Below are 72,089 nucleotides of genomic sequence, written 5' to 3' on the forward strand. Positions count from 1 at the left end.
CCTTAATAGCATTCTTAAAACTATTTACTATAAAACATTTACCATTGGTAATGTAAAGACTAATTTTCACAGGAAATAAAAGTTTTAACCTGGAAAGTGTTTTCTAATTAGAAAATGTATTTCTGCACAATTCCAGATTGTCATGCCAATCAAAGTAGCAATGTACTTAACCATTCAACATCCAGTGATGAAAGGATGGTTATAAATCTAAATTTAAATGTTTAGAAAGGTTAGGAGATACACTCACAATATTATTTGCATATTGCCTTACTTTACCTTCCCAAGAAAATGGATTATTGCTTAAAGTAGACTCAAGGTTCAAGAACCATGCAATAATTATGGAAAATTTTGAGATTAAAAGCAAGTTTTTTATGAGATTACTGTTTATTACAGGCTTCGGAATATGGGGCTAATAACTGCTCGTATATGCATATCCCTCCTTAGAAGGTATGAGGTTTATCTGAGCATACTATAAAACATGCTAAAAAAGGGGTGACAATGGGACAAACCAAAATCAACAATTTTAATGCAAAACTATCAACTTTTTTCCTGACCTCAATTTATCATAAAGCCCAAGCTGTCCAATTCCAGCTGATGGATCCACTTGGAAGGTGTGCTGTGGCTGGACACTGGCCCAGTGCCAGGCACCCACGAGAGTCACTCACTCACCCTCCCCTGCCACAGCTGGGCAGAGGAGAGAGGGGGAAAAAAAAATTAAGAAAGGCTTCATTAGTTGAGATAAGAACCAGGAGAAAACATTTCACGGGCAAAACAGGCCAAACGTAAAGTTACAAACTTAATTTATTGCTAACAGAATCAGAGAAGGATAATGAAAAATAAAATAAGCCCTAAAAGAAACACCTTTTCCCCCCAGCTCCTCCCTCCTTCCCACCGACAGCGCGGGGAGACAGGGCACGGGGGTTTGGTCAGTCCATCCCCGAGATTTCCTCCCGCAGCTCCGGGAGAGGAGTCTTCCCCTGCGGGGCCGTGGGTCCCTCCCACGAGGGACAGTTCTCCTGAACTTTCCCGGCGAGAGCCCACCCTCAGAGCAGCAGCCCCACGGCCCCTGCTGCAGCGTGAGCCCCTCCCACGGGCACACAGCCCTCCCAAAACTGCTGCGCCGGGGCTCTCTCTTCCCACGGGGTGCAGCCCTCCAAGGACAGGCTGCTCCAGCCTGGAAGCGGGGCCCTCTCTCTGCACCGGGTCTCCCACTGGATCACAGCTCCTCCAGGCATCCACCCGCTCCGGCACGGGCACGTCCCCAGGGGCTGCAGGTGGATCTCTGCATCCCCCGTGGGTCCCCCCGGGCTGCAGGTGGATCTCTGCATCCCCCGTGGATCCCCCCGGGCTGCAGGTGGATCTCTGCATCCCCCGTGGATCCCCAGGGGCTGCAGGTGGATCTCTGCATCCCCCGTGGATCCCCAGGGGCTGCGGGTGGATCTCTGCATCCCCCGTGGATCCCCAGGGGCTGCGGGTGGATCTCTGCATCCCCCGTGGGTCCCCCCGGGCTGCAGGTGGATCTCTGCATCCCCCGTGGATCCCCAGGGGCTGCGGGTGGATCTCTGCATCCCCCGTGGATCCCCAGGGGCTGCAGGTGGATCTCTGCATCCCCCGTGGATCCCCAGGGGCTGCGGGTGGATCTCTGCATCCCCCGTGGATCCCCAGGGGCTGCGGGTGGATCTCTGCATCCCCCGTGGGTCCCCCCGGGCTGCAGGTGGATCTCTGCATCCCCCGTGGATCCCCAGGGGCTGCGGGTGGATCTCTGCATCCCCCGTGGATCCCCAGGGGCTGCAGGTGGATCTCTGCATCCCCCGTGGATCCCCAGGGGCTGCGGGTGGATCTCTGCATCCCCCGTGGATCCCCAGGGGCTGCGGGTGGATCTCTGCATCCCCCGTGGATCCCCCACGGGCTGCGGGTGGATCTCTGCATCCCCCGTGGATCCCCGGGGGCTGCGGGTGGATCTCTGCATCCCCCGTGGATCCCCAGGGGCTGCGGGTGGATCTCTGCATCCCCCGTGGATCCCCCACGGGCTGCGGGTGGATCTCTGCATCCCCCGTGGATCCCCATGGGCTGCGGGTGGATCTCTGCATCCCCCGTGGATCCCCCCGGGCTGCAGGGGCGCAGCGGCTTCCCCATGGGCTGTCCCACGGCCTGCAGAGGCATCTCGGCTCCGGCGCCTGGAGCACCTCCTGCCCCTCCTTCTCCCCTGCCCTTGGTGTCACCACGTTGTTTTCCCTCACATGTTCTCACCTCCTCCTCTTCTCTGACAAGAAGCAAAACCTCGTGACTTTGTTTTGATTTTCGTCTTAAATCTGTCATCGCAGAGGCGGTACCAGCCTCTCTCACTGGCCCAGTTTTGGCCAGCAGCGCGTCCACCTTTCAGAGCCATCAGAGATTGGCTCTGCCGGACATGGTAGAACCTCCCAGGAGGTTCTCGCAGGAGCCACCTCTGTGGCCCCCCTGCTACCAAAAACCAGGCCGAGCAAAACCAATACATCCTGACAGAACTGTAAAAGGTAAAGACTGACCTCTGATAACATTCCATCTGCTATCAAAAATAATAAAGTACAAAAGTATAATCTCATGCTAAATAATAAATTGATAAATAACCAACTGGTTCCATTGACGAGATCTATATAGAAAACACCTTGTATTTTCTAGCTCTGGTTAAAGAAACATGAACTCAGAGGATTTCTCTCATATACCTTCATTTTATTTTGTGTACTTCCACACCCTGGTCTGACCTCTTTATGTTCTTTTCCAGTCCCAAAGTTACAATAAAATAGATTTCAATGAAACAATTGCCATAACTATGAGAACACAGAGATTTTCTTGTATTTCTGATCCTTCCATGACAGGTCTGCCATAGTCATACAGTGTTTCTAAGTACTTTTCTTATCATGTATAAAATTAAGTTTTTGGTACCTGTAAGCATTCAAATTTCCCATGTGAGTTAGTTTGGACTTTTGCAGATGAGTAGCACAAACCATCGCAATCTTAATAAGGAAATTTTTAAATAGTAAGAATAATGGAATTAATAATGATAATTTATTGGCACTTGTATACTTTCTCACTCATATCTACATAAAATTAATATCGGCATAGAAAATCAAAATCAGAGTGTTCATTATTAACATTTATATCAGTAAGCCAGCATTTGAAAATCGACTGATGTCTTTTCTGCTTCACACCTCGTCATCAACAATGGCAACAAATTAGAACTTCATTTAATACCCCAGAAGTTGGACAAATCTATAGTTTTTCTGCAGAATAATAGATCTACAGAGTAAGAGAGTACCAAAGGTATAAAGTAACCAGGAGCACTCAGAAGATATGAGCTGGCAAAACACAAGTTGAAAGAAGATTTTTTTTTGGCAACAACTGCAAAAATATTCTTTCCTCAAGAAAATCCAAACCCACCGCAACACCTGTTTCATTCTCTTTGCATTTTGCTGCCTAAAATCTGGCTTTGATCTGTATCTCTTTTACTATATGGTTCTGTTCTTTATTAAGAAATACAAGGAAGCAGAATTAATTTCCAGTCCTGGATGAAAAAAATTCACATTAAGATGAATGTGATATTCTGTGCATTGGATCTGCTTTGAGATGATTATTCTTATGGCTTATTGAAGTGCCTCAAAAAATTACTAACTTTGCTGTAGTAGTTGAATCAATAACTGTGCTTGCTTTTAAGGATGGCAAATTTAAACAGAATAAATAAATATTTTTGGAGTCCACTTTATTCTGCAGCCTCTGTAAAACCTGTTCTCTTTCTCTTTCATTGTTACTGAATAACAGGTATAATTCCTGCACTGTTTTCACACAGTGTAGGATATTCATTCTTCCTTCTGTGGTCCTGGGTGTACTATTCTGTTTGCTTAATTCAAGTCATTGATGTCTTTGGGGAAAAGTGGAATGCTACAGTAATCAGAATCTCTGTTACCTCCTGCTAACCTGGATGCATTCCTAAATAGCTCCCACTATGGGCTTCAATCACATCTTGCATACCTAAATCTGATAGCCTAATCTCTTAACAGGTGGACACATCTGTTCTACTCTGCCAAATTCAACTTATGGTGATTGTGCTTTGAAATATTTGCATAGTTTTTTTCCAAAAACTGTGCACATCTGTTATGGTTCAGTTAAATAAAAAGCGACATTTTTAAATTTTCCAAAGGTTGTACATGTGTACACATTTCAAAATACCCTTCAAATATTTTAAAAGATCTTTATATTTCATGACCTTTGGTTTTGCTTTAGCCACTGAGTAGGTTATCCTCTTTATTTTAAGTAACTAATAAGTACAGGTAGAAATAATAAATGATAAATATTCACCTGCTAATAAACAGAGAAATCACCCATCATATGAGAAGGTTCATGCTATAATCAGAATAGCTAGTATGCTCGACTATTGAGACTGCTAGAAAGAATAATTTTTTTAATGTTATACCTAATACAGTGAATAGCAATTGTCCCATATATTCTAAATTTTTCTGAAATCACAAAAGTATATGACAGGTAAAGAAACATGGCTAGATAAAGAAACAAGGGATGGACAGAAGCAGTAAGGAATATGAAGAGTGACTTTGAGGGTTTCTGTCACATTCTTCAGTAAGAGCAAACATTTTTACCCAGAAATATTTTGAGAGATATAGCTGCATATTATTGGTTTGGGTTTTTTATTTATAATAACTGGAGTGAACTCAATATTAGATCAGTTACTTGGCAATTCCATACTTCTTCCTATTGAAAGATATCAAAACCAGTTTGTGAGAGGAGTGTAAAGAGGCTGTAAAATCTGTGGCCTGTGGGCTTTATCAGGCTGCAGTCTGAAGTTTATTAAGGGCATGAGTCTTATTCACCAAGACAGCTCTTACAGGTCAATTAATACTTTGGAGATCAGACAGAATTAAATCCACAGAACAATTTAGTTGTGTGTTATATCAACCTCACATTTTAGGTGGACAGATAAAGAACTGCAAACCTAAAAACCAATAGACTTGTTGTTGCTCTATTCTGCAGTCACTTAAAACTTCTGTGCCCTTAGATCTTCAGGAATGAAATTTATATTTGTCCAAGATTTCCTTTATTTTGACAAGGTTAGGGGTCTGGCATTTAAATTATATTCAACATTGCAAATAAAACTTTTCTTCGTTTATTTTATTAAGAGGGCCTATCTAAAGTAAGTCTAGTAGATTGTGTCTGGCAAAACATAGCATATTTTAGGAAGCTCATTCCTTCTAATCCAAAATTTTGGAGGTTTATCCACAATTATCTCCCAGGCAATTGAGGGACAAAGACAATTTCTCTTGTTGAGACAGCACAAGAAATAAAGATAATACCATACTTATAATATTACTGTATAACTACTATGTGTGTAGTAAAGTTAAATGTGTCTCTCTGAATGAAAAAAGCAAGCAGGAATTGGGAGTACTCTTTATGCCAGGTGCAAGGCCTCTTGCCTGGGAAGAATTACATCTAGGTACTGGCTTGTGCTTCAATGGATATATCTACATTATTCTCTGCATAGCATGAAAAATATGTTTTTTCCATAAATTGAGCAGTCTCAATGTTACAAATTCATGCTAGTGGTTCCTCCTGCTTTGTCTAATTATTATATACTAGAAGAAACTGTTCCAACAGAGCAGTCCTCAAAGGCACTCTTGTGAAAAGTGCACCAAAAGTTTTAATCTTACCCCACTGAGACTTCATGTTACACCTCTTATATTTTAAGTGTCATATACTAGGGATTACCTAGGAGACAAGCAGGTGGAATTACTGATGGACTGAGGAGGCTGGTATAATTCTTTATGAAAATAAAGAACTCTCATATCCACATTCAAGAGCCACAGCTCAGACTGGTGGATATCAGAACAAAGTAGAAAACTTGAAATCTTTTTACATTTAGAGATGTAAAGAGGAGGGAGATAAGGTGTGCAAGACTGCTCACACTACACCCATCTCCTAACAACTGTACTCAGCAGGTTTGCCTTTCTCCTAGGCAAATCATTGAACCATACATTTTATACCTCATTCGTGTAGTCTTAGTAGTAAGGTGCTAGGAAAGGTCAGGAATAGCAACAAGATCTTGTAGTCCTGTTGGCAAGAGCCATTTTTATCTTTGAATGTCAGAATCTAGGCATTAAATCTCATATATCTCTAGATTTAAAGAACTATGTCCTTAGTAAATCTCTATGTTAGGAAAAAAAATTAATTTTTAACATGATCAAAATCTTCTGATGTATCTGAGGATGCACATCTTTTTCATTCCTCAGTGTCACATCAGTTCCATATGACAGAAAATTCTAAAGGTACTCCTAACCTAGCTTGGAAACCAAACTATCTGGAAGCCAATATTCCAGGCAAAAAAAGGCAAAAAAGGTTTCAGAAATTCTTTGCTTTGATTTACAGCAAAAACACAGTCTTGGAAAAATTATTTTTCATAGTTTATGAGGGTTGATTCCTATCAAGGTCAATGGATTTCATTTATAGTGTAAAAAAGCAATCATCAGTGGTGTCTCAAATTCTGAGAAGAGATGTAAAGCAGAATTCCAGGTAAATTTTAACTTTTTTTTCAGGTAAATAAAAATTTGGGGAGGATGAGGGAAGAAAAAAGGGACATTTATGGGACTAATTTCCTTTTTACTAGATTTGAGAATCTTTGATTCTTTGAAAAGGTTTGAGTGTCTTTTGCCAAAATCATTGTTTCCTCAAAAACTTTTGATATTCAAAGTACTTCACACCTCGGAATCTGAAGCCTATTCAAAATGTCTTGTATATCTTCAAGAGTTTCCTGTAGATCTCCAGAAGGTGAATAATGACTCTCACACAGGTAGCTAGAAAAAAAACTTCAAATCATCAAGAGCACTCACTTCAAGCCACCTGGACTTTCAGCGGCTACTTCAGCCCAGTTAATCCATTACATCATTTATTCTCAAGACCTACATTCCAGAGTTATAATTTTCTAATGAAAAACTAGAACCGAATGGATGCCCACATACATAGAAGGAATAATGGACAGGCTGCTGTATTAGCACAAGAGCCCCTCGAAAGTTGTGTGACTGAACCAACTGGCTCCAGGTAGATGCAAAGGTGTGTCTGACTTCTTCGCAATCAGATGGTTTCATGTGCAGGTTCAAGGACCATAATTTTACAACGAGGCTGTTGTTCCTCACATGTTGTATTTTTGGCTGCTTGAAACATCTCCTCAGCTTTAAAGTGATAATTCCTTATGTTTATATACATATAATGTAAGGGAATTACAATAAACTGTTACTACATATTCCATTATATATTACATGGAGAAAACAAACCCTTTAAAAAGCAAAGCTTTTTATAAATTAAATTGCATAAGCCCAATAATCTGAAGAAGGAATGTTGTAATAAAAAAATAATATTAAAAAAACTAAGCCGATGAACCAAGCATTTTTCATTCTAGGTCTAAATTCTGTATATGACCCATGCTCTACTACATATTAATAATTTTGACTGGAGAGAGTTACAGGAGCATTCACATATTCTAGATTTGTCCTGAACATTTGTCAGTATGTCATATGATATGAATGAATCACTACAAAGATCCCTTGAGAAAGTACTTGAGGAATATGACATAAAATAAAATTTAGCAAGTATTTAATTTTTTTTTTTTTTTTTAGTGCAGAGCATATGTTGGTGTTATATATGTATACATAGCTATATACATTAACATACAATACACTAAATATAATACTTTTATTCCCTGTGATCTTTGACTAGATGGAAACATATATTTACCATGAAATAATATTTTTAAAAGTCCCAAATTCCCATGGTCCTGATATTACATTGCAAGGCAAAGAAAGAAATCAGGTTTCAGCTAGGATTTTATCTTCCATGAAAAGTATTTCCAATTACTGTTTTGAGACATCACTTAATATTAGAGCAGTGAAAATCCAGTACATATTCACTATCACAGACCATTATTTGACAGTGAGATATATCACTCCTATCTAATTCATATATTTAATTTTCTGAAAATCTAATAACTCTCAAACCATTCCTTCAATGTGATAGCATAATTTGTTGATATATAGAAGAAACAAAGAAAAATCTTTCCAGTTTCAGAAACTGATAAGTATTTTTCTCTCCACATTGTCCATCTGTTTACATGGATTTTTCAATATAAGCTAAATTTGTTCACTCTTCCTGCTGGAATCATGTCAAAGATTAGAGGTTATGTTTCCATACCTAAGATATAAAAGAAAAAATGCACTTAAAATTGGACTCACATCCACTCTATAGACAAAAAAAAATCTTTTCTCGAATATGTACTCTCACACATATATCTGTCATCACAAGAACTAGATACATTCAGTAAAGGTTAAGTGACTCCTTCCTCTTTTAAAAAAAATTCATTCCATTTTTTATGGAGAAAGAAACTCTGCTGGAACCAATCCCCAGTGTTGTATTAACTCAAGTTTCCCATTGTATTTTAACACTCTAGCTTAGCATCAAAAATGTTGAATTCCCACTGACGTCTCTGGTATAGAGAATTTGACACGTTTCATGTCACCAAATAGTTGTGAAGGTTAGAAGAAAGTCCATGACTATGCTGTAGGTTCTCCAAAAACCAACAGAAGCCTCCAATTTATCCACTGTCTTTTGCCTAGCCTGCCAAGGTCAAAGTTCCACAGTGTCTTAAATACCCAAGAAATGTCTACCATGCAAAAATCCTGCATCTCGGCAGTTCTGGAAGCAAAACACTCTTTTTGCAACTGTGATTTCTTTAACACCTTACTTTTTTATGGAACCTGCTGCAGCCTGAAATATGTTGGAGAAAAGTAGTTAACCTACCTCTGCAACGAGTTTTCTACGAGAATTTTAGATGAAAGTAAAAATGATGAAAGGAAATTTAGCTTCTGATGTGAATGCAATTACGGGTCTAATTCTGCTTTCCAGGCTTAGAATTTTATAATTTCATTTAATTCATTGGAATGATGCTGAAATAAAATTGGACTAATAATACGCTGAGGATATTTGCACCAGTGGAATCCCTCAATAGCAGTGAAGAGAAACAAGCAGTTATTGTCTATCTGCTTGGAAGAACAAGGAAGGCAGAGATATTATTTAGAATAGATTCATAATGCTGGAGTTAAACTGGAAAAAATACTTAAATTCAGGCTTAATTTAAGGGAAAATACCATGAGGACTGTTGCATACCCTAACAAGGGAAACTAAACTTTGTCTTGTGAGACTCTCTGGACAAAATTGCTCCTGACCTTTTGCATCCATTGTGGAAGATCAGCTTTTAAAGATGTTCAGTAGCACATTGTGAGAGACTGGAATACTAATGCTTATAGATTCAAACACACCCATCGCCAGAGGTTACAGCTGGGAGTTGAACAAGACAAGGAAAGAGGCTGATAAGAGGCAAATCCTGTGAGGTGGGGTAGTGCTTTTCATCATGCCAAAGTCCTTAAACCAGTGACTCAGCTGTGAAAATTCCCGTCCAGGGAAGCACCAGGACATCCCCATGTAGGCCTGAAGGTACTCATCACTTCTGGGGAGCCACAACTGACTCAACTACACTGACATAAAGGCAGCTGTAACATCTTAGAAAGTGTCATAAACTATTAAAGACTCCCAAAGTGTCCTGTAATCCACAGCATTACATCATTCAGTGTGAAACTCCCTGAGCCAGGGAAGGCACCTAGGTATTCCCACCGAGCCTTAGCACAATATTAACGCTCTGGATTTTGCATTTCATCAGCTTCCCCCACCCTAGACAGAGCAAGATTTTGACCATCACTTTGACAAAACTGCTACCATCACCTCGACCACCAGAAATTGCAACAACCAAGTCTCATTGGTGGACCTATGGATGGTGGCCATTTACCTTTTTACTCTTTTTCTTTCTTTCTTTCTTTCTCTTTCTTTCTTTCTTTCTTTCTTTCTTTCTTTCTTTCTTTCTTTCTTTCTTTCTTTCTTTCTTTCTTTCTTTTTCTTTCTTTCTTTCTTTCTCTTTCTTTTTTTCTTTCTTTCTTTCTTTCTTTCTTTCTTTCTTTCTTTCTCTTCCTTTTTCTTCCTTTTTCTTTCTTTCTTTCTTTTTCTTTCTTTCTTTCTTTTTCTTTCTTTCTTTCTTTCTTTCTTTCTTTCTTTCTTTCTTTCTTTCTCTTTCTTTCTTTCTTTCTTTCTTTCTTTCTTTCCTTCTTTCTTTCTTTCTCTTTCTTTCTTTTTCTTTCTTTCTTTTTCTTTCTTTCTTTTTCTTTCCTCTTTCTCTTCTCCTTAATATATTTCCTTAAGTGTTATTTTTGTGCTTTTATATTACTATATAACAATACATAAAACCCAAGCAGCTGCATACCTGCTTTCCTTTGCAACCAGGTTGTTCTAAAATAAACATATATACATTTATAAAATAAATAAATATGTTTATAAAATAAACCTATCTACATTTATATACATATGTATATATATATATTTATAAACACAATCATTCAGTGTTCTTTCACTCCAAGACACCCCAAGAAATCTATTAACAAGTACCTGGATTACTCTCACCTTCAGGTGCGGGTCGTAACACATATCTCTTGGACTGGTTTGGAAAATCTGTTTATCTTTCTTACACTAGAGTTGGTCTTGTGTCTCATTTCTGTTGTCTGGTATCATGTCACAACCTTCCCAAAAGCACCTCCAAGGAAGCCTCTCGGTGCAGCCAGCACACTTGCACACACACACTGGGTAGCCAGCTAAAACAGTCCGACGGTGAATGAGCAGGAAGAGTTTTCACATAGGGTTCTACAGAGGAGATTTAATGCATCTGCACTCACGCAAGGTTTCAGAGAAGTCCCCGGGCTCAAGCCGTAGGGGGCTCAATCGAGAAACTCTGAGGATGTATCAGGTAACAAAGGTTGTGGTGGCCAACGGAGAAAACCAGGGGAGCAGAACTGGGGTACATCACAGAACAAAGCATTCTGAGGGAAGCTTTTCAGTCACCATAAGCTGGAAAGGAACCTAGGACTTATCCCACCATAGGACTCCTGTCGTTCCTTGTCCAGCAGCCCCACCAGGCTCCACAGTCTTGAATGGCTTTTGATAATGAATGACGAATGAGGCTCTGAGCAAAGATGAGCTCTTTCATCTGCAGGTGCTTCTTTAAACTCAAACTTGAAGATTAGTCAGTATTAAGATGGCTTTGACTTTTCAGCATCAGAATACTATTTTCCACTTCAGAATCCCTAGGTGTTTGTCTTCTATCCAGCTGGGAACTAGATAACAAGTAAGCAGAACTGAAAGGGTTACCTGGCCACTCCTTACTCAAACACATCTTCAGACCTTAGATCTCCAACACAGCAGGGAATAACCTCAGATCAGCAGAAAGTGAAACTGGCTCATTGTGCTGTATCTTTTCTATCTTTACTGTCTCAGAATCTTGGTAACTATTTGCTAATTTAATTTGTTGTGACTAATACATTGTTCCAGTGTTTCCTGCTGTTATAGTCTGCAGGAGAATTTAGTTATAATGATGGCTAAACTCAACAGCAAATTTTAACAACAGGAATTATAGCACCATTATGCAGAAATGTCTAGCAAATTATGCAATTGTATCTATCACAATATAAATCTCTCTTTGTTTCTTTGAAACTGTTAGCCTTGGTGTCAGCCAAAATGTAATATTCACAAAGGCTTTTTATTTTTTTTCTTTTTAAATCCTATGGGCATTTCAGAAGACTGTTAGCTGAAACTCTAGATCTGTATTAGCTCTGTTGATAGAAAAATTATATTTGTTTACACAAACTGGGTGCTTATCGCAAGTAACAAATAACACCCCAAATACGACTCAAATGTCTTAGAAAATATTACTAATAAGCATATATTCCAAATTGATTTATAAATGCATAAAAATACCAGATTAGCAAATATGAGGACATTTACAAAATGAGCAAAAGAAGTAGCAAAATGCTCATCAGACATTGAAAGGCACAAACAGCTCTAACAAGCTTTCACTAAAAATGCATATGAATGCAAAAATAAAGAAAATAAAAGAATGTGGGTCTGTAATTTGATAACACTGCAAACATTTTATAGTGTGCTAAATAATTTGCCAAGCAAGTGACGCATGTTGCAAACAGCAAGAGACAAACTTCAAAAGCTTTTCCAGCCCTCTGCGTACAAAGCATCCAAGTCTTTAACCAACTCCCTTCTCCCCACTTTCCCTAATTTCCTTATCCTAAACTATTTCACACTTTGCTGTTCCCTACAGCTTGAATTCCCTGGGTTTCTTGTCAACCCCAAGTTCCTTCCACTGCCCTGTTCCACTTCCATCTCCACCACTCCTTTCATCTTTTCAAATATTCTTACTGTAGGTCTTCAACAGAGTCTGCAATGACATTTCATAGGCTCCAAGAGGCAGGTGTTGAAAAGTTAAACTTTTTGGAGTTCTCATACTGCCATCCTCAAAATGCACTACATGTCCCGCAGCACATGAGAGAATGGGTCTGGAGGAAGATAGAATGGCTGCATTCTTTCAATCAGATCCACTCTGTCAACTTCCTCCCTTTTCTTCTTCATGTTTTATCACCATCTGGTGGCAGAACCTCAAAACACTGCTCTGAGATGTCATGGATCCTACAGAGCTCCCCGTGCTCTGAATTGGTCGGGAAATCACCATCTGCATGTCATCCCTGACTTACTTGTGGTTCTTCTGTTGCTGGCATAGATCGCAGATACAAGTAACATCACTTTCCAGAAGAACTATCAACATTTAATTCTATATTTTATCTAATCTATCGCACTCCAATGAGGACCAGTTCTGTTCTTCTCAAAAAAAAAAGCAGAATTAAAGGAATACAACCATGTATTAAACACCACAACCTTTGTTACAGTCTTCCAAGTTTTCCAGATTTACAGTATATGCTTGATCCCTAGCTGAACATGACTTGACTATCGTCTCTTCTTCCAACCGAATCTTTTTCAATTACTAGCAGTATGAAAATATATGTGTGCAGAGGGGCAAAAATAAGAAAAACAAAAGGAGATATGTTGTTTGAAGGATGGGAGATTTGTGACAGAAATAAAATTTATATTGTTGAAAGGAGATACATGAAGAAGAGATAAATTTTAAGATTAAGTAAGGATAGTTCAGTCTTGTTTTTATGGGTTTGTACCAGATGTGTGTGTGAGTAGCTGCTCAAATAACATATTTCCATAAAACAGTCTGTGTTTCAGTACTGTGGGCCTTTGACTTCAATCACATTCCAGATGGCTTTCTAGCATGGGGATCAAGGTATGTTGAGAATCTCAGGTTACTTCCATGGTGGTATTTAGACACCGTTTTTGTGTTTGCATTGGCTAGAAAATAGCAAGTGCAGCTGTTATCTGGGTAGTTGAAATCTAAACCTGTGAAACTATTTCTTCACAAATCTATGCATTCAACATTTTTGGAAAAAAAAGCCAGCAGATTTTATTAATTTCTTCACTAAGTTACATATTAGTACTACCTCCAAGGACCCATTATGGGCTCTTGCCTGCACTCAAAATAAAAACAAACATGTTTTTTTACAGAAATACCACACTTGTACTGTTTCCTGCTGAGACAATTATAAACTACCATAATGATTTATTGTAACAGTTGTAATTTCTAATTTAGATTAGAACTTTTTTTTTTAATATTATAACAATTATAAAGGTAATTCAAAGTTCTGATCTGGCAAAGATTCTGTTGCCTGAATTTAGGAAGATCAGTCATTATTTATTTATTAATTATTAAGCTCAGTCATTAGTAGCAAGTCTTAGAGATATGGGGCTTTTCTGTGTCTATGTATTAGCCTTTTAAATTACTTTAACTCTCTGGAAATTACTAAGCCTTGTAAACAACTATAAAAGCCATAGCAATCTCATTTCAAGAAATTTTATTTAAATCCATATAAATAGTGTGCTAGAAACTGCAATATAGCATATATGTAGTCTCTGTCTATAAAGATTTGTCTCATGTCAAGTTTCTGCTCTGCCTTCAAAACTTGATAAATTGAGTGAGTAGAGAGAACACAAAATAAAGAAAACTGAGTCTTATAGGGTAGCAAATATACAGTTAACAATATGAATAAAGAATAATATTTATCATAAATTTAAAATACGTATTTGGAAAGAAAATACACATGACTTAACATGAAAATAACTCCTCATATGCTAGCCTGTATTGTGAATTAAAATTGAAACATGTAAGGTCTTGATTAGATAAGAGACATTAAAATTGTCATCCTCTGGTTTTTCCTGATGGTTGCTGAATTATTGGGGTTTTTTTCCAAAGAGGAGGGCATGTAATTATTGTACATGATTTTTCATTGCCCCTTTGAGATTTTCTGGATATGAATAACTTATTATTTAAGGTTTCACATAATTGACACATTACTTCTGAGGAATTATATAAATTTCTCATTCCTTTTGAATTCTGTCATGTCATTTTTTAAATTACAAAAATCAGCTTTTATACTACATTATTATTTATCTATTCTTGTGTTTCAACTAGAGAAAGATAAGTACATTTCCTGAAGTAAGAAAATAATTCTTATTATTTATTGTAGTCTCCTTTATTATTATCTGTAGACAAATCTAGCACTTTCTGAAGACCTCTCACGGACAATATAAAGGTAGGAAAATAAAACAGTATGAAAGACCCAACAAGACCATGTAATTTTATGTAGTGTTGAAAAGTGAAGGCTGTCAAGCAGAGAAGATCTCAGTCTATAGATACTTTCTTCAAAATTAATGAAGGAAAGGAATTATCTTACGTAGATGTAAAGAACAATTCTCCCCACTGAAGGAATCACTGGATGAAATTCTGTGGCCTGTATTACTCACGAGGTCAGAGTAAAAGTTTATCATAATACCTTTCTGGTCTTAAGCCTGTAAATCAGACTACCTAAGGATGAGAATTCAAAGAGACAATTATACCTAAGGAGAAAAAACTTTAACTGAGATTTTTTAAATAAAGTTCTTAATAGTAAAAGTCTGGATATCCATGTTTTTTACAATCCCTATCCTCCTTCCTTACTAATATTCAAGTTGAAAGTAATTGCATGTCCCACCTTTAACAACTTAGAATTACAAACCATCAAAAAGAGGTTAGATCTAGAGGTTAGCAAGTATATTGTATGAGTAACACTGCAGAATGCAAAGGTCAGACTAGGTGACCCAACGGACTTTTTCCTCTGCTTCTAATATCTGTGGTTCACTGACCTGGCATTCTTCCAAAGACACTTCAACAATTCTTCATTCTTTGCTTCTGTACATGTAAGCCAAAGGGAAGGCAGTGATGTGACAGTCCAAACTATAGAGAGAAGAAATTTCAGAAATATTGTACATGTGGAAAGCAACAATACATACTTAGGTTATAAATTGGGGGACAGCTTTATAAAGTATTTTATTTGCCAAAAATGCAAATATGTGCTTGTTGATATTAATAGAAATAGGTAACTGGATACTATTGAAAATCTGCATCTTAATGTCCATAAATACTCCTGTTAATCCACTACTTCGAATTTGGGGTTTTCCCTGTATGAAGAACTGAGCCTCTCTGGATGGTTTTCAGGTAAAATAAAGTGAAATTCAAATGGATGAGTGAGTGCATACGCATGCAACACTTTTGATTAAAGAAAAGAGCAATGTAGTGGGATTATATAAGTAATAGCTGTGCTTGATGTATTATTTTAAGTTCATGGATGTAATAGTGACAGCTAAGCAAGGAAATAAAATGTTGCTCTTAGGTACATATCACTCTTCACAACAGCCACAGAAGCACAACCTAACTGATCTGAACACAGCAGTTTGCTGAAAGAAAGGAGTGAATTTAAGAGCTGTGGACAAGAACTCCAACACGCAATGTAATTGTGCAATGTAACACACAAATATACTTCCTTCATGCTGAGAAGTACTGGTGCAGTGTAAAATACAACTGCCCAGCCTTCGATTGTTGCACACCTTTGTCATGTGGTGGTCTCAGTCTTACAATCTCATCTGAAGTACAAGGCAGTCATCTTTTTACCTGTGGTTGAGCACTTCATATGCAAAGCAGAGGAAATAGAGACATCTCCACAATCTCTCATTTTCAACCGCATAATCTCATGCTTCTCAAGATGCTTTTTAAAGGCTTGTTTTCAGCGTTCCTAAAAAATATTCTCTATTCACAGTTTCCTCTCAGCTTGATGTTCAAGTCTGCATTTGCCCTTTCCCATGCTGTCTGCACCAACAGCTATTAAACTTTCCTCTCAACAAAAGAGCTTGGTAGACAATTTTTTGCCTGAGGAAGTTGCATGTTCTTCCCTTTGGGTAACCTGCAATGCAGTGGGACACACTGCAGCCTGTACTTTTTCTGCTAGAACAGATTTTTTTACTGTAATTCTTTCCCCTTCTTCATGTAACTCTATCTATATCAGGGAATAAAAGTGGCTAGGAAGCATATAGTCTGATATTTTGGTTTTTCCTGGCTGTATGTAATGTCTGTCTGATTTTGTATTACATGTTGATAACATTCTTTAATAGGTGCTTTGCACAGTGGGATATAATACTTTACTATGTAAACTCAGTCTACTTTGAGACTTCAGTCTTTAAAAACTGTACAATTTTTGCAAAACGTGTTATTTTGGGTTTTTAGCTGGGAACAAAATTGCAATAATTTGACCAGCAGATGTAAGTCCACTTACAGATCAGTAACTAGGTTTCTTTCAACTAAATTCTCTGAAAGGTCTCATCTTGTACATGTTCCAAGAGCTTTCTTAAAAAATACTAACTCCAGACACAAATCATATGTTTATTTGGGATTTTGCTTAAAACATATCTGGAAATTATATCAACCTTTACAAAATAATAACATTGTAGGGAGCTTGTTTAGAAAGGGGGGAAATGACTTCACTGCTCCCTTGAGCCCTGGGGAAAATACCTTACAGCCACATTTCTCATTTCCATGGCAAGGCTGTCCCTAGGTTATATTGTTCACCTTTGCCAAAAGACTGACCATCCCCTTACCCCTCTTGACTGAGACTGCGCCAAAAAACTCGTAGATACATTGCTTGTATCATGGTGATGGATAGGAAAAAAGAGGAAGCAAAACGTGTTTCTGCAGTGTAATGTTTAGCCTAGTGATCAGGGGTGGAAGAAAAAAAACTAAGGTGTCAAGGTACATTTCCGATGCAACAAAACATCTATGCTAGGAGCAAGAACCAGAATAAAGGCATCTCTGCTCCAGCATAAATAGGATCTTAGCTTATAGATCCCTGACTGTCCCTTCTTTATTTTCCACTTCAACGTTTTTCACCAAAGTTCAAAGGTGACATATTAGTTTATTATCTTTCCTATAGGTCTTGAGCTGAAAGCAAGTAAGCTGATCAGGAGGATCAGACTGTGACACACATATTAAAAATCAAAATGATCATAAATCAAAATCAGTGTTTCCTTTGTCCCACTGCCTGCAAATATCCAGTGTAAGTTAAATTGCAGAGAATTAGTGGTCACTGCACCTAAATTTTGTTTCCCCTAAGTGGAAGCTTTCATCTTTCATTTTAAAATTTTCCATTGTGATTGAGTGAACATAGATGACTTCTACACCTGCTGTGGAGGACTCTTCCCCATCACTGAAAAGGAAACCACCACCCGGTTTTCACACCATGTGAGAATACTCTCTGTGGAGACATCTTTTATCATTGTCTTTCTGCCACATTTTTTCCTGTATTATTTAAGTTCTGACTGTATCAGGTCATCAGCTGTGTAGTCGTTTGTCAAAATGCTGGCTTAAACTAATCAAATACAAAAGATTACAGCCTCAGCGTTAGGGAATATCAGTGCAGGAAATCTGCTCAGTGCCACCTGTTCTCCTACAGCCATGTAGCTCCGCAATACACTATTGTCATTGCTAGTAGCAAGCCATAAGATTTTTACTGAATTTGCACTCCCTCAGGACGGGAGTTTGCCAGGCTTACTCTGTCCAAGCTTTCCTGACCTGTCTGCAGGTTTTGTTTTACTCAGTGTCCTGGTTTCAGTGGGAGTAGACCTAATTTTCTTCTTAACATCTGATACAATGCTGTGGTTTGGATTCAGTATGAGGATAATGTTGATAACACACTGATATTTAGTTGTTGTTAAGTAATGCTTACCCACAGTCAAGGACTTTTCAGTTTCCCATGCTCTGTCAGTTGAGGTACACAAGAAGCTGGGAGGGAGCATGGCCAGGATAGCTGACCCAAACCAGCTAAAGGAATATTCCATAACACAGATTATGCGCACAATATAAACTGGGGAGAATTGGCCAGGAAGTGCTGATTGCTGCTTCAGTACAGGGTCAACATTGGTCAGGGGATGGTGAGCAATTGTATTGGGCATCACTTGCTCTTGAATTTCGTTCCTCTCTCTCCCTCTTCATTATCATTATTATTATCATGTTCTACCTTATTTCAAATATTAATTAAAATTTATTTCAAATATTAAACTATTCTTATTTCAACCCATGGGTTTTATGTGAGGTGGGGGAGAAGGAGTAGTGAGCAAGCAGCTGCAAGGTATTTAGTTGTCATCTGGGGTTACACGAAGACACTTGCTTTAGCAGAAACAGCAGTATTTTTAATTGTCTAGTCTCCATAGCTAATTTATTTCATTTTTGTTTATTTTTGTATGATATCACCATAGCTTTACAAACCTAGCATAATAATGTAACATACAAAATACAAGCCTGCCATGTAGAGGTTTTAAGAGGCAAAGACGGAGAATGTGTTGTGGAAGAGAACAAGCATGGGAAGAAAAAGGAAGGGGCATAGACTGGCTCTGGAGGCTGCACTGTAAACTCCTCAGTAGTCCATTAAAGAAATGCAGACCTAGAGATGGCCAAAACTGAGCTTACTGGTAGCTAAGAATACAAAGAAATACTATCTAAAACACATATAAAGTACCAAGTATAGTAAATTGTGATTAGCATGGATCTGCAGACCAACAAAGAACCAAGATGTACAAGCATGTTAGCTAAAATATAAAAAGGTACAAGTGAATCTTTGAGTGAAGAAGAAACCATCATCATGAACATCACACCCCTCAGAGATGGACTTCAGGTGCTGACAACACGTTGTTAACCTCCTCACCAGAATAAAAACACTGACATTACGACCAGAGGTGCAGCAGAAAGGTGAGTATGACATCAGGAACAGGATAAAAACTAAGCGCATGTATAACAATTTTAACTATCCTATTATCCCTGCTTTTATTGTAATAGCTACATCTGGACTAACTATTATTCAATTCTTAAATTTGAGTTATCTAAAGCCTTTTTGGCTTTTTATATATCTATGCATAGGCATACCTCAGATGCATTTTCTCTTTGCCCATGGAAAAAAATTTTGAGCATAACATCATGGTTTCTGAGAGTTTGGTTCTCACTGGGATCACTGCCATGAGTTACACTAGTTTACTGGGAAGAAATTCAAGTAAAACCAAGACAGCAAAACAAAAATCAAAATTATTTCCTATTGCAAAAACAAAAAGTACAAATAAGTATTAAAATTCAGGCACAACAGCCCAAGACTGTTGAATTTGCACAGTAAATATTTTATTTCCTCCACTTTATATAAATCCTTCCATTCTCTTTTCAGTGGATACTTAAGTTTAAAAAATTCTTCAGTAAAACAATGCCACTTAACAATTTTGTTTATTTTGCTGCACCAGAATATCCCTACCTGAATGGCAGTCCCGTAAAATTGTGGGTTTGATACAAAACCAAGAGGGACTGAAGTTCTGAGAATTCTTCTGGAAATGTCAATGACAATGTAGTTGGAAGGACTTTATTCTGGGCCTAATGTTCTAGAAAGGAAATCCCCCCAAAAGTCCTCTGGTAATATTTATGTCACAACATGTGTGGCAGGACTGACGGAATGAAACAATCCTTAGACTATTTTAATCCTGCTGGGGACACTTCCATCACTGTGAGCTGAAATCCAAAAGTGATTAGGGTACCAGCAAGACATGCAGTGCCATCCCTCATTCTTTGTCAGAAAAGGGAAGCTTCATTTTAAGCAGCATTCCAGAAATTTTTGAATAAGGATGATGAAAACCCATGTAGCAGTTAAGTCCAGTCAACCCTGAAACCAGTATGGTAGGCTCACATTTTTCAGTCCCTGCTTACCAGAGGAGAAAAAAAAGAACACAAATCACAGATTTAAAATAATTCATAGTTGTAGAGAAAAATAAACCAACTTTTTTTTTTATTATTTAGTCTTTGCATCTTCTGTAGTTATTTACATGAACATAGCATGGTGTAAAATCACCCCAAATGCTGAGGGAAAAGAGAATTTTGAATTGTAGACCTGTTTACTGATTTTGAATAAAATAAAAGTACATGACTGTCTCTGGAGAAGCAGTCAAATGCTTCAAAAGCACACACATATATTCAGATATATAGTGAGGAACTACCTATAATGTTAAGACTCTAGGGTAGGCTTCAAAGGAGTGCAGGTTCCCCATATAAACAGTAGAGAAATAAAAAAAACCACCCTGGTTCTTCTAAAGAGTGATTGAAAACATTTAAATTAAGTCTAGCTGCTGCTTTATTTGTGCACCTTTAAGCACCTTTAAAAAGGCGTATCACTGTCCTCCACAGAGGACATGGGTTACTGAGGTACCAAACGTAGGTATCGTGCCAAACCTTGACTGTTGGTACTGAAAAGAATTCTCTCATTCTTCCACCACAGTGTAAACAAATATTCAGTTCACTCTGGATGAGAAGAAATTGTAAGTAGCACTTGCATTTTTTCTGTCCTTTAAGCACACAAGATGGAGATGGAAAACGTTTATATGTTCCCACCTTATATTATTCAACGAACATTTAGCTGTTTCAAGCAGCAGAAGTGTATTATTTCCTTTGGAAGATGGCTACAACATAAAGGTTTTTGCAGAAAAGGAGATTTTAATTTCTGTTTTCCTATTTAAGATAATCCCAAGAGATGTTCCTTTTTATCATGAAAAGTAATTCCAACAATATTTGTTGTGCTAATGAGCCTATATTTTCAGAACTATATTTGCATGTACTCAACCACCTGCATCACTTATGATTTAGAAAATTTAAGGTTTCACAATTTTTCCTTATAAATCAATTCTGTCTGCCCACTGAACAAGCCTATTTCTTTTCTTTTCTCCCATCTTAATATAAGACAGTATTTTTCTTCTGTTATGGCATTTCCATCACTCTACCATTTGCTCAAAACACAGTGTTTCTATGAGCATTTTGGATTCCTCCCCATTTGGTTTTCTTATATAAACAGAAGTTGACTGCCTGTAAAATGCAGGAGGACCTGTAAGCTGGAGTGAGATATACATGGTGGAGCCTCTGGTTATAGTCAGTGTTTCTCATAACCTTTTACAGATCATACGGTATCTACATAATCAGATGAATATCCTTTCAATAAAGTAAAGCAAAGTGCAAGAATCAGCCTTGGCCATAATACTCACTTTAAGCCAGCTCCCCTTACATCAGCTGTCTTGACATGCATGATCACAATACTTTCAGGTCTCCTGCTCCACACTGAGAGCACTGGTTTTCTTCCAGTTTTTGCATAGTTACCATAGTACTTCCCCCTCCATCTTGTCCTACAGGACAAGGCACTGATACAGGCTACATTTAATTTTGCTCTCTAATTAACACTATTCATAAAGAGATGCCTATACCACTCAGCTAAGTAGTCATATGTAACAAATATGGTACATCAGGACTGCAATCTACAGTAGAGGGTACCAGATGGACAGCATATCAAGAATTACATTCAAGGATAGTACAGGAAATACTACATTCCCAGAGATAATTTCTTATAATGTTACCAGTATTAGAATATCCAGAATATTAATTTAGTCTTCTTTTCCGTCATTCCATCATTATGTTATGGATGATCAAATGTTCGCAGTATGATACTTCATTAAATAATGCAGACTCATTTAAAGAAATATGGGGAGATTGCTGACAAAATTATTTCCAACACAAGATAGGATTATTCCTCTTTCTGCTACCAATATTTGCTTTTAAAAAAAAAAAAATCCCATTCCCTTATCAGCTCAGACTTTCACATGAATGAAATTAGCAGCATTAATCTTCTCTTCTGCAATAAAAAATGTGTATAAAAATTACACAGCAATACCTGTAATACCATACATTTTTCAATTCAAATGCTAAACTAGACTCTCACACTGCTGCTTGGACACATTACTCTAGCATGGCAAATTTGTCACTATAGGAAGAAAAACGCTTTTCTTTTGTTCCTTGACTCCTTTTTAAGTCAGTTGAAGATCACGTTATTTCTTCCCATTTTAAACACTGGGGGGAAAAGGGAAATGTAGGGTACAGGGAAATCAGCAATTTTCTTTTTTTCTAAAGAGTGCATTAAAAGATTAGCAGCACACAGGAGGAATAGCATGATGCTGTAAAATAGCCTAGTGTCCTGTATTTAAAAATGAAAAAGATTAATACAAAATCATCCTATTAGGTTAGTTGCTTTTTCTTTCTCAGATCCCAGCTGCTAGGATTTGCATAAAGTAGACATTCACTTCTGCTTTGCCATATTATGACATTCTGTGCCTAACAAAGGCTGCCTACGTTTTCCAGGTCTTTTTGCCCTTCAAGTAAACTGCAATAAGCAGGGGGAAGATGTGTACAAGGGCCCCGCATTAAAACACTGCTCTTCCTGAGACAGGAGGAGATTGCCATCTGCTGGTCTCTGGCCTCTACACGAAGTCAGGCAAAGGGTATCGAGTGAGAATTTCTGCAGTGACTTTTTTTAAAGCAGATAATATTTTTCTTCTCCCTGTTCCTCATAAGCATATATTTGCATAAACAAGTATGTATTTGAAAATAAAGTCAGGCTATGTTACCTGCTCTAATCTAGCTGTGTAGGATGCTGATGTGATAGACGGCATGTAGCATCCATTTGATGTAAATTTCTGCCATTTCAAAGATAAGGCTAAATGGCCGTGGTATAATAGTACAGAGATTATAGGTATAGAGATTCTGATACATGTATGGACCACATCTTCTGATACATGTATGGACCTCTGCCGAAATGTGATTCTTCTGAATGGCAAAAGAGTGCTGTTGTGTTAGTTGTTTTGGCAGAATATATTCAGCCCTGCCACCACAGCTGCCAGGTAACCTCCTGTTCTTGTGCAGTGATGCATTAAAACACCCATGACATCATGCTTCTGCATAACATATTCCTGCTCAAGCTCAGCTCTCTTTTGGGCATCGTGTCTCTCTTGCAGTGCTGTCAGGAAGGCATGGATGCCCAGTCCTTGTCTAGTTAAATTGCCCATGGAAATTAGGATAATGCTAAAATACCGCACTGCGAACAGGAGTAGCTGACACAGACACGCTCCATCTCACCAGCCACTGACCTCTCACGGGGTAAGCAGACAGACAGCAGCCCTTAAACTGGCATGACAATGGGCCATTGCAGTACTGTGGTCCTGCCTTGCTCCCGGCAGGGTTCCACACAGGCTGCACGAACACAGGCAGACACACACACACTGCCCCGTGCTAATGCAGCTCACTTCAGTTTTCTAGTCCAATAGAAAAAAGCCTTGAGACAGCACAAAAGGCTTTTAAACAGGAGCATTGGAGAAGTATAGGTATAGATGATATAGAAACATGAAAAAAATATTTGGTATTATGAGAATCTAAGGAAGCAGGGCACATGAATGGCTACACCTGGACACAGCACTTGACCATATTCTGCAGCACTACCAATAAATGCATGAGTCTGGAAACAGCTAACAGGACTAACACATCACTTCAACATGCCCAAGAGCTTAACTCGGCCCCCCTGCAATCCAGCATGCTTTCCTGGTTACCTGTGATGTCAGCAAAGAAGCTGCTGGGCAGAAAAACAGGCTGAGAGAACTGAAAACCAGAAATTATTTCTTGACCATTCCAGTAGTTTAGATGCAAGGCAGTTAATCACTAAATGCAGTACTCTCTGCATTACATTGCAGTTTGATAGGAGCATGAGCCTAAGACAGCATCAATACTCCTGCATCTGTAAATGATATGTGCATCTGTATAGCTGGAATTTCTGGTTTGGCAATTTTTTCTATCTAGAGCAGTACCTTTTGAAAGAGTAGACTCTGAAGAAACAGACATTTCCATGCAAATGTTAAAGGAAATATTTCACTGATATGAAAAATTGCTTTAAGCAATTATTTTCCTTATTTTTCAGCCACTGAGGGAAAAATACAAGAAACTGAATTCCTGTTTTGAATGAAATTTCAATCTAGCTTCTATGATAGCTATGCTGCCTTCTCTTCCCGAACATATTGTTCACAAGTCTTAATGCTACAATGCACCAGAATTCATGTTTGCAGTCAGTTCTCTATAACTATTTCATCTCTTTCCTAATCAGTATGCTGGATGACTGCATATTTAGTACAGATCCCTTACACTGATTCTTTCCTCCCAGATGAATTGTTTAACATTTTTCTACATTAAACTGCATTTTCTACCTGATTGTTCACTTAAATGATTCAAAATCTTCTGTGTTTTGGTTTGTTTCTTACCACCTGTTATATTTCTTTCAGAAAATAAAAGAAAAATAGAAAAAAATATAGAAAAAAATAGAAAAAGTATAGAAAAAATATAACTAAATCTAATAACTGTAACAATATCTACTATAAAATTCAGCTATTTCCATCAGCTTCTGGTTTTTATCCATCCTTTTCCCTAGAATAAGATCAGAATGCTTGTTTTCTTTAGAAACTTAAAAATACTTTGAATTAAATGTGTCTGTAATAATATCAAAAACAATTCTAAAATAATGTAGTCAGACGTAAGTGAATGAATGAATATCTCTTGGGTTTGTAAACATACATTTACAATCTAAAATAAAAAAGTAAGATCATCAAGGACCCGTCTTTATGTAAATAATTTATAATTTTGGAATTTGTTTAGAAGAACAACATGGCATTATTTTAAAATGTATATCTGACCAGTTTTGCATATTATAGTAACATTATAATATAGCAATACCTTTATGATCAATCTGATACAGGCCCAATAAGTCCTGCCCTGTCCTGATCCCATATGTAGTATATTTTAAACAGGTTTTCACAATTTATTCTAGAGGAAAGCAATTTATATTGTGGTGCGTATTATCTGTTTAGGCTGAGATTTTATTAACTCATCTAATGCACTGTTCCTCTATCTGACTTTCAGTAGCAGCAGTGCAAGTCTTGTTTCTACTACCCTCTCAATTTGCAGTAATAAGGAAGCTTTTTTTTACTTAGAATTCATTAATGGACAGAAAGAGAAAATTCTATCTACAATAGTCACACAAAAATTAAGTAGTAAACTGCTTTATGGAAGATGTATAGCTCCACCAAACAAAGCTCTGCAGTCCTGTTTTCAAATGGCCTGCCAAATTTTTGTTTATCCAATTGTTGCAGCAGCTTTTTTAAAAGTAGGTGGCATTCACTTCTTGCACCACAGGGCTCTTTGGCCTTCTTAAGATTTAATACAAATATTACGTGAGCGCTATCTTGGCCTTCTCCATGCACCTAAACAGCCTGTAACGTGTTTTAATGAACCAATTGCCTTCATGCCTTTACAAAGGCATCTGGTTCTCTTTGAATCTTGCTGGTTTGATTTCTTGTCACAAAGCCTTCCTTATGGACATGTCATCACTGGCAAGTGTTGCAGGATGGAACAAGTTGTAATTTCTTATAATTATGCTCCCTGCTTTAGCCAGAATGGCATTTATATAAATCCCTCCTGCTAGACTTTATCCTGTCTTTCCAGAGTTCTTAGATCTATAGGCTGAATCAGGCTGAATACATGTGTCCTGCATGTTCCACTTCCTCCTGTGCAGCCTTGTAGCAAGATCATGGTATGGATCCCTACTGTCTCTGTGGTCACTGTAACCAGAGGAGACCCCACTGTGCTCAGAAGTCTAACCACACATGACCCTCCTTCACACAGCAGTGCAGTAGCCAAGCAGTTTGCAGGCTGCTGCGTTTTTCAGTTTGTGCTAGTTCACAGAGGCATTATGGGATGTCTCTCTGACCATCGTGAGGCTCTTTTGAGATATTATCCACTGATCTCTACTGCAGCCCCTGTTACTGTAGCATCTCAACCTTTGCTGACTCTATCCCCACACTTCTCTAAGACTGGAAGAGTGATGGGAAGAGTGTAGGCACTAGGTACAAAGAGTGAAATAATTGTGCTGTCGCACAGAGGTCTCAGTCAGAACAAGGCAGGGTTTCAGATGTCCAGCATTTTAAACCAATATTCACGTCACTTCTTCCTATTTCTCAGCACTGTTTTCAGCACAAATCACAGAGTTCTACAAAGGACACACAAGGATTAGAAAAACAGAGGGAAATACATGCCTCTGTGTGAAAGTCATGGAGATTAGGTGTTGGCTTGCATCTGAAGGACATAATTTCAGCTACTGTAAACTGGCCTGATATTATTGACATCACTGAAGCCACATTATTTACACCAGCTTACGAGCTAGCTCAGAAGACTCAGCAACGGAACATTTCCAGCCAAATAAAAAGGTGGCTTCCAGGAGACTGGTTGATGGCTTAAAAATAATGAGCAGGATCCACAAGGATCTAGGTAGTGATCTAAGGATCTAGGGCAAGACTGAGAGGCAAACTGGGCTGAAAACCATTTGCATTCAAAGACTGCTGTCACACCAAATGAGCTACCTAGTAATACAAACAGACTCCCCAGTGCTAATGAATTTAAACATAGCATGGATGCACTACCACCTATGGCTCCTTCCCTCCAAATCACACAGATGAACTGCAACTCAATAAAATGAAAGCAAACATTTCTGAATCTGAAGCTGCATCCAGTGTTCAGATTTTTATCATTTTTACCCTGAAGTTCATTGCAAACTGTGCCTATTGACTGTTTCTCTCAGAACAGGATTCTCCTGTCAGTCTTTTCACCTCACTCCTGCTCTGCTCTGCAAAACCAGTTTTGACATGCAGCAGCATGTTGGTGGAAAGAGAAAAAAAGAAGGAGACCTAACAAGAAATCATTTCCCTTTTGACCTGAAATTGTAAATCTTTGGAAGCATTCCGGCATGGTGTAAGGTTAATACTACAACAAATAGCATATCACAGCAGCAAATATAAAGCACTATCTTTTTGTCTGTCTGTGCACGGAGTGGGCTGAGAGTTTTTATTTCATATTTCATTTACACCTTGCTGAGTGATGCCATAGAAATGGTAGAACTTTCATCTCCTCCCACTTCTGCAGCAGCACAATATGTGTAAGAGCAGCAGCTCCCACACTGCACACTGGAAGCTTGAGCCGGATGCAGATCACAGGTTCATTTCCATTTCTTCTACACAACGTTCTCAGATGCTAGAAGACGTCTCTTATTTTCTTATTAAAGCTTGTTGCAGAAATAACATCTGAGTGAAAAACTACCTCAGAACTTTAATCACATAAATGAAAAACACTGAGCTTTTCCTCAAAAGTTCTTCATAAGGAAAAACGGGAGACCAAATCAAAGTAAAATTTGTTTAGGAAAATGAAATGAAGAGGACAAGCATTTGGATATAAGACAGTCTCAAGCAAGCAGAAAGGGGTAAAGTTACATATCTTTTGTTTATTAGTATTGGTTCACTGAAAATGTAGCAAACACCACATCTGAAAATCTAGAAACTTTCCAGAGGACTAAGAGAAAATTCATGCTAAACAAGGTCAGCCAGTACTATTCAGAAAAAGATAACCTAGAGGACTTAAGTCATGAGCAAGCCCAAGAGTGCTGCAAGATGCTCAAGACCATCACTTTGGTAATAATTTCAAAGATAGATGATAAATCAAAGTTTTTGAAAAGTCAGTGTTCTTAAGTCAAGCTGTACTTCAGTCTGAATTCTTCAGAAAGCAAGCAAAATGGCCCATGAGTTTAGTAATGAGCTCAGAATTTTCTTCATTCAAGATAATCAGTTTGAAATTTGTTAATGTTGGACGTTACTGAGTAGAGACACTTCTACCAGATCGAAGGTGTTCCAGATTTGCCCACAGTCTGGTTCTTCCATCAGTATAGAAGCATTTCTCACAAGTTGCCAGAGAAAAGTTCATTAAGTAATCGTCCACGAGCAGTTTCACTGAAGTGACCAAGAGCTGAAGCTACATGTTATTTGAATAACTTACTCCCATATTGTGTCCACATGAAATATTCTTCAGCAAACCCTTCCCACTACCACTCTGCTGTAGCAGAGGACCATTTCAAACACACGGTCAGTGATCCTTGTCTGTTGTGAGCAAGAGGGCTGACATACCTGCCTGTACATTACAGTGAAATTATGTTTGTAGAGATAAGCAGCAGAGATAGAAGTTCTATGAACATTTGGGGTATTCAAAAAATGTCATTCTCTCAAACACAGTGAAAATAAAAATCCCAGTGTCAGATTATCTATACACATAAAATTGTTACACTTTAGTTAGATTTATTTTTCTCTTTTAAACTTTTGTTTAGTCTAAATTAAATTTAAAAGACTTTTTTTAATTAAACACCCTCAAATTCCCTTAATTAGAAAATTACAGGTATTTTGACTTTTAAATTTTTTTTTCTAACAACTCCTTATATTGGGAAGTTTATCAACATTGAATCTGGACATAAAGATCTGGTCTCAATAAATAGTAATTCAAGGGGAAAAAGAACCAGCCATTTGTAAGAATACTACCAGCTCAGTTTAGATATTAGCCACATAAGCAAATTTTGTTACTCTTCCAAATTATGGTTGAAGTATTTTTCCAAGCTATTGCAAAGTACTGTATTTAATAAATAACAGAATGAAGAAGGTTCAGAGGTTTTTTTCCCAGTCAAAAATACTGCAGATTTAAGAGTCCCACATACTACAGGAGCCCTAAGTTTAGTTTTCAGAACATGGCATTCTAAAGATTAATGACTCCATTACAATGGTATCACGATCTTTTTCAGAATATAACCACAAAGTTTGTCAGTAACATTCTGTCTTGCAGAATTTCAGGGCCTTAACATGCACAGCAATACTCCACTCTCAGCATGCTGCAGGGGCAGCCACATTAGTTTCCTATCTGCAGTGAGAGGTATGTTACAGATCTCATAGCTGTGTTCCAAAAAACAGAGCCCAAGAGCTACTTTGATAGACAGACCTTGAGTCTGGCCTGTAAAAGACCACTGCTGCACTTCAAGACACATGCATGGCAATACCCTGAAACTTGACTTGCCTAAATCAAAGCCAGATTGCTGACAAATCTGGCACAGAACCAACAGAAGGACATTGCATATTAGTGCAACTTTGAGAGACTGATATATCTTGTGTCTAGATGTAATTCTAAAGCCTAAAAAGAGTCATCAGAATTCCTACCACAAAGATCAGAGAAATTCTGATATATACCCCACAGATTTGAAAGCAGAAGTTGCTACTCAGGTAATATGGACTTCACCTCCAGGAAAGTTAAGGATTCCACACCACTCAGGCACTGTCCTACCAAATCCCACCTCGACTGGCTCTCACTTGAGCACACAGAACATCTGGCAATTAAAGAAGCAACTACCCCATAAGAATAATTGGGAGCTGGTCATGTTCCCACTACCAGAACAGACTGGGAAAGGAATTGTACATGACAGGGGGGTGGGAACTAGATATCTTTAATGTTCCTTCCAACACAAACCATTCTATGATTCGATGATGATGATGCCAGTCTGAGATGAGGAGGCTGGCAAAGACAATAAACTTAAGTCACTAAGTCAACCAAACCAGAAGAATATATGTAAAGAAGCAAAGGGAAGAATATCTATGGAAAACACCATCAAACATTTAAATGGCTAACTGATGTGGAAAATCACTGGTATACTCCTAGCATTCATTAGACTTTATTGAAATATTGATCACAGCAAGCCTTTTAGAGTTTGATATTTTTAGGCAGAAAGAGTTTACAAAAGCTTTGGAAAATAGCAGCTTAAGGACCCTGAATTAGATGTACTGAGTGCAAATTCCTGTAACTCTGTCAGATGCTTAAGGCCAGAGTCAAATGCTCAGTTGAATGGCCAGAGGCTTTAGGCTATTGAATTTACACAAAAATTGAAAGTGAACATATCAAAGTTGCTTCTGTCTTTCAAATCCTCCAATCTGGACATTTCTACACTACTACAAAAGCACTTGGAAAGGTATTAGCTGATATTCCTGATGTAAGATCTTTCAGAATTCTGCTCATTTCAACACGAGATAAATGGGAACATAGAGGATAGATTTACCTAACAACACACATTAATGTAAACAACCACCAAATTAATTTGTTAGTCAAGGTGGCAGGGAAGGATGCTGCAAAGTCACTGAAGGGCCAATACAATTCGAGAAATGAAAAGGAAATACCTCAAGAGAGAGAACAGTTGAAATAAAAATAATCACAACATGTGAGGTTTGACGCCAGTTCCAACATTTGGATTTCTGATTTATTCCACTTGTAAGCCCTTCTGGTCTTCCTATGTGTTTGAAGCTTCTACAATATAAATGATCCATGTCTAATTCAAAGTAAAACCAAAAAGCAGAAGTAGAAAAACTCTGCTTAACTCCATTCAATTTTGGGAGCATGAGAAATACCCAATTCTCATGTGTTCTTTCCTAAAATAAGCTCAGTGACTAAGGCAAGGAATACATTGCAAATGGGCTGAAACGCAACGATCCTTTCAGTAGCAGAATGGAAAATGATACCAATGTGCTTCCTATGGACTCAAAATCCATTGAAAATGTCACAGAAAAATAAATAATTGCATGGAAAGGCTGAAATGCAACAATAGTATCTAAGAATATAGATGGTCTGTACTTTCAGAGGATGCTGCTGTTTACAAGTTCTTCCACGTAATGTCTGCTGTCTTGCATTTGTGACTTTCTCATATCGTTAATGTGTATAAGCATGAAAACAAAAGAAATATCTAGCACTGGAAACATCAGTTATATGATTGCATGTACAGCTGACTTAAAAGAAGAAAATAAAACCTTGACAGAGACAGGCAATTTCCCATTAAAATCTTCAGTTTATTCGAAAGCCATTTTTATCATCAATAAAAACAAAATTTCAAGATGTTGTGAACAGCAAGTTTTGTCTTAGCTAATCATCACCTCTTCCCACACCCAGGAACAGCCAGCAATGGATGGCAATGAGATCTGAAGTTATGATGTTACCATCTGTGCCAGAAAAATTTGTTTAGGAATGTATAAACCAGAAATGAGTTGGTTGTAAATTACTTGCAGGCTTATAATTTCTCTGTAATATTTCACAATTTTGAAATTAAAACCATGTAGTTAGAAAAGAATTTTGCACATACTGGCTGATTGGCTCATACACAGACACATGTAGATAGTTCTTGTTTCTCCTGTATTATTTATCCTGTTCATACATTTGAAGTCAGAAAATACACAAAGAGTAACAACACTATAAAAATAAACATTAAGACCTGCATTGTATTTACAAAAGAATATCATGTCCACAGTTTTTGCAAATCAATTATTTTTCTTATAAGGAAAAGCATCTTTTTTCCTATATAATGCCTTCTTTTATCTTAAAATAGATACTCTTTACTTCCATGGCATAAATGACTGGAAAACACAATTAGATCTCTGTACTACGATTTTAAGGTCACTGGCATAAAACACTTCTTCCATATTCCTAGCAGTAATTTTCTGAAAGCTGTTACTAAAATGAGAACAATTATACACAGTTTTATAGCTTGTGGATGCAAGAGAACTGCTTATCAGTGTCTAGACACAGTCTTCCATAAAATTCATGGGCCTACATGTTGCCTTCAAATGCTGCATTTAGCCTTGGGATCTTTGATTTAACTGACAGATGTGCATAATCTCAGCCATTGGTTAGCTCCCTCACAGCTAAACAGCTCTTCAGATATATGTGCCAAAACTATTCCAGCTGAGGGAGCAAATTCAGTTCATTACATTTCCTCCAGATCTGGATGTTTTAAATGGCAGCTTAGTAAGGATAGAAACTCTTCCTCTTGCCCAACTTTACTCCTCTTGTCTTATCCACAAGCCATTTCTGTTTTGCTTCACAGGCTACTGATGTCACAAGTGTTTGAGTTCTGGCTTACAATTCTGAGAGCTATGTTTACAAGAATATAAAATGGAGTTTAGCCCATAATATTTACCTTTTCTTCTTGGAACAAATGTTAGGCGGGATAAATAACACTTTGTAGTAATATATTCAATCAAGTACAACAAAGTAAATGATGCAAAGGTGGAGTTATATGTAAGAGCCATGTAGTGGGAAATGACAAGGTACTTTGTTCTCTGAAAATCGGATTATAATAACTCTGAAGACTGTAAAGGTTTATTTTCTTCCTTCCTTAGGTTCATATTTCAAAAACATAAACTCACATGGGAGACTGTGCATGAAAGCAAATTTTTACATGATTATGCTTACATCCAAAAATAATTAACATGAAACACTCCCCCTGTCAGATATTGAAGTGCTGCTTAAGATTAGTAGTTGAGTAGAAACCCAGAAAATTCTTCTTTACTGAAACAGTAATTTTTACATTAACTCAAAGAAAACTAGTGATTGAGTAAATAAAATTTCAGTTGTAACACAAAGGCTTGATCTTCACAATTGAAGCCTGAAATAATAGTAACAGCAGATTAAGTTTCTCGCTAGGTGACTAGGCTGACAGTTAAACTTCTTTTGGGTTTGGTTAAGACTTCCACTGCTGGCATGCAACAAGGATGCTCCTCCAACAGTGGTACAGATGCATGAACTGAAATGCTTCCAGTTCATCTAGTCCTTTGTCCCAGAGAGGGGAGACCCTTCCCAGCAGTAGGTGCAACCTTACACAGTTTTCTTCCAGAGTGGCAGTCCCAGCACACATTTTGGTTGAGGGCACCACTGGGGCTGGGTTACCCAGCCCCACTCCACTCTCTCCCCTTGCAGACATAGGCTGGTGTTAAGAATGAGCCAGGTGGCACACAGGAGAGTGATCTGACAGGGGCAGGATAGCTCATTATCTGCTGTTGCAAACAAGGCTGAAGGCTGCTTGTGGTGAAAGCAGTTGAGAACTGGCTCTGAACCCACCACAACATCAAAAGAGAGGTAGGGAGAGGCCATCCAGCTACAACTCCTGCTCCTGCTCCTGCTGCAGGGCCTGAGGCAAGAGGGGTGAGTATTCTGATGCACACGCCTCAGATTAGGAGCCCTGTTCCCCCCATTGTTCCAGGGCACCCAAAAGAATCTGAAGGGGAATGAAGAGAGAATGAGAATCTGAACAGCAATGCCCAAGACTGAACACATATGGGATCTGAACAAAAGCTTTTCATATAAATATTCTAACATCAACTCAAAAGACAGGTATGACTTCTTCACAAGTCTGATGGGGACCTGACTATTGTTCATAACCCCATCTCAGGGACATCAGAAAGCAGGCTTCTTGACACCCCTGCAAATTACCACTTGTCAACTGTACTCCTCGGGGAATCATTTTGTCTCCATCCCACAAGCCAGAGCACAGCTCAAGTCCTTAGGGTTTGTGACTACTGAATTCAGGAAATCTTGTTCCAGCAATTACTGATTACATAATATTATAATATTTGTATATTGTACTTTTTCCCGCTGTGGCATGGTTCTGATTAAGGTTTTCCGTCCAAAATCTTTCCCTACTTTCTTACGTTTTCTATAATGTACATGCACTCATTAAAAAAAAAAAAGGACATTCAAAAATTAGAATTTTATAAATATTTGAAATAAATTCAGCTCTAGCAAGTCTCCTGTACTCTGTTGCCAGCTGAACAAAAACCAACAGTCAGTCTCCTCATCAGTGGTGGACCCAAGGTAGTACAGGCCTCCCACTATAAGCAGAGCCTTGAAATAAATATTTATCATGCAAAGAGAGAAAATAAATTACTTTAAAATGTTTTTTACTAGTCAGACTCAGTGTGTCATCAAACTCTTATAAAAATGGATGTTTCTACACAATTACTTGTACTCCGAACTCAACTGTTTCATCTAATAATTGATGCCTCCTACTCGCACACATTTGCTTAAGTTCTTTAGCCTCTTCTGCTAGGAAGATTGTAAAAACTACATGTGTGGATATGTAGGAGTAAGCATATACATATACATTCAGGACAAGAATGTTTATTCAGAATAAATTATTTGGCTCTAAAGGAAATTAATTAAAATGGATAATTCATAATTCAAATACCTCTAGAACCCCTGAGGAAAACAACATCAGAGATAATACGTGTGAGTGAAATGCCTTTTTTCAAGCATTGTTTCTCAAAACTTATGCAGACTGCTTAGCCAGAAAAGAAAAAAATGTCTCATCCATATTTCACTTAATTCTTTTCACTGAAAAGGCTCATATGATAAAAAACAAAGTTTTTATTTTCTAAGCAGCTCCACAGACAACTACCTTAATCTGTTAATTTTGGAAAGCCACACCTTCTAAAAAATCCAGGATCTGGAAATATGAGGGAAGAGATGGGGGTTTTGTAATTACAGCTGGGCTTCTCCACACATTCATCCTTGACATAACTTTCATTTACATCACTACATTGACCCTCATTGAGTCATTTCTCCCTCTGAACTCAGGTACTGAAACATTATATAAGCACTCACCCCATTTCCAGAGGATGGGTAAACAGCTTGGTTGTAGACATAATCCTTTAAAAAATGAGCCGGAACTGCTAAATAAAATTACTAAATTCGTGGTCCATAAATTTCACTTTCAAGGAACACAAGTAGTCAGCTGCCACTGCTAAGGCAAATGCATAAACCTAATTATTTCAATTTAGTTTTGCCCGTTGGTCTTATCTGTATTACTGAATATTTTAATAATGTGAAAGCAGCAGGTGTGCCCGGTGTTGTGTAAATACTGTGCAGACACACTAAACAGCAGCCAGGCTCTGCCCTGAACAGTGTCTGTGCGCTGCGACAGACACGGCAGACAAAAGGCAGAATCAATGCAAGTGCACGAGGTGCGGAAGCGGGGCTTGAAGGTTAAATTTGCCGACGCAGGAATGCTGCTTTAGGCACTGAACTCGGCACCCTCGTCCCTATTGATGGCTACCAAGCTGTTTTCACTGGGGATTTATCTCCGTGTGTTGGCAGACCGCGGTATAGCAGAGCGTTCATTCAAAGGCAATGAACGACAAGTTTGCTGCTGCACGGGGTGAATCCCCAGGCCCGGGCAGGAGGCTGACAAGGACTCGGACCGCCCGCAGCCGGGCCCAGGCACTCCCGCAGTCACCGCCCGACGCCGGTTCCGGCACTGAGATGTCGGCACGGTACCCGTGGAGCGAAAGCTGCCACGGATCGCCGTTTTCCCGACAGCCGCCACAAGGCGTAGGAGGCGAGGCCGGCTCACTCTGGAGGAGTGCTTTCCCCCGGGTGCTCCGGGACGGGAGCTGCGCTGCTGCTCCTGCCCCGCCGCGCCGGGCGGCCCGGGGCCAAACCGGCGGGGCTGTGCCCCTGGCCTCCACCGAGTGCCTGGGCACGGCCCGTACCGCGCCTCAGCTCAGCAGCGGCCGAATGTAACTCATCCTGCGAAGGGAAACTATGAACATTTTTCAGTCGTGTTTCCGCTCCTCCGTGCCTGATTTCGGCGTGCCGCGGGAGGGGCGCGGAAAGCTCGGGCAGAGGCCGGGGCCGGGCCGTGCCGGGGCCGGGCCGTGCCGAGGCGCCGTGCGAGGGCTCGCAGCGCCATCTCGTGGCCGCCCCTGAAACTGCAGCGTGCGCCCCGCGAGCGCTGCGAGCTGAGCTTCGAGCTGCGGCTGTTCCGACCCGTGGTTTACCCCGCGAAATCTCTGTCGAAACTTTAAGTGTTAAGACTATACTTACAAAGCTCTCCCTTCCTCTATTTCTGATGAAATCTATTCCCTTTTCTGTTTTGTTTTTTTTTTATTATTTATACCTATGTTGTAATTTTATTAACATATTTTACTGTTCCAGTCTAAGGAAATGCAAGATATTTAGTTTCATGGAAGTGAAGCCAACATATACTCAGTTATAAAACACAGACGTATGAAAAACACCACCTTGTGTTGTCAAAAAGTTTCCTTTGTCTCTGGTGGTAAGGTGCTCCTATTCAACATTGCCTCTTCCTCCTCAGGAACAGAGCTTCGAGTATATTTTTATGTGAGAAAAGGGGATGCATACTACAGTCAAACAATTTCTGAATTAGAAAAGCTGATTGTAACTTTGATCAAGGAATGTCTGTCTTAATTTCCAAACTAAATTTTCTTTAATACTAATAAAAATATCTCTTTAGAAAATATAAAATGGGAATTTTTTTTTATTTTAAAGCACAAAAATACGTACCTAAGATTAGAATTATATATTAGCAGCAATCAATCACTTTGTGGCTATGATTTTGTTAATGGATCAGCAAGAAGAGTCACAGTTTGAATGTTAGGCAGCTGCTTTGGGATAAGGGTGAAACAGTAATGCCAGTTCCATTGTGGGTTGAAGCATTGCTGCACCACACGATGTAACTTAAAGGTGCGGTCTTTGCTTATTCTGTCACCTCAGGTTTCTTTGTAGTTTGTGAGTTCAGAAGATGTGGGTTCCTGCCAGTGCATGTAACTGAGTCAGGACAAAGCAGAGGCTTGTAGTAATTACACTACTCCCCCTTACAGCCCTTGTGCTACAGAGAGTGGCCCAAGCCAGAAAGTGGCTTTAGTTCAGGGAATGTAGCTCTTGATAGGAGAGGGGGTGCACGAACAATTTTGTTAAAGCACCAGTGATGCAGACAAGGTGAGTTAGGTGAGGACATATGATTTCAAGTTTATCCTTAGCATCATAAGCTACTCTGCTGGATGGGGGAAAAGAATTAAATTCAAACAAGCATCATGTAATACTGCTTTTAGTGTTCTCAAAGCTTTGATTTCTTCAAGAAACTGGATGGAAAGTGGGCAAAATCATGGTAGCTGTTTTTCTGAACTGACCGTGCCATTGGTAAGCCAATAGGTTTTCCACCTCCTCAGAGGGTACCAGCCTACTATTGACCTGCACAAGGACCCACTCAGTGACTTGCCAGAGCAGTTCTTTTTCTGCCCAATAGCTATGTACATTCAAGATTAGTCAGTAGAAAGAAAGGTTGTCTGTCTTTGAAGAAATTCTAAAACACAAGGCTCTGGGTGTTTTGATAAAGAATTGAAGGGTTCACCTGGAGGAAAAAGAACTTACTCAGAATTTCCCAGCATATTTTCTAGGCAATGAACACTGTCATATTTGAAAGTACTAACCCCTGAGCACCAGGAGCACCTGCTGTCTTAGAAACAGCTTAGTTAAATTCCCCAGACAGCAAGTATTGTGGTGTACATACACCAAGGTGTAGGAAGATGGACAAACTGGACTCAGTGTGGGAAGGCAGACAGCCTGGAGTGTACCAGCTGTAAAATCACAGAACTGCAAAAAAGAAAACATGGCTTGTAAAGTACCTACTGCATCAGCTGGTATTGAAGCATTAATGAGGTAAAAACCCATTTGGTCCCTCTTCAGCAGGAAACACTTCTTACTCCAACCAAAAATTAAGAGTTATCAGATTAATCAGATTTTTAAAAAGACCATTTTCAAGCCAATTTCTACCTTCAAACTTCCCTCTTTTTCACTGAACAATTTTGAACACACAAACATGCCATGAAACATACCACTAGTATTTATGCATTGGCTTCATTGAAGGAAAAGGCTATTAAACTGGTAAAATGAAAATATTTTCAAGAGTAAATCTACATATGTATCTATATAAAAAAACATAGATACATGCACAGCAGACAGACATGCCTATATGTAATTCATTTATATTTATGTAGCTCAGACATTATAGTTGTGTAAGTCTATCACTGGCATTCTTGACTCACATTGACAGCAAAGACTGCAAGAGCAGTACAGTATGGTTAGTGTGCTCATCGAGCTGCAAGGAGTCTCAAGTTCCCAATCTTTCTCTGTATGTGTTGCTGTATACTAAGCAGTGTGAAATATATGATATTATATGAAATTTATTGTCACACTCTCAGTCAGATGCAGAATAAAAATTCTTACGGTTCTAAGAGTTTTGCACAGTGTCCTCAGTACTAAACAATTTCAGGAGTTGAGATCACAAACTGCTACAGACTGAGCTAAAGAACTAGCCTTGCTAGTTTAAAGTCTAGAACTAACTCATCCTCAGTGGATCAATAAAGAGGTGATCATATAAGTAACCCTGTCAAATGAGTTTCACAGGCAAGTTATTTGTAGATGATTTTCAAAGATAAATTTGAGGATATAGCAATCTACTCCCTGGCAGTTCAGGAATGAAAGACACAAAAATAGCAAGCTAAATTTGTTAACTATGCTATTTGTGGGTCTCATTATCCCCATGGTAATGCCATTCAGTTAGAGAGATGTAATATATATGTGTGTATATATGTGTGTGTGTGAGTGTGTGTGCAAATCATATATATGTGCATTACTGTTCTTGCTCACACTTTTGTATCACAAAATACTTTGAGATCACTGCACCTATCCTTTTTTTACCAATATGACGTCCTTATAGAAAACATAGGCATCTCTCTATAGTTCTTTATCTCACTGAATGCATACATGTCTGAAAGCTTTTCAGGATTAGGGCCAATATGCCATTTTAACAGCAATGTGCTATCACACATGGCAAGCAGATCAGCAACTGAATGCTATAATGGCCTTTCGAGCAAGGGGCTGACTCAGCCTCTTCCACAGCCTGTTGTAGAGAGTTTGCAGTCCAACTCCATATTCTCTGTTCTGGTGCACCATTCCAGTGGTGACAGGTTTCTGGGTGACTGTTCTGTGGCTCATGATCATCTGGAAGCTGGCAGAAGGAAGTGTAAAGAAGCTCTGCTCTGCAAATAACACACTGCAAAAAGAAGCCGACGTGAGCAGGGAGTGTAAATAAGATGGGGAGGAGAAGAATGTCTGCCAAAAACAACATGAGGCTTTAAAGGTCTGGTTTCACTGCTAAAAAGTCCAAGCCCTAGCTTCTCCACCTCTAACTGTACCAAATTCGGTCACAGCTGATCCCTCTTTCTCTGTTCTTTCTCACACATCAATCTCTAAAAAAAGTTATCTCACATCTTTCTGGAGCTTTTAACAAAAGAGTAGTCAATGTGATTTGAAGTAAGCTGAGAAACATCTTCCTAACACCAGTGCCACTGTCATTCCCAGCACACAGGACAGTGTCCTGTGCTTAGTAACATCTTGCTAGAGGGAACTAGTCAAAAACGTTATCTTCATAATTCAGGTGTTCAGCTTTTAGGCCTTGTTCTCTCTTTAAATGCGTTTAAAACTCTGCTCTAGTTTATTTTTCGAAGTGGATATGAACAGTTTATGCAATCAAACAAGAACTGGACCCTGGAAACAAGAAGAACGTCACATATGTGACAGAATCAGCTCTACTACCCTACCAGTCTCTAGAATATCAGTATGAGTTGTGACTGATACCATTTACCCCCTTCTGTAGCCTTTTCATATAGTAAGGAACCTAATTGTTCAGATTAGCTCTAGGTGAGATTTTGGCATATCATCTGCATAATTTAAAAGGTCCTCTAATTTGTTTGGATAATTCCCAGGCTTCTCAAAACCACCTGCACATACGTTTATGAAATACCAAGAAATAGAAATATTGTATGGACTGTGTATACTTCCCATTACAGACATCTAAATGAGACCAGCTGTCCAGCAAGTAAAGGCTAAAAAGAGTACTACAACTTAAGCCTGAAATGCTGAAGAGAAGCGTGGGAGACCCAGTGTCACTGTGACTGTGGGAGGAACTGCTGCAGAGAAACCTTCTGGCATGGAACGAAGCAAGGGGGAACAGCAAAACTGTTCTGTTTCTGAACTGTTTCAGTAGAAGATGCCATAGGATTGAGTACTGAATTTTTTTATAATGTCAACAAGCAAGTCTGAAGTCCAAAGGCCTAATCTTTGCAGAAACAAAGGCATGTGCTGATTTCAACAGGGGACCTAGCAGGAACCACTGTGCTGACACTCTGGGGATAAAGTTCATATGGTTTTTATTTTGTTGAATCTTCCCTGGCTACCAAATTAAGTATTAAGAATTCTGCATAACAATTTTCCCTCAAACTTTCCTGAAATTCTGTTACAGTCTGCAGATATTATAGGTGTTGGAACAAGAAATTCAACAGCTAAGAAATCTTACAGATATAGGCAGTCACCCTTAGTTCCATTCCTGGATTGTTCTGTACCTACATGGAGACTCAGAAAGGGAAAAGGTGGGAACCAGAGGGAAGATGAGGATTTGGATACTGTAACCATTGATGTGGTCTGCCACTTTCTCAGCTGCTTTAGTAAATTTATATTTCTGCCTATATTACTGTTCTTCTGCACCTTTGGCTTTGACTGCTAGAAATAAAACACCATTCTTCTGGCATCCTACTTACTCTGGTTTTCTCTATTTTTATGTGACAACAAATATCTTTCCTAGTTTCCATAGCTTTCTTGGACTATAAGGGTCATATCACCTCCACGGATGCTTTCTGATTTTGCAGGTTGATAAAACAGTTCATCAATATCTACTTCAAGAACACAGCAGGTGCCAGACCCCACTACAACATTTTGCAAGAATGATAGCTAAATAATTTGCAGTGTCATCTGGTCTCCAGTCTTTCCCACAAGATATTCTCAACCCTCAATTGCCTCAAATATAAATGAGTGCTCTGGGTAGCTGTATATCCTGTCCAGTTAGGATTTCATCACCCACAGCAGAAGAGAGTTCAGTCCTTCAAAATAAACTGTGGCTACCCATGTCTAGTGCTTAGGTCATTAGGAGGAAATGGGTTTGTAACATATGCAGAAGGTCACTGCTTCATCTCAGGTTACAGCATAAGAGAAAACATGCCACTGTTTGGTTCAAGATAAGATTCATGAAGTAGAGCTGTAAGCACCACCAAAATGTCCAGAAAATCCATGATGGAGGATGAGAAGCAGGGCTTGACACATACAATGAATACGAATGTGGATCAGGCTGACTTGCATGGCCTGAGTTCACAGGGTAAGCCACAGAATACAGCCAACCTGGATAGGCAGAGGAATCTTCTGAAATATTTGGAAAAAGACTGCCAGGTCACTTAAAAGACAAATTAAATTTTTGAAAGCTTTCACAGTCATAGTGCCTATTTTAATAGACCTTTTTTTCAACCAGGAGATACCTTCTTTTGGGCATTTTGTTGGTTTTCCTCCTTTGTAAAGGCAATGTTACTTTAAAACCCACAGTGATTCTCTCACTTTTGCATAATTTGCCTGCTGAATCTCCATGAAATACAGCAGGATATAATGAAACCTATTACCCTTTAGAGACAACATTGAGCAGATGAGCAAAAGGTGACGAGTTATCGTTATTGCGCTGCTATGTTACTCACTCATGCCAATTAGTCTTTACTGGATTCATTTGGTGCAATAATATAAAGTGCATGGCATGGAACACATGAAGTCTATCTCTTAGACACAGTTCAGGAAGTTCCTATTATTTTCCTAATAACATTTCAGATAATGTCATGAACATCATTATTAGTAGCATCTCAGGGTTGGAGTATATAAATTACTTCACTTTGAATACTGTGCAGTTATTCTTAAATTCCTTTCATTCTAAAGAAAAAGGGATTCAAAAAATAAAAATAAGGAGGAATGCTATACTGAGTTGATTGCAAGGTGATAGTGTTCATGAATACCACCCATTGTGTCAAATGACTCACACATCTGTCAGGTGTGCCTCATTAGCCCACAGAAAGCCTTTTGTACATGTTGTGTCCTATTTAAAAAAAAAAAAAGTTGCATTGTCTCTTGATGTCAATCATGCTGATGGATGGGCCCAAGGTGTTAATGAGTAAGTTTTAAAAAATATTTATGCTCTGCCAAGTCTCTGCATCACGTCAGTAGGCACTAGGCTAGGCAGTTGGAAGCAAAAGAATATTTAGAAAGGACAGATCTTCTTGTGACTCATTAAAAAAAAAAAACCCACAGTGCATGTTTTTAAGTTCTCTTTACCAATTCTCCTAAGCCCTTTGTGGGTTTTTATAAACACGATTTAACAACATTGTATCAGTTTACCTAAAACAGATTAACTCCAAGTGACTTTGATACTTCTTCTGTTACACTTGCCTTACATTTTGGTAAGTGTAAAGTCTTAAATCAATGAGCCAAATTCTTGAGTTACTCCAGATTTTTTTTCTGGGTAACTAAGACAGACATCTTAACACATTCTGTTTAGTACGTGTCATGCAACACTTTCAATTTTATTCTGCCATGGAAATAGTATAACACAAAAGTCTCTAACTGTGAGATACAAGAATTGTCGATTGGGGGGAATAAAGTGTGACTCTCAGTTTCTCAGAATTAAACTCAGAAGAGACTGCTTTGACTGTCCTGTTGGATTTCCTGCAGAGCAGATCCCAGCACGCTTTCCATATTTCTCTCTACCTACAGCATACCTTCCAAAGAAGCGTACTGCCTTGCTTGCAAGATTGTAGATTGTGGTGCACTCTCTCAATAATTTGTCCTGATGATTACTGGCTCCAAGTAAAAATAGTTTTCCCAGCCACAATCAACAAAACTTCTAGAGACTGGATTATTTACGTCGTTGTTTGCTCCTCTAAGGATCTACTTACAATTACCTAAAAACTAAAGACTGGTAAAGTGGTGGCAACTTTTGGGTTTGTGTGAAATGTTTGTTTTCCAGCATAGAATTTCAAATTATTTCATTCTGACCAGCTCTATAGTCATAGTAATTCTTTTCTTCTAAGTTTTCATGAGAAAAAGTACTCTTAAATTATAATCTGTATCAATAATTTTCATCCAAGTCCATAACTATGGAAAGTGATAATGAAACAGTCATTTTACTAACTGTCTTCTACACTTAATTTTTTTAATATTCATATTCTGTGGAGAAAATAAGCACACATATTTCAAAATATATACTGAATAATGATTCTGATTAACTTCCTTTCTTTTTTCATGGCACTAGGTTTCTGGAGAACCTATGACTAAAAGAGAAAATCAGTTAAACTCAGAACTGGATTTCTTGCTGTTTTCTTATTAGTGAAGCAATTAAATATGCTTGTTATATATGGTTGAGTCATATATGTCATAATACACAGCATTGTTCAGTGCATGTGTGATCTGAAAGAAATCATGTTTTTAAGACTGCTTAGAGATTAATGCAGGTTGATCAGTGCCAGAATTGAATATATATACATATATAATCAGAGGAAAAAAATATAAAATAAATTATTTTTCATTCTGGTGTCTGAAACCTCTGGTTTTTAGGCTGTTTAACTATAGAGATTATTTTTCAGCCTTAAAATTTTTAAAGGGACTGATTAGAACCAGATACCAAATATTTCTTCCATTTCTGGAAGAAAATTTAGATTTTGAGAAATTTTTGCAGTCTGACTCTGGATTAAATCATGTTTCATTAAAACATGAAAATCTGTAAAAACAGTGAACTGAAAACTAAAGTATAGGTCTATTGTAGAGTTTGATTGTTTTATTTTTATTTCAGTTTCTTTTCTCTCAGTATGTTAGCTTAAAATTTAAAATAAAACAGCTCTTAAAACTGGAAATCAGATTTTCTTAAATAAAGTAACATAGAGCATTTCACTAACATCAGTGTTACTCCTGGAAGCTAAAAATGAAAACTGTATTTAAAAATATTTTCATATCATTCTACAGGCTTCCAACAAAAAAAAGTTCAGGTTTTCAGTCTCATTTCTGTAATATTAATGTTTCTAATTGTTACCAAATGGAGCAGATTAGTTTTTTCTCTGAAGAGCATATGTTAATGCCAAGCCCTGGGTTGATTGACAGCAATGATGATCAAAGATGCCACCTAAATTGCTTTTCTATTCTTATTGCTAGTGTATTTCCCAAAGGACTCAAACCAAAGACTCAAGATACACACCAGCATTAGCAAGACTGAAAGAAGCACTGAAAATGTTTCTGAGCAGATCCTCAACTAGTGAAACTTGGCAGTGCTCCACTGACTTCTTGTTTTCACTCCTCCTTCTGTCTCGCTTGTGCTTATGTGTGGGCTGCTGCCCTGCCTTAGACATTTTTTGAGGAACAGACTCACAGCAAGCAAAGCAGATAGATTAAATAGGTAGAAACTTCTGAGCAACCTACAAGAGATTCAACAACAACCTAAAAATAAAAGTGGTACAAAATAATAGCATTTGTTTGTGCCAGAACAGTAAGCTAAATTCTCAACTGTTATAAACAAGGATTGGTCTGTTGCTGGAAATGGAGCTAGACCAGTTGACATCAAATTAAAATTTATTTTTATTTACTCCCTCCAAAGGACATGCACCAGCTAATGAAGATCTTGCACATTTTATTAAATTAATCATAATTATGGGTACTGCATGATAGCTTTGTTCTAAGAAGAGATGAGAAATCTCTCTGAAATCTAATTCTCATCTTTGTAATGGTGTAGTAAATCATCAGTTGTGCAGCTTTAAACAATATCGGAATAAAATTGATAGGGATGAGAGAAATTCCAGTGCAGGAAAAATGGGATCTCGCAGACTTAAGCAAAAAAATCAGGACTTAACAGATCTTAAAAGCTATGGCATGGGTGTCTGTAACACCAACTGCCTATATAGCTCTATTTTTAAACTGTAATGAAAAGATGCTATTTTTCTGTTGAGAGAGGGGAAGGGAGACCTCTAAGAACCAGCAACAGTCATTGTGGTTCCATTACCCAGTGTTTTCTTAAGATCACAACAAAGTTTTTGTGAACTTTGCTCCCAAAACTGACCCTCTCTGTGTGAGAAGTAGCAGTGAGTACAAATGAGGATGGATATTTGTTCTCTTTTCTGTAATCTGAATTCTAATCATTGTCACAAGTAATTTTGTGTATTGCATCCCCACAAGCCAAAAAAAGAAATTAAGTTTGTGAAACACAAAACGTGGAAGATTTTAAATTGAAAGTTCTCTGTCACTACACCTTCTTCCTTTTGCTTCCTCTTCAATCTGATTTTAAAGCTAATTCTTTCACAAGAGCATCTTCTGGTTTTGTCTTTGCTATTTATAAATTTAGAATAAAATTAAGTTGAAAGCAAGGAGCAATCTCTGAGAAAGAAGAGAGGTATATACTCAAAAGGTTAAGGTAAGGTAAAATTTCAAAGCAAGTAAAACTTTAAAAAAAAAAAAAAGTATGAAAAACTAAGCACACGTTACTTGACTTGGGGCCCCCTTGGGGCCCTGGGGCCCTGCAGCTTGACCCTTTCTTTAAGAATACTGGATGAGGTTCAAATTGAGCAAGTCTCAGCTAGAGTTTCAGTAAGTCCAGACTCACCATGAGCATTTACTCCAGTCTGAGAGAAAAAGGAGGATGGTAGATCATGATCTGAAGAGTATCAGTTATGTTGTTCTAGATGCTGGAGTCAGTTGCATCTCCAGGGTGGTTTTTCTTTGTTTCATGTAGCATTTCTTGGCACAGACAGTAAGATGGCAGGGATAAGTATGCTAGTTTTCTCATCAGCATTTGTGATCTTGGAATCATAGTATCACAAAAATGAAATTATCACCAGCACTAACTGAGACTCAGTTTAAATGGTCCTAAAGCAAACCTTAGTCTCAGCTTTGCTCAAAGTTTTCAAGAACTTGAGGTTTATCCCAGACAACCAGAAATTCTTTAACAGGAAGCATATAAGGAAGTTGCCTCTTACTCATGCACAGAAACGGAATTTGACTCCCCAGCTTGCTGGAGTTGAAATGAAGAGATTTCTATGTCATAGTGGTTTAAACCTACTAAATATAGGCTGTAACTGTTCTGTATAGCAGATGTTATATCAATAGACAAGCTGCATGACAGAAGGTTTGAGTCACTTGGAGGGTAAAGATCTAATTGCAGTTGGTTGTGCTATAGATACTCAGAAAAAACCATAAGAATGGTAAAACCAGAAAGGCAGATGAGCAGAAGGGAGGGAATATATCACAACATATATCGGTGAAACTGGGCATTTTACTGGGCTGCAGCAGAAACAATATTTTAACGACAGTATTGTGGGACAGGGGACAGACAGCTGCTGAGCTCCCTCCAAACCAATTTTGTAATAATGAGCTTAGAAAACTAAACATTAGTAATTGAAATAAGTCAGTCAAAGGAATGCAGGGTATTTACTATGGCTCAGTGTTTTCTGAGGCACTTCAGTTTAACTTGTCACTTCTAAGTAGGAAAGTAAAATCAATTTTGAGATAACTGACTTAGTGGTAGCAATATACAGGATGTGAGGAAACAAAAGTATCTAGTTAAAGCTATTATGAGACAATAGCCTTCAACTATTGAACTAGTGTCCATTCTCTGATAGAGTAAAAATACTAAGCACAAGGTCAGATAAGAGTTAGAGGCAGAAGATGCAAAGAATGCCTGCTAAAGGTGTCTCACAACAACAGTGGCCAGACCTGAGAGATGAAGAAGATGGTAGGAGAACAAGGGATCCAAGAGATAAGAAAATCACCCAATTCCGAGGACAGTGGTAAGCATCCTGTGGAAATTTTAGCAAAAGTAGAGAAAATAACCCTCCCTCCAACTGTGTAAATTGTCTATCTATTTAATCTTTCCCAAAGAACTCCATTTAATTAACGCACAATAAGTTATGAAGTCTGTATTCTTGCTCTTGGGGCATCTTATATAAGAAATTAGTTACAGTTACCTTTGGTTACAAATAAAGTTGCAGCCCTCAGGTTCCTATCAGGCTTCTGGTTTGAAATGCAGTCTAAATTAACAATATCAGAGAGAAAATTAAAGCAACATTACCAGTGTTATTTAAATGTAAAAATATACATTGTACAAACATCAATGAATGCACACAGCAGAGAGGGAAAACAGAATACACAAAATTTTGTCAGTCTAAAACACAGACATGGCACCACTGGAAGGTTAATGGTACCTAAATGAAGATGAAAAAGCTAAAGAATTGATACAGAAAAAACATGTAGAATTAAACAACACCTTATATCATTCAAGAAGATAAAAGTCCAAGTGTGAATTTATAAACAATCAGTCTTTTACAATAGGAACCAGTGTTAAGAAAAAATAAACCCCAAATCTCTCACATTAAGCAAATGTGGTGATAAAACCTAGGCATATAACTAACTGCAGAGACCTTAGGTAGGAGATCTAATAATGGGAAAATATTTGGGCTTTTTATAAGGCAATCAAGATGAATAAGTCAGCTGTTTATATAGCGTTAAGAGAATCTTAGCATTTCTGGTAAAAGCATGGGGGGGGGGGTTACGTTATTTTATTGCTGCTTGATTAGTGAGAATCAGAACATAGAACTGTAAAATGTCTTAGGTTGGAAGAGACCTTAAAAATCATCTAATTTTGACCCCTATGACATGGACAGGGACACCTTCCACTAGACCAGGTTGCTCAGAGCCCCATCCAACCTGGCCTTGAACACTCCCAGGGATGGGGCAAACACAACTTCTCTGGGCAACCTCTTCCAGTGCCTCACCCCCCCGACAGTAAAGAATTTGTTCCTAATATCTAATCTAACCTACTCTCTTTCAGTTTGAAGCCATTCCCCCTTGTCCTGTCACTCCAGGCCCATGAAAAAGCCTCTTTCTATTTTTCTTGGAGGCTCTCTTCAGGTACTGTGAGGCTGCAAATAGGTCACCCCAAAGCCTGCTCGTCTGCAGGCTGAACAATCCCAATTCTCTCTGCCTTTCCTCACAGGAGACCTGCTCCATCCCTCTGATCATCTTCATGGCCCTGCTCCAGCAGGTCCATGTCCTTCCTGTGCTGGGACCCCAGAGCTGATGCAGCACTGCAGGTGGGGTCTCACCTGAGCAGAGCAGAGGGGCAGAATCCCCTCCCTCTCCCTGCTGCCCACGCTGCTCTGGATGCAGCCCAGGACACACTTGGCTCTCTGGGCTGGGAGTGCCCATGGCTGGGTCATGTCCAGCCTCTCACCCAGCAGCACCCCCAAGTCCTTCTGGGCAGGGCCGCTCTCCGTTCATCCTCAGCACCAGCGCCTGGGTGTGTTAAAACCCATAAGATTCCCTTATTCTCCTATTTATCCATGCTTTCAAAACACTGGCAATTTTGCTTTTCCACCCATTTTGCTTCTACCTAATGCTAAATATACATGACAGGTTTTTTTTTTTATTGACATGTCTTTTCAAAATTTTGATTACATGTCCAGGGACTCACACCTTCTCTGGTGATTCAGCCTCTCTATACTGATGAGTTTCTTTTACTGCTGCTGCTGTAAAATAACCCAAGAAATCCAGTCCCAAATAAACCCAAAATTTTACACTTGTTCAATAAATATTATAACAATATCTATTCTAAAAGACAACTCCCTTGATTTTTTGTAATTGTTTTTGTTCTGCATTCACACCTTTAATAATTTGTAAATGGTAATTATTTACAACAGCATCCCTTAATCAAATGCCAGATTCAGGATATTCTAATGTGTTACATTTAATAGAATTCAAGACAGTTCATAGAAGTCTTGGAAAGGAAAAGTAGTGATTGGTGAAGATAAGGAGTCAGCAATGAAAACCTTAGACTATCGAAGGACGAGGATTACTTCCCTCTGAAAACCACCCTTCCTGAGCTGGCATGTATCTGCAGAAAACAAAAGTAATAAATTAAAAACTATTATTAATGAGGCCTCCATGAGAATGAAATTTGCAGGCATTAAGAAATTAGACAGCATAGGAGAAGAGCTTGAAGTGGTTTCAAACAAATGAAGTCTCAGCTGTATTCAGCTGCACTCTCTCTTCCCAAGGAGGGAGAGGTAACCTTGGAGCAAACAGAGCATTTGTCAGTCATCAGGACTTCAGCAGAAGGAAATGACTGTAAGATTTTTTTGCAATAACTACAGAAATATGGACTGCATTTAGACTTGCCTGCCATCTAGGCTTGATCCATACCGTCAAGGTTGCAGCGTTTTTCTCATGAGGGGTTTCGATGCAGCCTAAGCCAGGTAAGCATGAGTCACAACAGATGGTGCACATTTTTGTTTTGCTATATGTGAAACTTCAGGTAACACAAAGCTTCGCTGGCACTTTTGGACCTTGTGATTAGTCAGAAACTATAAGCAGGACACTCGGTAGAGTACACTACTATCCCTGGTAGAGATATTGTGAGTTGTGGAATAAGGTCAGATTGCTAAATTTGGCAAATCTTAGTGCATTTTGCAGCATACCAGGAACCACCCCAGAAATTACTGGATTTGCACTCATATCACAGAACCATGGTTCCTTCTTGCTTCTTTCTTGCCCTGTGTTATACTCAGTGAATAAAGCAATGAATGACAGTTCTTCCCCTTCCCTCCTCTCTCCCACCCACTTTGCCTTCACTTGCTGATGGCAAGATGCATACTGTCTTGAATCATAGCCACCCTATAAAAATCCCGTCAGGTTCTGTGGACAAAAATAGAACTTTGTAAATTGTTTTTGTGTAAGAGGGTAACTGAATCATCACTGATATCAGTAGATATGGGAACTCATAGCCTATAAACGAACCTTAATAGCTTCTCCTCAGTCTAGTTTTCTTGGTATTATTCAAACACACACAATTTTTTATTAGAAAGGTCTACCGGTTTCAAGGTATTTTTAGCACCTGAAATGACCTCCCAGCAGATATACTATTGTCATGAATGCAGGTTAATCTTCAGAATAATTTTAGGAGCTCATATCTCTGAGGAAGATTTTTTTCACCAGACTTCCATATTCTCCAACTCTTTGTTTCTGTCCAATCCTTACATAGCCTATGGCTTTTATGAGATCCTTAGGTTTTTCTCATTGTCTCTAAATCTTCATTTTAACTTTTTTCAAATTTATCCCTAGTCTTTCTCTCTTACAGAGCCACTGTGAGCACAAAAATCTAACATTCTTCTGCTACTGCTGTACAGCATCATGCAAGCTCAGTGCTTCATAGAAATGATTGCTTGGCCAGTAACCACCTGCCCAAAAGATTTAACCAAAATTTCTTCCAAATACTTCGATTCATTCCCATATGGTAGCTTCACATTTCATAAGATAGCTTTGTGCAAGCTTGAGCAGAAAATATAAAGACAGAAGAATTACTTACCTGTTCTGTTATGTTCTCTAAAAGAGAAGCTTTACTGTAAAGCACAAAAGGATTGTTATTTTTAATCCCTGTTTTTACAAACTTGGCTTGAGTTAAGAATATGCATTTCAGAAAGGTAAACTTCTGAGAGCTCATTTTGGTATTTTTCTCTGTGTGTCCTTCCCACAGCTTTGATTCTCCTCTATGGCAGAATCACAAGATAAACATTCATAATCAGATTACACAGCCCAGTGATTCTGAATATTACCTGATTACTTCACTTCCCAGACTGAGGGTACACAACGACATCCTTCAAAACTAATTGAGAAGTACAGATAAAAAGATAGTTAGAAATACTTGGAAGGGGGGATGCTTCTACTGGAAAAAAACCTGGAAAACAATTTTCTAATATGTATACCAGAATTACGTGGTTGCCCCTCAGACATCAAGGAATAAACACATTCACCATAACTTGCTGTTTTAATATAGCAGCAGCAATGAAGCTAATGCACACTGGAGCAACACTACACCAGAGCAGCGTCATGGACCAGAACTAATTCTCAGTTTCTGAACTGATTCATGAGCATTTTCCTTCCCCTGTTTATTAAAAAGTTACACTGGAGAAACTGCCCATTTAAGGTGCTGGTATGAAATCCTTTTAAAACTGTAAGGTTCCATTCTCACTTTTGTCTGAAATCTGTGGCACTACCTTGGGCAGGAATGTGATGCACAATGTGTTGTATTGCAGTGAATTTCATGGGACAGGGCAGTTACTTTTATAAGTAAATGACACTTCATTAAGAAAAGCCAATTGAAAAAAAAATATGTGTAACTGACTAGAAGGAGCAATAGCCTTTAAGAAAGACCAAGATAAAATGATACTGGAGTGTTGAAATGCTAATTAAAAGTTCAATTAAAGTCTAGAAAATTATAAATCACAAGTCTTAGGAGTTTTTCCTCATTTGCACCTAGGAAATGCCACAAAACAAGCTTTGATAGTCTACTATACAGGAATATAAAGTAGATGTAAGAGCCGCTCCTAAAATTTGTCTTAAAAACATCACACTTTCACATTCCAGGAGCAAATACTGAATAACTTCTGCCTGTGTGATTTTGAATTCTATGTTTTTAAGAAATAGACTACTCACTATCAAATCAAACTAGTATCAAAGGAATATATTAAATTCAGGGCTGAGGCAAATAACTGCGGTTCCACTTCTGCCAATAGACTGTTTTAACACTGGTGTACCATTATTTCTATAGACTATCAAGATGATTTTTAAGCACACTAAATTAAGTGGCAAATAAAGTCCTAACAAAATGTTCTCTTTGAAAAGCTTCATTGAAATACAAGGAGTGGGCAGCTCATACTGCTAGGTGAATGTGATATGAATTACTTTCAGCTACAGTGACTCTGAAATTATCGTCAATTAGAGTTGCCAAATTAAGTAGGAAAAAATAATGGACAAGATATGAAGGTGGGAGTTATGGAGATATAGTTACTACTAAAAATACAGGTAAAGCTGTAAAGCCATCGTGACACAATACCTAATGATTTGCTTATTATTCAGCATCTATTAAAATGTCAGGGGTTTTTTTCCTATATCTAATGGTTGGTAAATCATTCCTCTACTGGTCCCTGTACTGAGTGCCTTCATTTAATGTTATATTTTTTATGTGATAGTGCTAAAAAAAAAAAAATCTTTGTTAAGAAAGAGAGATGGATTAAATGGATGAACTGTTAGATGGATAAGGAATAGATTGGAAGGTCACATCCAGGGAATAGTGGCCAATGATTCAGAGTCCCAATGGACATCAGTGACAAGTGGTGCCCTTCTGGGGTACATGTTGGGACCACTGTTATTTAATATCTTCATCAATGACATAGAGGGATTGAGTGCACCCTCAGCAAGTCTGCAGATGACATCAAGCTGAGTGGTGTGGTTGACACAACTGAAGGATGGGATGGAACGAAGAGGAACCTGGACAACCTTGGAAAGTGAGCACATGGAATTCTCATGAGTTTTAACAAGACTGAGTGCTGGTGCTGCACCTGGGTCAGGACAACCCCAGGTATCAGCACAGGCTGGGGATGAACAGATGGAGAGCAGCCCTGTCCAGAAGGACTTGGGGGTGCTGCTGGGTGAGAGGCTGGACATGACCCAGCCATGGGCACTCCCAGCCCAGAGAGCCAAGTGTGTCCTGGGCTGCATCCAGAGCAGCGTGGGCAGCAGGGAGAGGGAGGGGATTCTGCCCCTCTGCTCTGCTCAGGTGAGACCCCACCTGCAGTGCTGCATCCAGCTCTGGGGTCCCAGCACAGGAAGGACATGGACCTGCTGGAGCAGGGCCATGAAGATGATCAGAGGGATGGAGCAGGTCTCCTGTGAGGAAAGGCAGAGAGAATTGGGATTGTTCAGCCTGCAGACGAGCAGGCTTTGGGGTGACCTATTTGCAGCCTCACAGTACCTGAAGAGAGCCTCCAAGAAAAATAGAAAGAGGCTTTTTCATGGGCCTGGAGTGACAGGACAAGGGGGAATGGCTTCAAACTGAAAGAGAGCAGGTTAGATTAGATATTAGGAACAAATTCTTTACTGTCAGGGGGGGTGAGGCACTGGAAGAGGTTGCCCAGAGAAGTTGTGTTTGCCCCATCCCTGGGAGTGTTCAAGGCCAGGTTGGATGGGGCTCTGAGCAACCTGGTCTAGTGGAAGGTGTCCCTGTCCATGTCATAGGGGTCAAAATTAGATGATTTTTAAGGTCTCTTCCAACCTAAGACATTCTACAGTTCTATGAACTTATTACTTACCAAATGTATCTTGTGTATATATATATATATATGTATATATATATACTGATCATGTGTGTTTTGACAACCTAAATTAATTATTTTAGAATCTATCCATTTCTGTATCTCTTGAAGATTTGGAACTAATGAATTGAATGCCAGTACTTTTACTAGTTGTGCAAGTTTCTTAATCAGAGTTAATCATGCAGTTTAATATGACACTGTCTGCTAAGGACAAACACCAATTTGGATCTTTTTTAATGATTTTACCTTTTTCAGATATCTCCTCTGCTTTTAAAAGAAAAGAATCTTTTAGGGGAAAAAAATTGTCAACAGTTTATTTGCTAAAATACATACCCAGAGACTAGAAATAAAAAATATGCTGAAAATTTTGCAATTTGGAGATTCAAAATAGTAAGCTTCCTGGGGCAGAGACCATCAGAGATTTTATTTGTACACGGTGCTTAGCACAATGAAACCCCAGTTTTTGACTGCAGCCCCTGAGTGCTACTGTAATAGAAATAATAAACGATAATAATAATAAAGTCTGCTTATTAAGTTGACAGGCAATTTTTGAAATAATGAGTCATCAAGGAAACTAATTTTTTTGCAATAAGCAATTCAGCCATTTCCTCTCATCACGGATAATATACATCTGTCTTCTATGCTGTTTGCAGAAATTCTGTGGATATGCTATGTCTTCTCATGAGAAAATTGGTTCATGAAATGGAACAATTTTTCTCAGACTCATGATTTCCTCTTTATTGAGGGCCAAATTGAGCCTGTGTTCAATTGCCCATGTCTGGGACAGCAAGTAGTTACAGCAACTCCAGAGCAAGCTGGGGAAGAAATTGTGACTCAGAGAGTTCCGACCCTTTCTCAGCCTCAACTGCCTCCTTGCTCCAGAAAGAAAGTAACCTGCAAATGCTCTATAGTACAGATTATTTACCACCCCTGCCAGCTCAGCTCAGCTCACTGCCATGTTGAGGAGTGAGAGCCAAGATTACTTTCACACCATCCTCATGTGTGCAGAGGACATAAAAAAGAGGTTTTTCTAAATGAAAAGCCTTTATTCTCCATCCTGTGTCAAACTCAAAATCTGTGGAGATGATGTGGAGACATAGTGCTTCAGAGAGGACAGATAAACCTAGGCATCAATCTGACCCTGAAGTATCAGCTAACAACGTGTGGCTAAGGAAAAAAAAAGCCTCAAAAGGGGGAAATTCAAATCCTTCTTCTTCTTAATCAAGATAATCCTAAAGTGGGGAATTAGTTTTACTTCTGTCTTTATTTTTTAAATTTCCCTTTGACTTGAGAAATCACTTGTGAAATCTTACAACACCTATGTAGATCTTAAGCACACAATCTTACGTTGGCATGCAGGCATGTTTCACTGGCAATATTCTATGGCTAAGCAGTAATGTTTCTAGACTCTTCTGTCAGAGATTTTAAAGCTGTCAGTGGAAAATAAAGTGATTTTGATTGCCTTTATTTGCTATGTGGATCCATATTAATGACTAAACATAATAGTCAGATGATTTGACCTCTCTCAAAAAGTCACCTTTGATTTTGGATCAAAGACATGTTTAGCAATATCCACAGTCCTCATGTGTCCACACCACACAATTTGATGTACTCATCATCAATCATATGCCGTATGATTAATTTGAGTCGTTATGAGTAATGTCTATCACCGCAGTCCTGGCATGAATAATTATTGTTCTGCACCCTGCTGAGATAACTCATTTCTGACAAAGATCTGCAATTTGATTCTGCATAGAAAGAAAGATGAAGCAGGAATAGTTTGTTAGAATGGTATAGTCGGTTCAAATTTTTCATAATAAGCTTTTTTACATCCTAGGACTTAGTAACTGCTTCAAAGAAAAACAAGTGAAACAAACCTCAATAGATAGAGAGATTGCTTTTGCAATCACCCCTGGATCTTTCCATCAATATGTGAGGGCTGTTTATCAAAAATAGTAATGATGATGTTAGAGCCTGCTGGTTTTCAGGAGGCTTGTACTGCAAATAGCAATCACAGAAACAAATTCAGGGCATTTTGAGGAAGATATAATACTACAGACAGGATCAAAAGGAGATGGAATTTAACACCAAAAAAAAATAATTCTTATCTATAGAGATTAGGAGTCAGACTGGAGAAAGAATGAGCAACAGGCAGACATGCAAGGGATGGTAAGCTAGTAAACACAGATGGCAGTTGCAAACTAGAGTCCAAAGTGTGTTCCACATGTGCAAAACAACATTTAACAGCAATTTTCTTTGGCCAGAGATGCAGTTTGAATGCCATCAAGTGGTTTCACCCTTGCGTGTCACCAACAAGTTCCTCCTTTGGGAACATCACTGATGCAGCCTTGAACAACAGCCCTGGTGAGAGAAGCACCAAGACTCACACACAAAGGAGTGAGAGCAAGTTAACACAGCCCCTGTTTGTGTCTATCATTAAGTCAAGCAGTACCAAAAACCTCAGGTTCTCCATCTTCCAGGCAGGTGCTCAAGGAACTAGATAGCTATTTTTGTTCTAACTTGAAGAACATTTAAGTATGACATGTGAAGTGAAAAAGAACTAACAGAAGAGACTGAGAAGTTCTCCATTTCAAAATACCCTGCAGTCTGGCAATTGAGTTTCTTCTTACCATAGAAATGAAAAAGACTTACATTTCTTCCAACAGCAGAAGAGGAATTTGAGCCCAGGTTTCCCACAGGCTGTATAAGAGCCCTTACTAGTGTGCAAGTGAGTAAAGCAGACAGTGCCTTCTGCTGTGTGAATCCAGTCTTTGAAGCCATAACAAGACATTCTGGCAGTTGGGGCAGGATGTCAGTTTAATACCATCCTGCCTTCTTTCCACATGCACACGTAATAAAAGAGTAGCAAAAAATAAGCTTCTTACCTTTACTATCACATGAACGGCTACTCAGAAAGTCAACATATGGCCCTCTTGCCCAAGCCTTGCTATAGTTTTGCTTTTCTTCTTTTTTTTATTCTTTTTTTTTCCTCTCTACTGAAACTACAGTTCATCAGCTCTTCTAAACTTGAATAGACCAAGCTGTTTTAAACACATCCTCTAGTGATTCAGCCTTAGTATCATGGCTCTGGTACAAATTCTGCCTACAACTGTTAAGGAAAGACAGCTTCCTTCTTTCTTGGCGTGCCTCTACAACAGCATCCCTTCCCCCAAAAAACACTGCCTGCTTCATCCTTCTTCTTCTGTAAGATACGAAATTTTGTACTAGACTTAATCCTTCATTTCAGATATTCTAAAAATAAGCCTCTTGTTTTTCTAACAATAACCAGGTAGCATTTTTGCATTACCATCTTATCCACTCCTATTCTAAAGAATCTTGTGTGTCTTCTAAAGAGGCATATTTTCTGCCACACTTGCAGTTCTGACCGATTTCCATAATAGCTTCAGCTAGTTTAACTATATGCATTTGTATTATTAGTATTAAATCATCCTCTGTATTGATTTATTGTACATATATGTATAATATTATGTATATATCTTTCCCTTATTCTTCACTTAAAGGTAAGCAAAACTACAAATGTCTCCCTGAGTTTACTGACTCTGAAACAGCAGCAAGCAGTAACACCTGTGTTTCTTCAATCTTGGCAGAGTACCACTTATGAGGCCTGATTATGAATTGCCATATTTATGGATAGAAATTTTTCATTACTGAAACATTTAGGAAAATAATTAGAATAAGAATAAATTCTGTATTTTAACAGCCTCCCCTGAACTCTGAGATAAGTGACTTGAAAAGAACAGCAGAGATGTTTATTTTATTTTGTAGTATATTGGTAGATTTTACCGTCAAAAAAGACCAATGGGTGTCATGATGTATTTTTTTCATACCTTATAGTCCAATAATGGTAAATTTGCATTAAGGCAATTACTTTTGTAATTAGACAACTCCCTGCAACAATTTTCATGAATCATTCTTCCCATTAAATATAGCTTCTCCTTTCTGAATTGAATTTGTTTGACTTCAGCTTCTAATCACTGATTTTGCCATTCCTTTCTCATCTTTCACTTCGCTCTGTGAAGTTATTCACACTAAAAGTCACTGCCCACTTTTCTTATTGACACACATGCTGAATTATTTTATTTCATCCATTAGTGTTCAGAATGTACTCTATTTCTTTAATCCTTCTGGTGTCCCTTTCCTGTAAATACATCGCTTCTTATGATTTGCCCAGTTACTTCGGTGCTGCCACTGATAATATTTTGATAAAACCACATTTGCCTTTTCACCTCAACCCAGGCAGCAGTTATGCTGTGATTAGCTGGGTCTTTCTTACCATCACAATAATCCATCAAACATGATAATCCAATCCTCATTTGACTACCTCCCACCCACTCACAGCTCAAAATAGCCTGAATTTGGTAAGCTTCCAGGTGCCCTGCAAAGATGAGAGAACTTTTAAGCAAGGTTCAAGAAACACTTGTCATAGTGGTTGAAGGGGTAAAAATGAGTAACTCAAGATGTTTAGCTCATTGGATTTCTCCTGGAACAAGTTACTGAAATGGTGATTTTTGTAGAAATGGTGTCATACTGCACAACAGTGAAGTGGTAAGTTACTTTCTTAAATAGCTTTACATCCAAGTACAGTGAAAAGAACAAGATTTCCAGAGTCACACTAGGGAATTAGCCTTAATGTAAGTAGAGTTCTGTTTCTTTTATAGTAGAGAAATGGCTGATGAATTTTCTATTATTTAAATGGCTTAATTTTTTTTCCATATTTTACTTGTGTGCATACTTCCTTCAGCCTTTGGACCTAAGATTGTCTATGCCATTTTTCTTTGATGTTTGTTCACTGTTCAAACAAGGGAATGGCTATGGCAGATTTAATAAGATATTAAATTCAACTTTTAGGAGACTGAAAGAACAAGCAGCTTTCAAGTCCCAAATCATGAATACCAACATGAGCAGTTGCTTCAAATTTTCAAGGTTTGATTTCAAAACTCAGGCAAAGATTCCCATCCCATGAACAAATTACTCTTTGGAATGGAAAAAAAAGAGGATTAATCATTGGGTTACCAGTTCAATAATCCCATATCTCACCATCATGCTTGAATTCATAAAGTAGCAGTGATGTCTTTGAAATAGGTGTTTTTGGTGTGTAATGGCTGATTATTACAGCAATTCCAAATATGCTTGATAGCTTTAATTAAAAAAAAAAAAAAAAAAAAAGATGAGACAAAAAATAGGAACAACTTCACCACACAGGTATTCTTTAACCTATAAATTCAGAGTTTAGTTTGCGTGGTTTTTTGTATTCATGTAGGACTTACACTTCAGTCACCTGACTTGTATTCACTCAGTTTCTCATCATTAGCAAGCACAGGGGAACTTCAGCTCAAAAGTCTGATCGAAGTGAATGTTAGAGAAGTCTGAATCTTCTCACTATAGACCAGATTTCTGCTTTTTCAGATCCTCCCCACATTGCAGGGATGCTACTTTGGCATCAAAATGAAATTTGTTCATTTGTTTCAGTTTTCTTCATTCCAGCATGGAAATGAAGCAAAAAGAGGAATCAGATGTACCAGCAGATTTTGCCACAGGGAAGGATTTTCTAGTTCTGATTCCACATTGATCCAGAAGTTTAAGTTCCAAAACCTCAATAAAATGTTTCTTTAAGTTTCTTGCCAGTCCACAGTTACTGACTGGCTGCTCATTTTCCACCCTTCCCAGCACAGGCAATGACACACTGGGTGATCTGGAGGAGCAATATTGTGAATTTAAACTACATACAGGCAGAGGAGAGTTATTTCTCTCATCTTAGGATAGATATTTTGCATGAGGAAAATCATCTTGAGGTGCATACAGGAAAGAACTCAAAGAACCATGTATAAACGCAACATAAGAGCAAATATTATTTTAATTTCTCTATTAAAGGACTGAAGACTGGATTGATTCCATCTAATCTTAAGTCTCTATGTGGGGGTCCTTAGAGGAATTTGGGAAGTGTCTAGACTGTCAGGTATGGTTGCATCATCATTCTGTGTTGCAGGTTTCACCAGCATTCCCCTTGTTCCTGGATTTGCCTGGAAAGGAAAAGTGAGCATGCAGACAGCAGGGACACATCCAGCCTGGTCACTAGACTGTGTAAGTGAAAGACCAAGACCTTGGAACATCTCACATTGTCCACCTGTAGTCTGGACATAGCTACACTTAATCTAGTCTTCCTCCATGGTCAAGAAAGACAGAGAGGAGTATCTGGAAGACACATTCTGATCTAATCTACCTCTTATCCAGCTCTGAAAATTTGGAAGAGTAAAGGGAATTTGCCTTTTGCCTTTCAAGAATGCTTGTTAACTCTCATATAAGAACCAGTGCTTCTTTTGTCATAAAATAAATCTGGATAGCAAAAATTTTTGTTTAGTTATTTTAATTATTTTGTTTTAATGTACCCTGAAAACTATTCATGTATATATGTGTAGATAGATAAACAGGTATATTTGTATGTAGATATAAAAGTATCTATCTGTGCAATATCTTGTTTCTATATATGCAGTGTCTTAAATACAATATAGAAGACTGTTCAGATATAATTATCTTTTAGTTAAAAATATAAGGAAGAAATTTTAGTGGTATCAACAGGAAAACAATGCCTTTGGAAAATTTTACCTACGGTAATATATTCTTTGACATTGAACACCTAGTTCACACTGGCAAAACATTTCTATTTTTAATATAAAATCAAGATTATCTTTTAAAATATTTTTAATCATTCTGTGTCCTGGTTTTGAATGGAACACAGTTCATTTTCATCTCAGTGGCTGGTACAGTGCTGTGGGGTTATTTGTATTTGTGCTGAACACAGGGTTGATAATATAGAGAAGTTTTTGCTACAGCTGAGGGATGCTTACACAGAGCCAAGGCCCTTTCTGCTTCTCGTACCACCCTGCCAGTGAGCAGGCTTGGGGCGCTCAAGATGTTGAGAGGAGACACAGCCAGACAGCTGACTCCAGCTGACCACAGGGATATCCCATGCCATATGGCCTCTGCTGAGCGTATAAAGCTGGGGGGAGAAGAAGAAAGGGGGGGGGGGGGGGGGGGACATTCAGAGTGATGGCATTTTTGCTCCCAGGTAACTGTTACACGTGAGAAAGCCCTGCTTTCCTGGAGATGGCTGAACACCTGCCCACCCTTGGGAAGCAGTGACTTAATTCCTTGTTTAGTTTTGCCTGCATGCACAGTTTTTACTTTACCTATAAAATTGTCTTTATCTCAACCCACAAGTTTTCTCACTTTTCCTCTTCCCTCCTCCATCCCACTGGTGGTGGAGTGAGCAAGAGCTCCCTGGGACATGGTTCACACCTGGAGTTAAACCATGATATTTTAATAAGAATTTATATATTCAGCTTACTTTGAACCAGTCTGAATATCCAAGGTTAGGTGCAACATAAACTGTAGTTCTAAGTGTGCAGTGTCTGAAATGTAGCAATGGCAACTGGAGCTTAATTTCAGCAAAGTATTGATTTTTTTTTCTCACTTCTTACTACAAACTGGCAAAGTACCCTATCCTTCTGTGGACAGCAGTAAACACGGAAAAAAATCTGAGATGTTCCTAAACATTGAAATTAAAATGCAGTTAGAATAAAGGGGGAAAAAATTAACCCCAACTAATTTAATCTGAATTTATTCCACACCTGTAATACTCAATCTAGTCCAGTCTCTACTGCTGAGGTAGGACTTTTATTGTAGCCAGCTGCACACCCCTACAAGATCAAAGATAGAATAATCTATTGAGAGCACCCTGCATTCTGGCTATTCAAAATGGCATGTGCCAGAACAGAGATCTGCTCTGCAATAAAGTCTCTCAAAGACTGAGGTGAGGAAGAAGAAAAAAGAAATAAAATCAACCCAAAATCAACCCACAATCACTTGTGATCTAATTTCTTTTCCTTTATTATTTTTTCTTTGTATATTCTTTAACCTCTCCATATTTTCCCCTTCTCCCTTATTTCTGAGAAGTGTTTGCTTCTAAAACACTGTATAACACATGAGCATTGGAGAAATCTGGATTTGTTTTTCAAAGGTATCTTGTGAGGATTCAAAAATTGCTGCAAAACAAAACATTATTAATTGATCTGTACAATACTACAAGCTTTGGAGCTTTCCTTTGTAGTTCTCTTGTGCTCTTTATCTGCACCTACGGTTTAGTATTTTAAGGTCTGAACACCTACACCTTTTAATTCTGCTGTGAAATGTTCTGCAACTTCACTTTTCTGTTATCGCTTTGTGTTTTGCAGGCAGAGTATTGATTTTATTCGCAAGCATTCCAGCTTTCTATAGCTATAGTTCTTCATTTTGTAACCTTTTTATATGAATATGTCTAAATCTCTAGAAAATTGAAATGTCACATTAGTAATACTCGCTTCTACTTAATATGTCAAAAATGTAGTTTTACAACCAGGTATAAAAAAGACACTCTGATTATTGATATTTAACTGTAAAGAATATGAGACTGCCATTATTTACAAGTGCTTTATTACTTTCTTTTATGAATAGGTTTAAAGAACTTTGTTAATTATATGCTGTATGAGTGCAAAAAAAGCCTCTACTTATACATTTTAAATGCCCCTTTTTCTATATAATTACCTTTAAAGTAAGATGAGCATTGCTGTATTGCATTAAATTTATACTCTGATATGTTCTCTGAATGTGCTATAAATGCAGAGGTTCTTTCTTTTTTAATAGAATTTCACTTTTCTCATCTCGAGTTTCAATATTTCAGAGGTCTTTTCATTTGATTATACATGCAAATCACTTGGGAGACCTAATACACTTATCTAAAAATTACTCATTCCTGTATAACAAACTCATCTACAGTGAATAAGACTTTCAAAACTGTTTCCAGTTCTCCACAGATTTACTCTGCTTCCCTTGAATACAGACCCTGCCATCCAGCCAAACTGTAACCAGTGCACTCCAAGGCCACAGGCAGATTAATGTTTATCTGAAACACAAAGTTTAAACTGCCTTTGAATATTTCACTCCTCCTGGTGGGGGGTCATCTGTATGAGGCATGAACTGACATAGATTACGCTGCAAAAAGTACCACCAGGATAATACTCCTGTTGGGGTGTCATGGGTTGATGCAGGCTGAATGCCAGGTACCCACGAAAGCTGCTCTCTCACTCCTCTCTGCAGCTGGACAAAGGAGAGAAAAATTAACAAAGGGCTCATGAGTTGAGATAAGGACTGGGAGAGATTGTTCAGTAAATACCATCAAGGGCAAAACAGGCTTGACTTAGAGATATAAAGGAAATTTATTACTAAAGAAATCAAGGCAGGATTATGATAAATAAAATAAGCCCTTAAAAAAAGCATTCCCCCCACCTCTCCCTCCTTTCCAGCTCTACCTCCTGTCCCAGCGGTACGTGGAGGCAGGGAATGGGGTTTATGGTCATTTCATCACTTGAAGCTTTTCCTGTTGCTCAGGAAGAAGAGTCATTCCCCTGCTGCACCGTGGGGTCCCTCCCATGGGAGACAGTTCCCTGTTAACTTCCCTGATGTGAGCCCATCTCGTGAGAAACAGATCCCTGCGAACTGCTGCAATGTGAGTCCATCCCATGGGCAATAATCCTCCCAAAACTGCTGCAGCACCGGTCACTCTTTCATGGGGTGCAGCTCTTCAAGGACAGGCTGCTCCAGCTTGGAAGCAGAGCCCTTCTCTCCACGGGTCTCCCATGGGATAACAACCTCTTCCCAAGCATCTACCCGCTCTGACACAGGGCTCCTCTTCCACAGGCTGCAGGTTGATCTCTGTATCACCATGGGCCTCCATGGGCTGCAGGGGAACAGCCTGCTTTGCCATGGTCATCACCATGGCCTGAAGAGGAATGTCAGCTCTGAAGCTTGGAGCACCTCCTGCCCCTCCTCCACTGACCTTGCTCTCTCCATGTTGTTCTGCTCACATATTCTCACTGTACTCTTCTCTGACTGGAATTAAAACTGCACAACCTTTGTTATGATTTCTTCTTAAATATTTTATCAGAGAGGCATTACCACCATCTCTAACTCGCCCAGCCTTGGCCAGCAGCATGTCCATCTTCAGAACCATCAGAAATTGGCTCCACCGGACATGGTGGAAGCTTCTGGCAACTTCTCACAGAAGCCACCTCTGTGGCCCCCCTGCTACCAAAAAACCAGGCCTTGCAAAACCAATACATGGGGTATCTGTGGTGTCATGTAGTCACAGCTGTGCCCCTTCATTCTGCCTGTGCTAACAGGACTTTCTGGTAGGTGAGATACACCAGTCTCGCTCTTGTAGCAAGATGCAAAGATGAGGCAGGCAACCCTACGCAGGCAAGGAGCAGTGTGACACCCAGCAGCTACTGGGAATACACTACCAGTTTAGTAAGGGAGGCAACCTTCCAGCAGGATGCCAAAAAAAATCCAAATAAGTAAGGCAAAAAGCAGTTTTATTAAAGTTTGGGGAAATAGATGCACTTTCAATTAAAAAAAGTATAAAAATAAAAAAAAAAGTTAAAAAAAAGTATAAAAAAGAATAAAAGTCGGAAGTATAATCCTTACACAGCTGTCTTAGGAACAGGTATAATACGTATATCTGTTTAATTGGCCAGGTATATGTAGACTTATTTTTGCCATCCTTCTTTAGAGAAATATTTTCTGTCTCCAGTATTAGTGAACCTACATGCTGAGTAAGATACACACAGAGTAAGCAGAATTATATCAAAAACCAATGAAAGCCAAACTGCAAAGGAACCATGGGTGGATACTGTTAAGGTCTGCAAATGCTGGAACAGAAAACTAAAAGCCAAGTGCTGAAGAATAAATATAGTGCTGAACAACAAACAAATTAAACCTTGGAATATTTCCCACCCGAAAGTAGGAAGAAGTACAGAAGCTTTTCAAAGGAGTCTAAACCAATAGAAATATTGTTTTAAGCAGGTGATACAGCTATCACAAAATTCTGAAGCTAGTTTCAGACTCCAAAAAGGCAAGGAATGACTAGATCTACAAAGTCTCTGGCAGGAAATTGTTAGGTGTTCAAATTGTGGGAAAACAGAATAAAATAGCTATCCAATTGATATTACTATGTACAACTTTCCCGTGAGTGTCAGGTAATCTGCCATTATTCCTAAGTTCCATTGCACCTGAAGTACTCACATTACACGAGATATCTTCTTCTTCTTTTGGATCTTTCTTTGGAACAACAGTTTTCAAACTTAATTTGATAATAAAAAGTCTTAAAACAATTTTAAAGTTTACTATAGGAAAAATAAGAGTAAAAGAAAATTAAGAGTAAATTCAAATATTTTATTTATGTAGATAAATATATCACATATCACAAATAGTTGTACATCATTATTGTAAGAAATTTTAATTATGTGTCATGATTCATAATTTTGGAACAGACTAGTTGATCATGCTGACATTTTAAAGTCAACAGGATAATTTTTTACATCTTAGCCCATTTGTCTCATACACAAACACTATCACAAAGGTATATAAATAAGAAAGTGCCTGCTCCTGACTTCAGGAACTATATGCATTAATAAAAAGATGTAACTTGAGGAACATTTGTACTTCATATTTTCAAAAATAGAAAAAAATCACTTAGACCATGATATTCTACAGAAAAGGAAAATCAGCTTTGGACAGGGAGTTGGTTTCCTCACTGAGAAGCATCAGCAAGAGCTGAAGAGAAAATGATCCACCTCTAAACCACACTTCAGCAAACTTCAACTGTAGCTCTTCTCTCACCTAAAGAACACCGAAGCACACTACCCCCTTCCAATTTTTACAGAAGTTACTTTTAAATTTTTTCAAATTAAAAAAAAAATTTCCCATTATCTTCCAGAGCTTGGAAGAAGTCTGCTTTGTCTGGAGAGTTAACTTTCCTTTTCTGAAAAAATAAAGATCCTGCAAATTAATGAAGAGAGCAAAAATATGCCTCAAAATAAAATACGTCAAAATTATTGGTCTGTATTTGACACTCTTGTGTAAAGCTATAACTGAGAAAGCACATCTTTTCCCAAGGAATTGGCTGTAGTCATTTAATCAACTGACAATTTTTAAATTGCTCCTTTCCTCTCTTTTTAAAAAATTCTGATGTTATCAAAAACTGAAACATTTTACATTAAGAAATATTTAATTGCACTTGTTTATTTCACATTATTCTGGGAGTTTTAGTGGGGTTTCTTGAGTAGAAAAAGTTCTTTCTTGCTGAACTCTGGATAGGAAACAAGGGACTATTAATGGGTGAATGAATATCATTTCGTTGAGGACAAAACAGATGATCCAATCATTTCTAAATGGACTACTTTCTGTTCTGAGAAAGTGCTAACAGAACTAAATAGAGATGATCAGAAAAATGAAAGAAGAGTACATATTGGATACTTTCAACTTTCCCGCTACAGCACATTGTACTTTTGAATTTATGACAATTTGTGACAAGTTAGCATCCCTTCACATAAAAAAAAAAAAGGTTAAAATTATCAGTATATTCTAGAAGATATACTGGAAATTTCAACAAATGAGCTGCAGTCAGAAAGTAGTATAGTATATAAAAGCTGTTGATATTAAAGGAAATGGTTCTATAAAAGGTAGAGAAATAGATACACCAAAGGTGTTCAGAACAGGAAAAAGTGTGATAGTATATGAGCACTTATGAAATGAAAATGACACATTCTAGTAGAAAAGGGCTAAAATAATTGAAAAATAATTTTTAAAAACTAAAACCCTGCAGCTGAGTTTAGAGGACTTATAATAAAAAATGCAAATACAAAGATCTCACATTTATAACCAATTAATTCAATACTTTATAAATACTTTATTTGTGCTTTGTTTATAGCATAAAATTGCTCACCTCTCCCTATTTGTGAGTAAGAGCTCCAAAGCACTGGGTGATAGATTATACTCAGTTTAACATGCTTCCAGGACCTTCTGCAGCCAGCCATGATTCCTTTCACCTCTCAAGCTCCATCCCATTGTATATGATCTACATGGGTAGGAGCCATACTATTTCTGTCCAAGAAAGTGACCATGTCCAGGCCACAGTAACTGGACCATCTTTGTTTTCCAGTCTCAGTGGTTGCACAGCTAACATATGGGAGACTGTTGTTCAAATGCTCACACTGTCCCTACAGACCTTCCAAAGGGAGGCAACAGAAGCGTCTCTGGTGCTACTGTCCTGTTGATGGATATGTACTGTCTATCAAAACCAAGTTTATGCCTATATGATACCAAACAACTTCATGCCCAGTTTTCTACAGTTGCCATGAAATGTACAGAGTTAATAAATGATTACAAAGTATCTGTTTTAATGAGGCAATCTGAGGAACACCAGATTAGTAGCTGCATTCAGTAGTAACACATGTAAGAACTGAGGTGCTTATGCACCTTTCATCAGGTTTCCTTGTGGTTGTTTTGATACTATCATTAGTTAGAAAATCACATCTATTTTTCATAGGATATTTGTCTGGCCAATACACAGGACAGATGAAACAGTAAGACATCACTGTCTATAAAAAACTTTTCCCTTGGAAACTGTAGCTCAGTGGCTGAAGGAAGAGGAGGAAGAAAAGGAAGGATTTCTGATCTGATGCCACTAAATATTGCCATAGAAAATTGCAATCTCCCTTCCCTCCAGGCTCGGGAAACAGAAGAATCATACCTTCTCATGCAGCTTTATAGATGTATGGATAGTCTTTCACTACACCTTTTAGTGAACTAGTATATGCAAAGTACATCTGCACTATGCAAGCAATGGTGTTTCGTGCACAGGTATACCTCGGTTTTGGAAAGCTCCACACTGATGCAGACCATGGTGACACTCAGCATATGCTTGCTGTTGCTTCCCTAGTAATCCCTTGAATGTCTTCTTGTGCTGAAGAGCTTTGTCGTGCACAAAAGGAGTAGAAGGCTCACTCTCCCCATGGCTACAGCACAAGAACAGGAAGCAATGGTGTCCATAAGGCTTCAGTGCTGTTGAATATTTCTGCCAAAGCTTCTGAACGAACAGCAGGGCTCTCTTTAGTAACATTTTGTTGTTCTGGTTTCTATTGTTGTTTATTATTATTATTATCATTTAAAAATAGAGTTTGGATCCTATTCAGGACCAAAGACTCCAGGAAAAGCATACTTGATGTTAAGAAATTGTAGGATTTGAGCTGTTCTCATTGTAAGTATTGCTGTACTTCAGAGATGTATTTTAATCTAAATCACTTGAAAAACTGTCAACAGTACCATTAATGGATTTAATTACAAATAACACTCTTCTGACCTTTCTCCATCTAGATGTAGACATTTCACCCTCCAAAAATGCATTTTTAAAGTTCACTGATGACATATTGTTATTAATAGTCAAAAGACCATTGATGATTTCCACAGATCTAAAGCTTTTGATTTAATCATCGTGTTCCCTTGATTAAAGAAACTGCTATTCTTTGGTCAATTATTTCTGCTATTATCTTGATTTGATTTTCATGGGCCATTGTAAAAATGTTAGAGATACAAATTCCAATAAAACTGGTATATACATATGTTATGTGAAAATGTTGATTTACCCTTATTTGTGCTGGAAAAACAAAACATTCAATAACGAACAGCTCTCCAAATAGAATACAGAGACCTGGGAATCTCTGTTTTGCCAGTTTGGCAGAATCCTGTGTTTCAGCAGAGGTTGATGGTACCTTGGGGTTACTGTGAATTATGCCAAGTCTCTTCTGGAAGAACTATACATTAGGTGAACATTGTTGAGCACTCTTTACACTAACAGTCTGTGCTATGACTGACTGGCATGGGTCTGTCAGAAAACAGCTGGAGCTTTGTCTCAGTAAAAGGTCTTTCTACTTGGACTAGGCTCTGTGTAGGAAGTCCTGGATGTGTCTGTATCTCCCAAAACTCTCAGTGCAGCAGCCTAGCACACTTGAAAGGAAAAGATTTTGCCCTCCCTTCATAGCAGCCCAGCTGAGTTTTTCAGGACCAAGACAACCTACTTGAGGAAGTTTAATCCTGTGTTGGCCTGTTTGGGTCACCTGCACAACATGGAAGGAGGCCTGTGCTTGATCAAACCTACCAGTTTTCCTTAATGCCTTAAATGCCAGAGGCCAAAACACAATAAAAAAATCTTATCGGTGGATTTCAGGAAATTTCTAAAAACCACCCAGAGACTTTATGCCCTCTAAGACAGTGACAAATCCAAATGACAGCAATGAAACCAGAAGCTTTTCTGTAACTACTTGTATGACACTACGCCAAGCAACCTTCAGGTTGTAATCCCAGATGAAAGCTACATTTGCATCCTACCTGTTTACATGAGCGTATTTTCCACTGAATTCTCTGACAGTGCAAATATGTTATTTTGCTTTTATGAACTCAGTAAGGCCTTACAAGCTTACTCACTTACTGAGTTAAACTACATCTGATTCAAAAGTCTTGTTCTTCCTGTTATGAACTGACACTCTTCTTCATGGATCTTGAAAACATCCCTGAATCAAGAGAGTTTAGTCATGTGGAAGTTTAATCATGTGGATTTATTCCACATATTGCACATTTAGAAATCTGCAGCTTTATTCTTGCTGATTTTGTTCCTACATCCTGCAACTGACCCCATATCATTCCAAAGAGAAATTATTTGCTTTCAGTTATGCTAAAACATGAGCTATAATTACAATTCTACACTAAAGGAGATATCTATACATATACAAGGTGGGTGGGTGTGTAGGTGGGAGGGAGCATGTGTATGAACTTTGTCCTTAAGGAAAGATTCCTGAAGTAGTTGTGTTCTTGCAGTATTCCCTTGGAGATAATAACACCATTTCAGAACATAATAGTCACCAGCTGGAGTTCAACCTACTTTAAATAGAGAATTGGAAAGACATTTACAGACTGTTGTCCTAATAGCAAAAATACTCTGCAGCCATGCTATGCAAACGCTAACCTGACTGCTTATTTGCCATGATATACATGCTTATTTTATCTGCTAGATAGCTCCAGGAGAGGAAAGGGACCTCAACATGAGATTCAGCCATAGAATCATAGAAATTAAAACTGTGAATGAATAATGAGACAGTCTTAAGCTTTGTCACTCCAAAGCTAGAATACTTCTCATCACATATATTTGACAATGCAGCCAAACTTTTTCATTTCTCCCAGATAATGAAATCTTCACTGACATTTTTCAAGTTACTTTTCTGTCTAATAAATTCAAGCTTTTTGGAGTGTTTAGACACTTGATTTAATTTTTTCTGCAATTTATTTCTTCTTTCTCATGACTATGTACCCTAAAACTGGTGCCTTAAAAGGATTACTCTCCTACATATGTGAAAACTGTTACCATGTTGCTCTTACTCACATTTTATTACTCACAGTTTAATAAACTAGATGTGTTCAGCTTCAAAATTTGTCCTGGATGATTTTTCCCATTGATAAAAGTGAATTATATTTTCTAGGGCTGGCTTAAAAACTCGAAAGTTTTACACACGTTTTTCTTTGCTGAATTTGCCACTTGTTTCCCTATGAAAAACACTTATCTAGCTCAGTAGTGACTGAAATTCATTATCATATAATGACAGCTGGTTTTATTACATATTTCTTTCCCCTGTGGCATATGTTTTCAATACTGCTATTTATGATACAGCTTGAATGCTCTAACAGATAGTCAAAACCACGCAACAAGTGTGCAAGGTTCTGAGCCAGATGAAAATTTAAAATAAAGAAAGCATTTCAGTGTCGGTGCCATGATTCAAATGTTCTTTTCTCAGCCTAGATGGACTCATAACTAACATATTTTGTTATCATGCCTTTAAAAGATGTGTTTTTCTCTAACTCAAACACTATCAGAGACCTTTCTTACTGAAATTTTCAAAGTTCTTATATGAATTAGTAATACAAACCACATTAATGTTAAAGCTATTTTGTTTCTGAGAGACAATTTGGTTTGCAAATTTAACTTTTTATTTTTAATTACCCTTATCCATATTGTATTAATTATCTACCTGAGATATATTGTCTGTCTGTCCCCATACTCCTCATAACCTCCAAAACTATTGGCCAAATTCAGAAAAAGATAAGAATGAGGTCAAAGCCTTAAAGAGAAATCTCACAAGTTTCATTTAAATGGATGTCTAGATAGAGGACACAGAGCCAGATTGCTGTCCCACTAGGAATAAAACATCAGTGACAGCTCAGCAGTTACCTTTTTGATTGACCTCTTGCTATCCAGTCAGCAAGTATTCTGCCAGCATGCCAGTGCAAAAGTAGCTCTGAGCTACTGAGTGCATATAATGTCCTCTGCACAACTGATATCTGCAGACTTGAAAGGCAGCTGAGCAGACTGGAAAGGGAAGTCTAACAGTGTTGGGCATAAACCACAGTATAAATGGTAAAAACTGCTGTAATGGGGCAAAGGTAAGATTATCAAATACAAATCCTCAAAACATGACTTCATTAGCTCTGCTGTTCTCAGAACCATTTGTTTAATTGTTTTTATTAAGACAACAAAAACACCACTGAGGAACCACAACAATGAAATGACTCCTCATTGCAATGAATTTTGAACACCAACAGGAACAGAAAATAAGCTCAGTATCTAAAAGAAAATGCATTTTCCTTTTAGATTGTATAGATTGTACACAGCCAACTAAGTGATCACATTATAGAATTCGGCAGAGGAGCTTGAAGAGACACAGAGCTACATGATATTGCAGTTACTGTGATAGCATCTGAGGAGTCCATCTCAGTACAATGCTGCACTCAGCACAATGCAAACATATGGAGGAAACAAATATTTTCATCTTTCTATCTGATTTTGTTTTCACCCATCTTCTTTTATGTCTCCAGTTGTATATAAGGATAATCCCAAGGGCTGAAGAGGAAAACCTCATTCATAACAAACACTTTAAAAAACCCAGTACTGTTAAATCAGTTCCCTATAACAGCTATTCTGGTGGCAAATTTGTTCATTTTTTAGAGGGCTTTTTCAGTGGCATAGGGATAAAATGACTGTGTGATGGACCCCAGAGTAGTCCCAGTAGTATTCTGTCAACTTGCTGTCAATTTTCACTCCTTATCCTGCCACCACTGTCAAGCCTGTGAAACCAGACACTCTGTTACTGATGCAGTGAGATCAAGTTGCACCTGATATTGCAGAGGGAGGTTTGTGAGTCATTAGACAACATTGGACTGCTGGGCTTCTGACTGGTACTATCATGGGTAGTAAATTTATTTCAGAACAGAGTTTAAAAATTAAAATTTGTTTGGCTAGTTGTTTTGTTGGCTGGTTTGAAAGAAAAAGGAAAAAGGAATGAAGAGGTGAAAAAAGATAAAAAACAAGGAACGGAAAGGGAGAGGGAGAGGGAGAGGGAGAGGGAGAGGGAGAGGGAGAGGGAGAGGGAGAGGGAGAGGGACAGAGACAGGGACAGGGAAAGGGGAAAGGGGAAAGGGGAAAGGGGAAAGGGGAAAGGGGAAAGGGGAAAGGGGAAGAAGTTTGTTTCAGTCCAGAAAATAAAAATGAAAAAAGATTTAGAGACAAGACCCCTCAAAATCCCTCACTAATTTATATTATGCATTGTTGACTTTTTTCAACAGAGTAAGACATAACACAATCACTCAGTAAAGGAAATATTTCAAAAGATGCTTTTAAATTTTTTTTAATTATTCAGGATAAGTATGGGGAAAAATTATCCAAACACCAAAAAATAATAAAGCAAATATTATCCCTCTTCCCACTAAATATTATGAGATTGCTTAGAAACAAGTGATTTTCAGAAAACAGTCTAATCTGAATTTTCAGTTATGTTTTCTGAGAGTTTGGGTAGGCTTTTTACTGGTAACCTAGCAAGTTTCTTTTAAAATTAGATTGCCACTTTATAAAAAGTGGGGAGCTGAGTTTTTATGAGACTAGGGACCAGAATTTTGTCCAGTATCAAATATCCCTCAGGCTTGTGGTGAGGTGGTGAGAAATCCATTCTTATGAATCTGTTGTTGCTGTATTGGTTCACAAATATCTCATTAGCTTCTCTTTGTCCTCTCTGTTTCAAGGGTGTCAATAATTCACTAGGTGCCTATACCAGCACGACAGTATTCTTGACCCAAAAGGTGACAAAAGCCAACTGTAGGGGACCAGCCTCCATCTAACCTCCTCTAACTGCTTTTGCAAGGTACACTGGGATCACCAAACAGGATCTTTTCCCCAAAACTGGGGATATAGGCAGACCTTCCTAGCCTTCATCCATGGGATAACAGCATGGACAGTA

This window comes from Coloeus monedula (genome assembly GCF_965178545.1).
Source record: "Coloeus monedula genome assembly, chromosome: 6".
Classification (NCBI taxonomy): Eukaryota; Metazoa; Chordata; class Aves; order Passeriformes; family Corvidae; genus Coloeus; species Coloeus monedula.